This window comes from Sprattus sprattus (genome assembly GCF_963457725.1).
Source record: "Sprattus sprattus genome assembly, chromosome: 5".
Lineage (NCBI taxonomy): Eukaryota > Metazoa > Chordata > Actinopteri > Clupeiformes > Clupeidae > Sprattus > Sprattus sprattus.
The window spans coordinates 42,524,867-42,586,263 of NC_137924.1; the positions used below are offsets into that span (position 1 = coordinate 42,524,867).

The window sequence follows — 61,397 nt, forward strand, 5'->3', positions numbered from 1 at the left end:
TAACTTAGATATAAAATGTTCAACATCTTAATGGATGCAGTAAGTGATTCATTAAAATTATTGTATGGCAACGACAGTATGAGCGTTCTGATTGGCTAATGTGTATCATGCCAGCCGCGTGTTGCCCTCCTCTCGGTCAATACGGATCCGTATTGCCCTCTGATGACATTTTCAAAATGAGTGAAAGCGATCAGTCTGAGTTTTACTATCCAGATGAAAATTAAAACATTAACAGCCAGGAGGAAAATCAGAAGATTTGTTATTGAAAGTGATGATGAAGACTTGAAACTATAGTTTGAATCACTTGTAAGTAAGTAAGTAAGTAAGTAAGTAAGTAAATAAGTAAGTAAGTTTTATTTATAGAGCACATTTACACACAGCATTCACTGACCAAAGTGCTGTGCACTAAGATAAAAATAATAAAAAAGAATAATGATAATTAAAAATAACAATAATAATAATAATAATAATAAATAAATAAAGATAAAAAGTGAATAAAATACAACAACACAACAATACATAGAGGTCATAATAATACAAAGGGGGAACTTTCATTTCCAGGGCATACCACACATGAACAGGAGGTAGGCTAAAAGGTCAAGGGGCAAGGAAGGCCAGGGAGTAGAGGTGGGTTTTTAGCCCAAATTTGAAGGCAGAAATGGAGGGGGCGGATCTAATGTCCAGGGGGAGCTGGTTCCACAGACGTGGAGCAGCAATGGCAAAGGCTCTATCACCTCTCTGCTTGAGCCGTGAGTGTGGCACATACAGAAGCCCTTTGTTAGAGGATCTGAGGGACCTTTGGGCAGAGTGGGGCTGAACAAGCTCAGTGATATAGGCCGGGGCCAGCCCATTGAGTGCCTTATAAACAAATAAAACAATTTTAAATTGGATCCTAAAAATAACTGGGAGCCAGTGCAAGGAGGCCAGAATGGGTGTGATGTGCTCGTGCCTCCTGGTGCCAGTTAAAAGACGCGCAGCTGCATTTGGACCAGCTGCAGACGTCTGAGTGAGGATTGGGGGAGGCCAAGGTAGAGGGAATTGCAATAATCCAGCCGTGATGTAATAAAGGCATGGATAACTATCTCGAGGTCGTTGTGGGATAGGAAGGATTTGAGGCGGGAGATCACTCTGAGCTGGTAAAAACTATTTTTGACTACAGCGCTGATCTGTTTGTCAAGACAGAGTTCAGAGTCGAGGATGACACCAAGGTTTCTGGCATGGGGTTTGACAAGAGGCGTGAGGTGACCTAAGTTTGACAGTGCAGTGTGTCTTGCCTTGGAGGGACCAAAAATGCTGACTTCAGTCTTGTCACCATTTAGCTGGAGGAAGTTGTTAGCCATCCAGTTTCTGATGTCTTCAAGACAGACCAGGAGAGATTGGATGGAGTCCCTAGATTTTAAGGGCAAGTACAGCTGCGAATCATCGGCATAGAGGTGAAAAGAGATCTTATGCTTTCTAATAATGTCACCCAGTGGGAGCATATACAGGCTGAAGAGCATGGGACCCATGATGGACCCCTGGGGGACCCCATATGAGACAGGGGCGGATGATGACGAGAACTGACCAATAGAGACAGAGAAAGTCCTATGTTTAAGGTAAGAGCTGAACCAGAGTAGTGCAGTCTCCCTAATGCCCACCTGCTGGTCCAGTCGGGTGAGGAGGATGTTGTGATCTACAGTATCAAAAGCAGCACTGAGGTCAAGTAGTAATAAGATGGCATTATCACCAGAGTCCAGAGTGAGGAGGAGATCATTGGTTACTTTGAGCAGGGCTGTTTCGGTGCTGTGAAGGGATCTAAAACCTGATTGAAGAGGTTCAAGTATGTTGTGGGTGGTCAGAAAGGGAGTAAACTGAGACAGAACAGCTTTTGGAGATAAAAGGAAGCTTAGAGAAAGTAACTTGTGTTGTTACTTTGTCAGTTTTCTATTGATCATTGTAACTTAAAGTTAGCAAGTAATTGGTTGCTATGAAACACCTGAAACACATTGTGTCCTGAGAAGACTTGAGATCTGAACAAAACTACATGTTTTCTATTTACAATTACTATTTCTTTTCATTTACAAAATGAAAGGAGAGAAAAATGGCATATAATAAACAACTTACTACTGATCGGTCATGCCGGGAAATATCAAACTTCGGCTTTGGCGTATCAACCTCGCTATCGTTCGGTCGATATGTTTAAGTCTCAGTTTAATATTTCCCGGCATGACTTCACTCTCAGTCAGTAAGTAGGTAATATTAAATAATTAAAATAGCTAAAAAACTCCAGCGTCGCCACCGTCAGACATACGTCAGATAAACATTTAGTTTATGTGTTAGTATGATTACTCACATTTATCAATGAATTGTAGGTCATAACTAAAATGTTTGAAACAAGTTGATGAATTTTTTTTTTTTTTAGTTTGACATGGTTGACAAAAAAAGCTAAAAGGTTTGTTTAGTAAAAAATTAAAAAGTTCTTTCCAGATTAGTATATGTTAAATATAGCATAAAGCATAACATTTACATTTTTCCGAATTTTAATGACTGATCCCCAATCAGTCAACTGTATATTTCAAGTGAATCGCCTACAGCCTATACTATGTCATAAAGAAAACAAACAAGAACCTAAACAGGGTTATAGACAGACTCTTTGTCAGACTTACTATCCTATAATATCCTTTTGTCCTTTTGAACATTGAAAGGACCATTGAACACAAGAAAGGCTACTTTCACAAGCCTTATCTTTTCGAAAATAAAAACATTTTTGTCTTCTTGATCATGTTGATCTTTTTCTTCCTTCTGAAGTAAAGCTTGAGTTGATCCGCATTGATTTTGATATTTTAAATGACATTACCATAAAATGCCCCTTTTGCCACAATAACTGCATTTTGCAAACTGACAATTGTATAGATTGAATCCTGAAAACTGGTGCTCATTCACAGTAGAAATAGACATCTCTCATGCTCAGCACACTGCAGTAACTCGATAAGTTTTGAATTCTGTCATTTTGTATGGGCATACAGGCCACATAAAGGCCATCCCAATTCAGCCCCTACTAGGCCTTTAGGACCACATCAGTGTTTTGCTCATTATCTTTTCAAATGAGTTATTCTTGCCCAACTAACAGAATCTGACACTCATTCTCCCTCTTCCTCTGCAGCTGGCGCCATGCCTGGTATATTAAACCAGTGGCTGAGTTTATAAGCCAAACAATAAACAATCCAGCCACAAAAAAAAATAGTCGTTTAACTTTTTGAACCAGAATCTTCTTGCTCAATTCTGAAAAAAACTATTCTCTGTCCCTGCAGGACTTAATGTTCCCTTGTGAAATATGAACTCTTGCTCTATTACGCCACGTAACACAAATTAGGTCAGACTGTGTAGTCTGCTTACATGTCCTTCTGAGCATTGGGATCATCGACTGTGTTTAAGTGACTGGGTTTAACTGTTAAAAAAGATAGTACTCTAGACCTTTTACCATTATTGCTGTGTTGTTAAGGGTTTATCCTTTATGGTATCAGACACTGCAGGTCACTGTGCCCTTAGTGGTCAAAGATAATCTTTGATCATATTAAAGCATCATCATCATGTTAGTCAAATGGGATTTTGCCATACTACACTTTTTGTTATAAATTAATTTTATGTCTGGAATTAATGTTTTATTATTGAATTGTATATTCTGTTTCTTGTACACATTTCAAACCTGCTTTTCTTTATCCAAAGACCAATGATATTGTTTGATGTTTAAACAAATTCAAATTCCAACTATTTCACAATAGTTTCTGTGTCTGCACAGGGAGAGATCCTGTTTTGTATTGTATTTCTGCATGCATAGCTGTTATAACACCCATCCCCCTGAGGTTAAAGTGCTGAAATTTCCCTGAGAAAATGCTGAGATTGCAAAGAAAAAAGTGCTGATGGCGTTCAAAAACTAAGGAGATAGCGCTTCCATCTCCCCAAATTCCACATAAGCTCTGTTACCTTTCCAAACAACTCGTGCTTTAGTGGTTTCTTCTGAGGTTTCTGTGGCGTTGTATTACTGTGCAAGTGAGCACTACATGCTACATGAAGGACAACCCTCCCCTGTCCCATTTGCGTGAGAAAAACAAGATTGGAATGCAATGTCTGCATGTGATGTCTGCACAGGTTAGCAATGGGGAATGAGATGAGAAAGAGCCGAAAAGCATTCCAGTCTTACAATTGGCAAAGACATATTTATCATTTTAATTTATATTTAGCAAACATCAAGGGGTTGTACTTGTATTATACCCCCTGTAGCATGTCATGATTTTCCCTGTTTTGTTGTCTAAGTCATAGTTGAGGATGAAATCATTGAGGCGTTTTTAAGATAGCAATAAAGTTCCAGAAAATGACAGCAGACTTTAAGTTGAACTTTGTCCTCCATTCAGGGGAGAAAAACAACCGGAGTATAAATAGAGGGGGAAGCGAGGGAGTGGAATGTTTTGTGCAGTGATGTGGGAGAGATCAGGACTGAAGATCTGACTGTTCAAAACTGTAAGTCAGAGCAGAATTATTTTGGTCTGCATTTCTTCTCTTTTCACAGTATATTACGGATATTAGTATTAAGAAGATTGGATTAACTGTGACAAGCACTGGCTTGAGATAAAAAAAAAAAAACTATATAATCTAGTTTGAAAACTTGCTTAGATTCTTTTCTGCAGATGGTACTTTCATAATCTTTGAGAGATTCATTTAAAAACTTCAATTTAATTGTGTTTAAATGTTTGCATGCTGGATGATTATTAGCATGTTATTAGCAAGTGATCATGCTTGTTCTAAATGTCTCCAAGTTCCTCTTTAGAATGTGTTCCTCTCTGCAGAGCTGCAGAGGTATAGGTCTAAAAAACAATGAATTCAATGGTTTTCAAAGATCTACCAACTATCAAACTATCTAAAACTCCCCTAATGTAAAACTCCTCATTCTTGAAAAGAAAAAACAGAAAGAAAGATAGATAGATAGATTGATAGATGCATGATGGCAAGTTTGATTATTATCAGTCAAGTCTGATTAGAACGATGTTTTGCGCCAACACCAACTGTAACCAACCAGTAATTCATGTTACTGCATGTCATGGTGTTGCACAGTCACTGCTTAATCCAAACCAGTGATATTGTTTTATTTTTAAGCAAATTAAAAAACCAAACTATTCCACATTAGTTTCTATGTCTGCATAGGGAGTATTATTTAATATTTCTGTTGTTCTGTTCTGTTGTTATAACACTAATCCCCCCCCCCCCCCCCCCCTCATCCCCCCGCCCACCTTCCTGTTTGTGTGCCTGTGTCCAGAAGCAAATCCTGAGTGCGGAGGCCATGTGGAAGGGTCTGGTCCTGGCCTTGGCTCTCTGCCTGCTCCCTGGGAGCGGCGGAGAGACCGACGGCTCGGAGAGCCCTTACTGTAAGCCTGCGCCCCCCTGGAGGATCGGAGAGCTGGATCCCATGAAGGAAGCCCTGGGCAGGGTGACGGTGGTAGCGCTTTTTCAGGCCAGCTGATCCTTCTGCCTGGTGCAGGCGTCCAAGTATGTACTCATACACTTCCTTTAGTAAGAACAGACGTACTCTCATATAGCATAAGATAATGTTTTGGTGCCAGATGCATAATACAGTCTAAGAGAAAACCATGTGAGAATTTGGTTTTAATGCTCTATGTTCTTGCTTGGGCAGATTGGATGGGCTGCGCCTAAAGTTGGAGCAGCAGGGCCTGAAAAATATAAGCTACATGGTGGTGAATGACAAGGCAGAGCATGCCCAAAGGCTGCACCATAAGCTGGCAGAGAAGCTGTCAGAACACATCCCCCTCTACGCCCAGAGCCGTTCTGACCCGCAAAACATCTGGCGGATCTTAAATGGGGAAAAGGACGACTTTTTGATCTATGACAGGTTTGACTCCCTTTGGTTTCAGTAATGCTTTTTTATGGGCTTGTTATTTTCTGTTTACCATATGCAGTAAGCATTATTGTGTAGTCAATGACAATGAGATGGCACGTTCACCTAAACAATTTATGTTAGCAAAAATGAAATGTTTAAAGACACTGAACTTGAGCTTTTGCATCCCATATTTGTACGTAATACTTATGTCCTTTTGTTGTTCTTCCTTCAGATGTGGACGTCTCACAAACCACATATCTCTTCCATATTCTATACTGACTACTCCGTACATTAAGGATGCAATAAGACAGACGTACTGCAATACAACCTGTGGAGATTGTCCCATAGAGGTAGATGCCAAAGATTTTCAGTTTGTCTGTTATGTTGTTAATTGAATGGCTTTTGATTCCAAGATTTTATTTTCAAACAACTGTGTCCGCTTATTCCGCTTACGTTACCTCTTCTTTGCAGAGTGAAATCACACTAGAAGAATGTCAAAAGACACCAGACAATGAGACAGAAGAGGCAGGCACCCGTCATGACCATGGTCACGGCCACAATCACGGCCACGACCACCATCGTGGCCACGGGCGTGAACACGGTCACGGTCACAATGCAGACCACTCTCACGGCCGTGAACACGGTCACAACCACAATGCAGACCGTGGGCAAGACCACTCTCACGGCCATGACCACGGTCAGCGTCAGCAGGAACAGCAGCAGGATCCAATTATCCTTCCCTTTCACAATCACCAGCAACGGCAGCAGCGGGTACACCTCCTCCCCCAGCAGGGTCAGAGCCCCGTCGAGCTAGAGTTAGAGCTGGGGCAGGGGCAGGTGAGGCAGGCCCCAGTGGAGCTAGAGCTAGAGCTGGGGCAGGGGCAGGTGAGGCAGAGGCAGAGGCAGAGGCAGGGGCAGGTAAGGCAGACGAGGCAGGTGAGGCAGGAGGACTCGGGGGCTGCGTTCGACCTGCTCACCCAGCTGGTGCACAGACAGCCCTGAGCCCAGCACCATAAGAAAAGGTGAAAGTCCAAGCACAGCTGAGAGTGGCGAGACGCCAGCAGTGGCGCCCTTCAGGGGTCGTCTAGCTGATGCTGACACTGACGGCAACTGTTGGAGGGCGCTGAGGGTCTCTGACACTGTGACGAGGCGCTCCCAGCCTCCTGACAGTGACAGCCAAGTGCGGCGGGCGGCGACCACCTCGTCAGGGAGACCTGACAGTGACGCCCGGTGCCCCCCGCTGCCTGACAGCAGCAGCCACCTCAGCCCAAGTGAACCTGAGCCGAGACCGGGCCCTCCACAGCCTGAGTGTGACAGGGGGAGATCTAAGCAGTGCACTATGTGGCACTGTGACGGTCTCTCACTGTTCCTCAGTTTTAACATCTTTTGGAGGTGCTCCTCACGGCAGGTTCATAGGACTGGTACCATGTTACCAAGAAGTATTACCCAGACTTTGAGGCCAGCATCAGACCACCATTAAAGGTTCATTTAATTAAGTTTGTGAAAGTAAAAACTGAACCATGTCTTCCATCTTAAATTTGATCAAGATATTTTGCAAGTGGTTGTTCGTTTGCAGTATATAATGGAATTTATTATTCCCTTAAAAGTACAATCAGGATATTGTCACATACCATTTAGATTTGATAGGAAGTGGTAGCTGGTGACCCAATTATAATGTATGACTCAAAAACAGCCCTCAAGCATTTAAAGACAAACAGCCTAAGCTGCATTTAGTGGTGCAAGTAATTCAAAAATTGAGCTACATTTTAAGGACACAGAGGTCTGGTGTTTGCCTCAGTCCTGGCGTGACTAAAGTATTATGTAGATGTCATTTCGCCTCCAAAATGCTCTTTGTTGCCATTATGAAGTCAGGCGCGGAAACTATGCACTAGTGGTGCCTGTTGGATGCTATGCAACATTGAGTGGGGGAGAGGAGTCGTCTTACATAATGCCTTTAGATTCAACTACATGAAAGAAGTGTAAAGATTTAGTAAGTTAAATTCGGTGATCAGTGGTCTAGAGATTAGGGATTTCTTATTTTTGTTTGTTTTTCGAGGTAGAAATGACTAACACTGATGGACCAAAGGTGCAGCTATGTAGAAGCAATATATAACATCTAGTGCTTCAAACACTGGGCCATAATTGAATTGATGGGCAACGCAGCTAGCAAAATGAAAAGGCCTAAGTCTTAAGACCTAAAGCTAATTTAATACCTTGACAAAAACAGTTTGCTCATTTCAAAACATGAATGTCAATGAAATGAGCAAATGTGGGTATCCCCGCCTATTCACATTGCGCAGTTGCAGATGCACAAGGCTGTTCACCATGATTGTTCCCCTATGAAATAAGGGCCCACTGTGTTAAATGCTACATTACACATATGTTTCACGAATGTTTTTACTTTTATCTTTTTTTGAGTGATATATATGCAAGAATTGCGTACAGGATGCACATTTGCAAACATGTAAAATCACAAAAAAATTTATTCCAGTTTAAGTCACAATGAAAAGGGAACCTGAAATGCATATGAGAAGACACTGCTTAGATGGAAACAGTTTGCATACTTAATGAAGGTCTCCAGGAAAGAATTCTCCTCTGGAATGCCTGATACCTTGTATGGAAAGTGTGGGAATGATGAATATTGAAGTGTTAAAGATGAAATGCTGTTCTGATTGTGAAATAACAACATGACATCAGAAATAAATGGACTGGAATAAACTTCTTCTGTGACTTTTTGTTTTACTTTTGGAGTACAAGAATAGGGTAATTCAGACTAGATGGAAATTGGAAATTGGAAATTGAATTGTGCCCCAGACTAGATGGAAAGAACATATTGATGTGGCAGAAAGTGTGGAGGGCAGACAACTAGTAGTAGGCTATGTATTTGTTATGTTATATGGATATGTTCCAGGGATTGCATTCCAAGTGACTATCAAACAAGTTTACTCAGAGTAAGTGGTAAAACTCCTAATAGAAGACGATAACGGCTTTGTTTTGACAGGAGAATAAAGCCATATGAATATTCTATTAGGAGGTTTACTACTTACTCTGATCGGGGTTAAGTCAATAAACAACGCAGCCACGACGGGCCAGGACGAGGATGACTAGGGTAAGGGTTAAGTAATTACTTCCTGCAAGTGCAGTGTCAGCTGGAAATGATTGTTTTTCCCGTCCTCGTTCAGTCAAAAGGACGTTTATTTTGCCAAACTACTGTAAATCGTTACCAGTTGAAGAACTGGAAGAAATGCTGTATGTATTGTTCAGCAACAGGTGGCGCTCAAAGACCTCTTAAAAATGTTCAACTTTCCCAAACAGCGCCCCTGAAATTGTTTCTAGGCGGCAGTTCACGTGTAGGCTACAGCATGGTCCCATAGGCTGGAGAAAAGCGAAAGGAATCTCTCTGCTGTTAGACTACAACGGTAGAAATCACAGTTGAGATACGTATTAGGCAACCACAAAGACTGTGGAGCTGGCGTTATCGTGCTTTGATTCAAACCAAAGTCCATGGCCATTATTTTGCAGTAAAAAAGTACAAACAACAACATTTGTACTATGAATTCTCCAGACCTTTGCTTTTATCATGTAGCATACACAGCATGCAGCCGATGAGCCTAGGGAAAGTGGTGTAAAAACATATCTGAATCATCATTTAAACAACATAAGGAAAGGTCAACAAGCAAACCCGAGGCAATAAAAGGTGGCCAGGGTGGGCGGCTTGATGGGGAATAATTGGCCCAAAGATTCAATACAGGCCAGCAGTAACTTATGGCCAATTACCTGCAATGTCCTTCCAGCGTGTCTGTGAGAGTCTGCCCCTCAGATTCAATCAACCCCACGCAGTGTTGCTAAGTACACAGGGTCTGCCTAATTGCCTGATCTGCTTTCTGTGCCAGAAGGTCCTTCAAACGTCTCTGTACCCACTTAGCGAGGCCCACAGATAAAGGTCTTGCTGTGCTGCACACTTTATGGATCTGACATGCTCTCAGTCCACTGAAACCCCTGTGCTTATTTTTACTCATTTAATGCACCACTCCCTGCAAAACATCATGCGTTTGAAAGGAACATTTCACAATCACATGGATGAACACTGAATGGGATGTTACTCTGTCAGCTCATATTATTAGTCTACTTCTTCCTTAGTGAAGACTACCATACGCTACTTCTCTATATTTTACAATATAAATATGCCATATGGCTTTCCCTAATAAAGCAAAATGACAGGATGTAAGAAAAAGTTCTTAAAGGTGCATTGTGTAAGATTTAGTGGCATCTAGTGAGGCTGCTGAATTGCAACCAACTGAATACACCTCCCTTCTCAAGCATGTAGAATATTCTATGGTGGCCATCAATTGCAATACTAACGCAAAATACTCTCTCTCTGTTTTGGTTTGTCTCTTCTGGGCTGTAGAAATCTGGCGGGGTAACATGGCAAACTGCGGAAGAGGACCCATTCCCTATGTAGATATGCAGGGCTCATTCTAAGCCAACGAAAAAGCAATTCATTACACTATGGGCAGAATAAAGGCTGTTAACTATATTCCATTTCTGCTAATAGATCCTCCTTAATCCTACACACTCTATCTTTAATATCAAGCACTTACAAACATCTTACAAAACCTCAGCACAAGCAGAATTAAGAAGTGATGACCACAGAAGGTTATCCCAAACATGTTTTTTCCAGACCATTTTGGGGATGTAAATGTGTACAAACATAACAAAATTCTTCATTGGCACAGTCCTTCTTTTAATATGACATTTGACATCATACTTCAAGAAACCCACAGACCCAGATACTCTTTCATCAAAATCATACTTTTGGAAAAATGAGGAGTAAAACTAACACTGAATATAGGAAAGCTGCAATTATATATTAAGTTCCAACCTTAAAAGCTGCTCCAGTGGCAAATAAAAGACATACGCTACAAATTCTGTCCAGAAAATCCTGAAGCATATTCTTATGCATGTAACTCTTGTGATTGATTGTTTTATACGATCTGACTGCCATCCCCTCCACATCCATGGTCAGTTGATCTAAACCTTATAACATTTAAACAAGACTAAACTCTAAATATAGGGGAAATTAACCTAAAAAAAGAGCCAACCCATTAATTCAGAAGGGGTTCCCAAACAATTGGACCCATTAAGAGCATCTTTAACTGCTTGTTTGGCACTCTTTGGCAAGACATTTATGGTTTATTCAGCTATTTTATTTTTTGTTTTTAATGTATGTACACCGAAACAAAATTGTAAGTCCAAAATAAGCCATGAAAATGATCTTACACGCATTTTACACAGCAGAAAAAAAACAGGCCTATAAAACCAATCAGAATGACCTGGCTTTCAAAATGGATCCTAATCTGAATGATGAATTATTAGTTTCATGTACACATGCATGTTTAAAAAGACTTTGAACCAATGAATCAAATAATTATAATCACTATCATATTGTTAAAATATTGTTTATCATTATACGTATATATATTGTTTATTATTAAATTGACTTGGATGTACCTAATAGGGATGAATTTGATATAAACATATTTGATATAAATTGGATTTAGATTTGAGAGCAGATTTCATTGTAAAACGTCCAAATATCCTAGTTTTTATCCTCAATCCTCATTTTTCTTTTAGCTTACATCAGACAGGAGGGGTGTGGATTGTTACTAGTATTCAATTTCAACACCCAATGACTAGAAAAAAATCAGGAAACGGTTTCTTTAGCAAAAATGTAGGGGACGGGGAATATTTAATTGCATTTGATTCTAAATACCACCTAAAGTGTCTTGTACAATACAATAAAAACATTCAGAAGTATTCAACAGTCTGAGAAAATTCCATTTCAATTTGATTTACTTATAACAATTTAAATACTCTCAATTGAATAACTGAAATAGGTGCTTTACAGAGCCCAAAGCCTAAACCCCCTAGAGCAAGGTAAAACTCCCAACTCATAAAGGGAGGACCCATCTCCCTGAGTCCTCCCTTATCTCTTTAAGATCAGTTTTATGTGAGTCAAATGAGAGGTGTTGGATGCCATCAAGCTGGCTGGATATTGTAATACTCAAATATGTGCGGCCTTCAATCATAACCTCAATTTTATCTGTGTTAAAGTGCTGGAAATTGTTAGTCATCAATGCTTTGACGTCTTTAAGGCAGAGTTATATCTCAGGTAGTTGTATCATTTTATCAGGAGTAATGGACAGGTGTAGTTGGGTGTCATCAGCATAGCAATGAAAGTTAATACCACACTTCCTTACTACAGCATCTAAGGGTAAGATGTTTATAGAGAAGGGTAGTAGGTCCAAGAACTGAGCCTTGGGGAACTCCATGATTTACTTCTGTATGACTGAATGATTCATTGTGGAAATATACATATAAACTGAAGATGGTCAGAGAGGTAAAACCCCACAGCCTTTTATACAAACAAGGTGGTCTCTGAAGTACAATATGATAATCAATAGTGTCTAAAGCAGCACTAAGGTCTAATAGAACCAGTATTGAAATGCATCCATTTCCATATGGAATGAGTAGGTCATTCAGAACAGGCTGTCTTAGTGCTGTAAGGCTGGATTACAATACTATTCTCTAAACTTAAAGGCTATCATTGGTACACTAGTATGGCACGCCCCAATGCAACTGGGCAATTGGCACTCCTCTGCAACTTGGTGACACAGGTGGCCTTGCAGTTCAAACTATGGGTTTCCAACAGTTAACATCCTGTTATTCCCTTTTGGAATATATTTGGATTGCTCAATGAACATACCAAATTATTTACGTTTTAAGATCCTTTCTATGAATTTATTTGGGCACCATTCCTACCATGTCTTAAGAACACCCAAAACACATACAGTATGTACCAAATGTCATGTTTCTATCCACCGCGTAATGACTTTTCATATAACCCCCCCTGCTAAAATGTTATTATTATCTTGCGACATATAGATTTATATTTTCTTCATATATTTTATATGTACAGAAAAAGGCATCTACACAACATAGACAAGAAACACAGGCAAGAGTGTGTGAGCATAAGTACAGAAAGATACAACAAATGCATACCCAAGTAATAACGCTTGACTACGCATGAAATAGTGATTCATTAAGACATCTGTTTTGACATTGACATGCTGGTTTCATCAGCAGTGTAAGCAGCAATTCGATATAGGCTTGATGGCCTATTGATACACCAATAAGGCAAGTTTGTTTGAAAAGTACATATGGCACATTGCTTATCATGCTTGTGTTGTAAATTTACAGCCATAGAGTAATTCTACATGTAATTTCTATTTTGAATACTGAAGATAATAGCCTTCATAGAACGTAAACCCACAAAAATCGTACCTTGCCTCATTTCACATCCGTTCATAACTGTTATACTCTTGCTAGCTTATTTTTCATGTGTACACACTGTTTTCACAAACTTGTAACAACAAACATCTGCCTTGTCAGCTATCTGTCTGCAGTTTTCAAGGGCTATATAAGAAAACTTTTTTAGGATATATATCTTCATATAACCAACCTGATTTACAATCCAAACATAGCAGCTTGCATCTACTAATACACTACAAAGCACACCGTTATATGTTCTTGGGATCACATGACATGTATAGCAGTAATTTCATTTCAATGAACCACATATAATGATGTTGAGAAAGACAGGTTGTCCCTTCTGTGTATCTCACAGACCTTCTTGGTTCAGGTTAACTTCATGTTACTGTATCAGATGAGAATATGGGACAATGAGGGACAAGGTTCATTTACATTTTGCAATCATTTCTACAATAATTGTATCATGTCTATAAAACAAAGGTAGGTAAAAAAAGACAAATAAAACATGTAAAACATAACACATTGACACAACTTCCAGTTAGCGTCCGTACAATTACAGTGTAGGTTCATGCTAAACTTGCCATCAAAAAGCAACTTTCTTTCCAACGGTTACCAGGACACGCTAATGGCCCTTGCTGTGTAGTTGGAATATGTATGTCTATGTTCACAAATAAACTGGCTTCATATGCTAAAAAAGGGGGGAAATCGGTTGAGGTTTTTATTATAAAAAATGTCACCCGACCGTTTTAGTTTTACTAATAAATCTTCTGTAATAAGTGTTACAAATCTTTTTAAACTAGCTACATAATTCCCATTGCTACCACTGCTATACCAGACTTGGTTAGCATACACTCCTGCTGTTTGTTTAAAAGTGCAGCCACACGCATTATGTTTGTGCTTGCTGTGTGACAAAGTCCCCACTGTCAGTTTGCACACAGGTGATAGCATTACCATAACATTCTTTTCGGATTAAGACACAAGGTTTCAGTATATAAAAACAATCATTTAGACAATATGGTAATACTGAACATGAAAGTATTTTACATGTTGAAAACTATATTTTGCATTTTGAATTCCTATAGCACATTAGTGAACAGGCTAGACACATTAAATTGCAATCCAGCTATCTTCTTGCCAAACCATTAGCTTAATTATGAAAATGTGTTTGTTTTGGCTGATTATCTGCAAACTCCAGAACTTAATTTGCTTAATATTCAACACACACTTGGATGTTAGCGCGGCTCCTGTATTCTGCTCCTATAAGTAGTCCACGTAGTCCATTTTCACAGACTCAACCCAAAATGATTGGTGTTATTAGTGTTGGCCAACTCTCAATGTTTTTACCAGACTGATTGAAACTGCGACCTTTCATGATTTATGGGATATGTGCTTGAAATCCCTCATTTATGATCTGATCTTCACAGAGAAGTTGTGTTCCAATCTCTTGACTGATGCAAATCGATGACTGATAACACTTGACTGATGCAAACCGTAGATACCCTTTTTTTTTTTTTTTTTTTTTTTTACTAAAGGGCACGTTTGGCAATTTCTAAGTTTGCCGTTCGTCTGGACTTTGCCACATGTACCTCTGTGGTGTGTACACTGTGTCTGCAAGCTTGAACTTTTTTTGGAACAGGGGTGTCGATTTTCCCAGGCATCAAACTTGAAAGTCAAATATGTTTACCGACAAGCCACAACTTGAGCACCACCTTATCCCATTCAGCCAGTGAACATTCATCGAACTGTCTTTCATCTACCTCTCGACAACACTCGCTAACGGCCCACACTGACATCCTGGTGGCTCTCCAAGTTTTCCTTGCCACTGTCCCACCAATCCATGCGACTTTGGTTTGAAGCGATATTAAGGTAGAAAGAGACTGCCTGTGACCCGGTCTGATGCCCACCTACACAAGGGGCTCAGGGCATGTTTGACCCATTAGCTCTGGACTCAGATACCCCATGGGCATGACAGGCATGGCAGGTAGGTGTTTGGCAGAGTTTGGTGGGGACTGAGGAGTGGAGGCGTTGAGCAGGAGGCTGTGTTGAGCGTCCACATCCTGGACCACCGTGTAGTCAGACACTGGGGCCATGGGTGGCACTGCTGGGTTGGCATCAGGGAGCAGGTATGGATTTTGGTACTCCCCTGACATAGCTGGGGTTGCTTGGGATGTCACAGGACCCCACTGGTACTCTCCAGGCTGTTCCTCCTCCTTCAGCGGAGGAGGTGTTGGTGGTGGGGCCTGGTAAGAGCCCGGTATCCCCTGCGAGGCTTCACTGCTGATGTGCCTGGCAACACTCTCCGAGGTGTAGCCTCCATCGGGGTTTACCACCAGCAGATGGAACTTTGGCATCTCCTCCTTCGTCTTATTCTCTTCCTCCTCGTTCTTCTTGCCGCCCTTCTCACTGTCCTCCTTCTTTTTCTTCTCTTGTGCCAGTAGAGAGCCCGCAGAGAGCACCACCCCACCCGTAGGGGTCACGTCACTGACCTGGGCGTAGAAGTCCATGTTGGCCCAGTTCGGGGACCAGTTGACCTGGTTCTGGACAGGTGGATGGGTCTGCTCTGAGCTGGTGCCCACAGCTGGGGTTCCCGTGGTGGGGGAGTTGGCACGAGGCACTACCAGAGTTTGCTCGTCTCCTCCACCACCCTCCCCTGCCTTCGCCTGCTCCAAGGGGGGCAGCAGGGCGGCCATCAGCAGGGCCTCAGCGTCCATAGGTAGCTCTGGGTCATAGCAGCTGGCACGTCCGGAGTCGTCATCCTTGAGGTTCAGGCCTTGGGAGGAGCCCAGGCATCCATGGACGCCAGCCAGCAGGTGCCGTGTTTCCGAGGCCTTCTTGTCGGGCTCGTCTATGTCCAGCTCGATGAACTCCACCCACGACTCGTCAAGGAACATCTCAGGCTTGAACATGTGCTGGCTGCTCAGAATGGAGTTCAAGTCGTCCAGTTTTCCCTTCTGCGATGGCCATGTTTGTTGGATGAGGTGAAGTGGAGGTGGTGGTTTGTGAAAAGCATTTGAGTAAAAGTGTGATGAGAGATAGAGAGAAAAACAAAGAAAGTGAGAAATGAAATGGACAGAAGCATTAATGTATTCCTTCTCAAAATCTGGTCCAGACATTTTTACTGCAACCTCAATTTCCATCTTAATTAAGCCGTAGTATGGACTATTACACAAGCTGAACAGACACAGATAGCAGTCCACAAAACTGGCTGTACCTTTTTCCCATATTTGATGTAGAAACTAATTGATATAATGTGTGTAGATAATGGTTACATAACTAGCATAGTGACCTCAACCAAACATGTGTCTACCATAGAGCATGCAGACAAAAACACACACACACACACAAACACACACACACACACACACACACACACACACACACACACACACACACACACACACACACACACACACACACACACACACACACACACACACACACACACACACACACACACACACACACACACACACACACACACACACACACACACAAGCAAATGACTATACCTTTAAGAGTTCAGAGTCAATCCCTTTAATTTTGGGTGCTGGGACTGGAGGCAGCAAAATCACCATTAACCTATGAAACCACAAAAAAAGAAGGCAAAATCAAGTTTTCTGCAAGCCCTGCAGGCATACATGCACATAAACATCATACAAACCTTAGCCCAGTTAAAGGTTGGCCTACAGTCTGTGATTCTGGCGAAAGGTTTTCAATATTTGCGCTCAAAAGCTAATTATTATACAGCTCCTCAGAATGTTGCCAAAAAATTCCACTGAATTGAATGGGCCATCCCAACGTTAAGTGGTCTGATATTTCTTCATAACGAGCGCTGCAAAAAATAAATCGCTGCTGCCATTGGTAATAAATTAAAATAAATCCCTTCAGGACGAAACAACACCCAGACACGCACTGTTCTTAGCTGTCTGGATTTTTCTACACTGACTGGCGTGCTATACATTAATTCTTGCATATACAGTATAATGCTCACCGTCTTTAGCCGAGAGGAGTAAACAAGTAAAGGTGAAATAACATTGAACACTCAACCACTGCCTATCCCTCCCTCCCTCCCTCCCTCTCTCTCTCTCTCTCTCTCTCTCTCTCTCTCTCTCTCTCTCTCCTGTGCTTTTACCTTTGCTGCTGAGTGAAGATGATAAGCATTAGTAGGATCACCATGCCAACCACACCGAACACCATCACCAGTGTCATGGGGAAGGATGCATCTGTACAGAGAAAACAGCATTTCTTGACTCGACACAAACCAGCAACCCCTTTCATGTCCAGATAAACAGATAAACATACACCCCCCCCCCCCCCCCCCTCTCTCTTTCTTTCACACACACACACTCGCAAAAAAAGTATTGACGTATACAGCTATGTTAAGCCTTATTCTACCACCTCTTGCGGGTCTCAGCTAAAATAGTTTGGAACTATGAATTATTTTCCGAGCATTTTCCTGCGATTTTGGCTTAGGAGAACAGGGTCTTCTTTGAAGAAACTACATTAGATATTTATCAGTACTGAATGCCTACAGCTACTCATTAAGTTGACACTAATTGAGGACACGGCATAGATGACTACTTCCCACATTGTTGTCTGTCTGGGATAAACAGACAGCTGTTTAAATGGCTAATATGAAGAAGGCACCAACATAAAAAAAAAACTCAGGTACTAAAATGTCAGTGCAGAATAACCCTGTTCTACAAACATAGTCTTGCTTAGGCTCTGCCAATAAAACATGAAAAAGGTCTCAGAGGCACGCTAACTTATGAGCAGCCTCCTGAGTCAGATGTCCCTCTTCAGTGTTGAGACTAGCAAGAGAGGCCACTGGAAGAAATCACAGCACTACTGCTCTTAAACATTTGTTTAATGTTCAAAATCCGGTTTAACCTGATATATAAGTGAATGCCTTTTATTAGGTTGATTAGCCTTTTTCACTCTGGCAGGGGGACTGCCAATGGAAACTAACCTTTTGACTATAATTGGGTGCATTTACATTTTAATGTTTATTAATGTAAACTGTCCCTCTTAATCAAATAAACAAACTGAAACTGAATCTTTACCCTCATCTTGTTTTAAAATTCTATTGTAGCGACTGCATTCTATAATCTGCTAGTGCAACAATGACAATCCACCATAGGTGTACTCTAAAGGCCAATTAGCTGCAGAAAAGCTGCTATTGTTCAGGATTCAACCTCCATGTATCTCCACATAGATGACAGAGCCTTAACTTGCTCTGAAGGCAATGGCTATGGCACAGTAAGACAAAGGGACTGGAGCCTTACCTTTACTGGGTATCCCAGCGACAAGCACCGCTATGGTGTTGCTATACTCCCCGAAGTTATTGTAGCCCCGCATTTTGCACCGTATGCGCACCTCGTAGGGCCTGTCCGTCAGTAAACCGTAGATGGGCTGGTGGGTGCCTATGTCCTGGTCAAGCTGTGAAGAACACAAGATGTCAGCCAGAGTCAAAGCTAACTATAACAGTAACAACAAACAAAGACAAAGTAGATGCGACAATCGCTTATTTATCACATTTACCCATTAACTGCTAATGCTATTAAAGGCACGATCCTGGTGAAACGTCGTCGCTTGACAGCCAATCAAGTTACACCCCTACCTTCCTTATTTCTCATGCAACGTGTTGATTGGCTGGAACTGTTTATAGCTGGGTGCGAGCAACTATGTTTGTTTCCCATTTACAGAGACAGGACTATGTTTGAAAACTATGTTTTTTTGGAGTGCACACATACTACACTCAAAGGGCAAGGAAGAGCAATTTATTTAATTTGACTCAATTACTAAGGTTGAGTCTGTGCTCTGACTGCAATTCCAATGTGCCTGGCTCTTTGGCATTGCGGTCAGGGTGCAGATTCGTTACCCCATAGACCTGGGTTCAAGACCAGCTGGCCGCTCCCCTAGCTACTGATGGCATTAGCATTCTAATTAAAAATTGGACCAATTTAGATTGTCAAAAATATCTAAAAATTGGGCCCAGGTTGAAAAATTCAGAAGTTTCCCTTTAAGTTGGCAAAATCACCTCTAACTCTGTAACCAGGTGTATATTATGCGTCAAAAACCAACCAAGCTGATGGAATGATTGAATCAGTCAATCATTGTGTGAATGATTGTTTTTACAGAAAACAAACTAACGACTGAATAATATTTATTTATAAGACTGCATGGTTAAAGCCTAGAAAATACAGCATATACTAGAGAAATGTAAACATTTCCATTCAAACTGCCCTGTGTGCTCCTGTGATTCAGTATTATTTACTGCCCAAGATGTTCTGCTACAAGAAAGGTCAAGGTATCATATGACCCCAGTAAACATCTTAAGACATGCTGACGTGTCGTCATTGGTCATGGGACAAAAACCTGGTTTGCATTTTAAAGATGCTTTCCAGGCAGGCATGATAGCAAGAATAAAAGTCTTGTATGTTTGATGAGCACACGTTTGACTTGCGCTTGACTTGCAGACTCACTATTTCCCAGTGCGACGTATTGACCACCCTGTACTGGATCTGGTAGACGAGGCTCATCCAGCCCACATCTACGGCCGCAGAGGCAGAGGCTGGAGGCTCCCAATGCACCATGATGTCAAAGTGGAGGCTAGAATGGCTCACGTTCAGCAGGGTCCAGTTGAGATTCACGGGGGGGTCAGGCTTCACTGTGGGGGAGGACAAAAGTAGGGGGAGGGAGTCAGCCGGACTGGAAGAGACCCAAATTCTACGCAATTCTTACCAAACAATAATTCTACAAATTATACCCTCATACTTTCCCATTAGGTAGAAATGGTGTAAATTCTGTTTACAAAAGGCGATAAAAAATACGTCAAATGTTTTTCCATCAATAAGATGAGATGATGACGAGATGGTGAAGGACCTGATTTTGTTCTCTTAAGGAGCTGATGTTCCCTCTTGTCTTTTCACAGAAACAATAATGCATAATAGGCCTACATTTCAGGTTTGAAGTAAGAACACTGTTAGTTGTTTGAATTCCTTGTTTTTGTTGTTTTGCAGTACCTTCACCTGAGCATACCTCTAAACACAACGGCCTATGATGCTTGTTGACTTATTGTCTCAAAGCAATCCCAGAAAAACTAACACTGTGTCGTTATTGCTTTTATAAAATGGAAAATATAAATTAAAACATATAGCCTAAGAACACAAAAACCCTTAAATATAAAACGATATTTATGGCAATCGAGTTCAGAAATGTCCGTGTTAGACCGTGAAAAAACGTCCTATATCAAGTGTTTTTTTGACAGCTGACCAATCACAAGTGAAGTAGTGAGACCTGTCGATTCCCATAACAACCCTCTGCAGAAATCCTCTGCCTAACCCTACCCATCTCCACCACAACGTCATGCACTTATTCTGTTCTAGCCTTCATGGAGATTATTTACAAACACTGTTAATGACTTAACAATATATGAATCAAGGACCTTGTTTTAATAATGATCTTATATGCTTTTCTTTTAACAGGGACATGGCTATTCTGTGTCCCTGTGTATATGTGTAACTTTGATTCACTGGTGCCACTTATTGTTTTCTCAACCCTGTGAAAGTACAAGAAGCTCGGACGAGAACCTTGTTTTGACTATGATTTCTTACACTTACGGCGTCAACATTAGATAAATCTAGGCATATAAACCTTGTGGTTTCTAAGTGAAATTGCTACACTTTTCATCCTTGTGCTGTGAGTGAGCCCAATTGCAATTGTTCTTGTTGAGTAAATATACTGATTGACAACTCCCGAGTCCTGAAGTAACTTGGGTGAATTTTCACCTATCAAGCCTTTACCCACAATAAAAATAATTGCCACCGTCAACATCGTTTTCTGTTTCATTGCTCTACTTACGCTGGTATAAGTAACCTTATGAGCACACTGTATACCCACTACAATGCCTGAATGCTCTATCCCCACCTTACCCACTATCAATTTTACATGCATCACGTATACCATATTATGTTTGTATGTATTGTGTACATTTACATGTATGCTAGCATGCTTATCCTGGTCCTGACTCTCTAAAGCACCTTGAGACAATTTTATTGTTTTGGCGCTGTATAAATAAAATTGAATTGCATTGAATGATATAACATGACAGTTAAACTGTACAACCAATATTCAACTCTACATTAGCAATAAGATACATGTATACATACATTACTTAGCATCAAATACACTTTCAACTGTTTTTGGAACAAACACTGACAGTGTTTTTTTCTACCTCTAGCTCTGGCCAGTGTTGTTTATCAAAAAAAAGATACACAACCTTAGAGTGAAACCTTTTAGACCGAAACCTTTTAGCCCGGAATAACTGCAGCTGCCCATTCTTTGGCATAGGTCCGGAACATGGCAGCCAGGTTAACTTCTCCCACCCCATAGATAGGATACACCCTCTCTACCAGTTCTCTTAACTCACTTCACGCTTGCTGCAGCTCATATAACAGACTTTGCCACAGTCACACACACCACAAGTACAACACCAGCGCTGTCAGGGTTGTGCTCAAAGAGACAGATTCTTATTAGCTAGATCAAATAACTATTTCTGTAACCAAATAAATGCTGATATCGTACAGTTGTTAAAAACTCTAGTGCCCCAGTACTTCATGATGGTACACCGTGCAACACTACGGTGTAGTAAGGCGACAAAGACAGAGACAGAGAGTGTGTGCAGTGTGTGTTAGGGTTTCAAACAGAGAGTGAGAGTGTGTGTAGTGTGAGTTAGGGTTTAAGACAGAGAGTTAGAGTGAGAGTGTGTGTAGTGAGTGTGAGGATTTAAAACAGAGACAAAGAGTCTGTGTGGTCTGTGTTAGGGTTTAAAACTAGAGCTGGGTTTCGATTCAAATTTCAAAAATCGATGCGATTCCGATTTTTAAGTTTCAGAATCGATTGTTTCCGATTTTCTCAGATTCCATCCGATTCGATCCGATTTCGATCTGATTTCCGATTCGATACGATTTCGATTCGATCCGGGGGTTAATGTTATTAAAAATGAAAAATGCATTTGAACCGTTTCCTTCACTTCATGACTGTGTGGAGAAGCAACATATTAAAACTAGTATTATATCAATATTAAACAGCAAATCTTACAAGTATTGGTAGTTACTGATGGCTGGAAGACTGATGAAAAGGTTAAGGGTCAATCTACCTTCAAGAAAGATAATTCAGGACAATACATGGAGGACATCATTGAGGTGACTATATCTGCAACAGTGGATTCCTACTGGGACACTAACCAGTGCATTATTATTATGCTTGAAAAAAAGAAAAAAAATCGATCTTTGGACGTACGAATCGATAATCGGTCATTAATATGCGAATCGATTAAAAATCGGAAAATCTATTTTTTTCAACACAGCTCTATTTAAAACAGAGACAGAGAGTGAGAGTGTGTGTAGTGTGTGTTAGAGTTTAAAACAGAGACAGAGAGTGAGAGTGTGTGTAGTGTGTGTTAGGGTTTAAAACAGAGATAGAGAGTGAGAGTGTGTGAATTGTGTGTGAGGGTTTGAAACAAAAGGACTTATATCTTATTGGAATCTATTGACTCTAATGTTCATTAGCCACGGATTTGGGAATTTAGACATTCCCTCTGGGATTTTACGATTTTCTTTTTTTTCTGGTTGGTGATTTCTGAAAATCTGTGAGAAGCTTTGTTATTTTTGTTTATCTTTAAACCTCACTCCACATATACTAAAACACAAATGAATAAGATATAGAAATCACAGACATTAGACAGATTACCTATATATATTTTAGAACTTTCACAACCATACTTATATGATAATTTCATACAAGAATGTTAAGTTTCAATAAAATATCATGGCTTGTGTGAACCTTTGAATTCTATTCCAAATTCACAAGCTCTTGTTTATATTTAGAACAAATCATGAACAAATCTTGCATTGTTTTAAATTAACTAAACAGAAAATATGTTTATTTTAAATTTTGTAGACCATTCCAAATTGAATTACCCTTCAATAGGCCTGTGCATGATTTTAGGAAGGGCTTTTATTAAATGCCATCTCCACGAAAGAGGACACAACAATTTGCTTAATATCACACCATTTTCAATTTAACAACAGAATACATGCCAGAATGACATAATTTAAAACCTTGGCAAACTAATGTCTAATAACAGCCTAAATTCACCACGACCGTCACACCTGACACCAAATGAGTGGGACACTAAGCAGTGACAGTGGTCGCAACAGACCATGCAGGACTTTTTACTAAAGTCCTGAGCAGGATATCCCAAAAGGCGGAAACAAGTTGCAATTTAACATCAAGGCTTATTTTCTGCAATATTATGCACAATGTCTGCGTTAAAAAAAAAAAAATGCAGCATTGTGCTAATGTGGTAAAATGCTGATTTTGGGTTGAAGTTGTTAACCCAGTCCAAAAGCATTTATAACATCTCTCCTCCACCCACATTGACAGCATACTGTAGGCCTATTTGAAATGGCTATCAAAGCCGCTCACCCTCACTTTATTCCTTCGTTTCACAAATCATGAAACTTTTTTTTTCCTCACTTGAATCTCCTACGCATGTTTGTTCAGGTAGCTCTTTGTCAAAATGGCCATTTCCATTACTAACTGGCCATAGCTGATAAAGTGCAAGTTAATGCGTTGCAAGTTTTAATCTTACGCCTACAGACATGTGGGTGCCATCTCAGTGCACGTTACATGAGACCATTATGCTTAAGACAATTAAACTTAATGTTTCATCAGTGAATCATATCTGCTGCTACCAGTAACTTAATGATGTGGAAACTACGAGAGTAGAGTTAGCTTTTAGCTTTTTCTTTTGTCGACCTGACATGCAGAGTGGACTGTGGCAATGTGAATAGAAATAGTTCCCCCTTCTGTTACCTTGGTCTCACTTAACCGACGGTCCCACTTACCGATGCTTTCGACGGTGAACCTTATCTCGTCGTATGTGATGTTCTGCTCCACAGAACGCAGCTCCACACAATAGGGCACCCAGATATGGGTGTAGTTCCTGCTGAAGTGGCACTCGTTCGGGCGGGTGGAGGAATATTGCGGACACTCGCTCCTTTCCTTAGACTTTGTCTCCCTGGAAAATGGAAGTAAACAATGAGCTTAGGATAGATATAATTCATTGATATAATTAATTTGTTGTAAGCTCTGTGCCTAACAGTACATCAACATCCTGCATCACTTTATCAAAATCTATACTTTTCTGGCCAAACTACATCAAAATCCTGTACAGAGTGAGCAGCCTAAGCCGTATGTGTAGCCTACACTAACTTCAACGATCTGTTCAAAGCATTAGCAAAACCCAAGACCTACTGCACTACTTTGGCCACTATAGACTAGAAATTTAACAGATTAATTTACCAAAACACCAATAACAAATAGCTACATAAGATATTGATGTCACGGAAATCGTCAAAATACTGAAAAGCACCTGCTACCGCGATTGTAAATGACTGTATGGGGGTCGTCCCCTGCACCCTGCTGTTAGTTCATGGTAGAGTAAACGTACACAGCAGTGTTTTTCTACACTGTGACATATCTGAGCCTGCTAATCAGATTGCCTCCTGGGTGTTGAGAGGATAGGGGGCATTAGCTTAGCTTATTAAGCAGCCAGACGAGAGCCCAAGCAGCTCTCCGGGGGCTCCTTAGACACTATAACCCTAGTTACTGGTAATTACAGGCAGAGTCAGAGAGACCTCTCTCTCTCCGGGGGCTCCTTAGACACTATAACCCTAGTTACTGGTAATTACAGGCAGAGTCAGAGAGACCTCTCTCCTCTCCGGGGGCTCCTTAGACACTATAACCCTAGTTACTGGTAATTACAGGCAGAGTCAGAGAGACCTCTCTCTCTCCGGGGGCTCCTTAGACACTATAACCCTAGTTACTGGTAATTACAGGCAGAGTCAGAGAGACCTCTCTCTCTCCGGGGGCTCCTTAGACACTATAACCCTAGTTACTGGTAATTACAGGCAGAGTCAGAGAGACCTCTCTCTCTCCGGGGGCTCCTTAGACACTATAACCCTAGTTATTGGTAATTACAGGCAGAGTCAGAGAGACCTCTCTCTCTCCGGGGGCTCCTTAGACACTATAACCCTAGTTATTGGTAATTACAGGCACTGTCGACGACTGCATGCCTAATGCTTCATGTAGAGCAGCAAAAACAGGTCGCAAACAAAAAGGTGGGGCTTGTTTGTGTTGAGGGGATGAGGTTCAGCAGACAACCTCTTTGGCACTATTGTTACCAGAAACTACTGGGTATTGGATGATTGGGTTCTCCTATCCTTCTTTTCTTTCTGTCTTTCTGTCATTCTTTTCCAGTCTTTTGTCCTTCATTTCTCTGTTTCTTGATGGGCATTGTGTTCTCCTTACGAGTTCGGTATTGTGTAGAAGAGCCTGAGGGCACCAGGCTCTGTGAGGTTCTGGAAGCTTCCAGCACTCCACCAGCAGTAAAAGGACTCCAGCTCCCGAGACATACATCCAGTTAGATGGGGTCCACGCTGGGGGTCTGTGAGAGATAGAAAGACAGAGGGAGAGAATGAGGCAGAGATAGCATGCGTGTGTCCACCATGTGCAAAAACAATCAGAAATATTAACATTATATGAAAAGGAATATCCTTGCCTCGCAAGATTTAAAGCCTAGCAAAGGTAAGAATGTTTACAAGACAATGTGTTGATAGTGTTGCAGCCAAAGGCAATAACTTTGAAATTGCAGCCATGGAGCAGCCAACAGAATGGCCTTACCTCATGCCAACACAAAATGTACTGGACATGGAAAATAAAAAAATAAATGTTAGCCACAAACATGTGTCATGACTGTTGTAAGATGAAGTAAGATCAAGGGTAAGGCTTCTTACTTATACCATATGCCATTCAATGCAGGGCTAGTTGCATGAAAAGAGACACTAAACCTGTACTTCTTATTATCAATGAAAAATAAAAAAGAGACACTAAAGAACTCAAGGCCTTTTTTTCTTTTCTTCTGACCAGCATACACAGACTTGAGAGTCACTCCACGGTCACCCACAGCCTCAGCCTACACAAGCAAGGCTGCAGAGGTTAGAGATTTTTTTTCAGAGCCAAAGGGTTTAGTTGAATTTATACGTTTTTGCGGCAGCTCATCTCTCTGGTGCCAGAGTCGGTGCCTCTCCCTCACCCCGCCCCGCTGCCCCACCACTCCGGCTCACATACATTTCCCAAGCATTCGGCAGTTTTGCGCAACCATAAATAAGAGAGCGAGTGCGATTGATTCCAGCCCCCCCCCCTCCACCCCTTCCCCTCCATCCTACCGCCTTCACTGCTCTCATGCTGGCGGGGGGATAAATCACAAACACCCACTACCGATTCTAAAACGCCACAGCCTGCGCAGATTTCACCGAGGGGGGGCTGTGCATGTATCAGGGTCTTTTATTTTTCCAGAGACGTAAACACACACACAGACGTGGCCTTTAAATTTAATGCCTGCCACTGTGCATATATGCCAGCCTTCTGGAGAGGCTCGTAAAAATATATACACATCCAATTAGCCTCTGAACAGAGTGTCTGCGCTGGTGGAAGAGATTCGCTTGCCTCTGCTCCAGTCGTGACAGCAAGATGGATTCACTCTTAGCTGCTGAGCTGCAGAGTCTGGAACAATCTGTGACTAAGGACTGTGAGACTTGGTGAAGGCCTCTCATCTCCTACAAACTCTTCTGCACGCATGGACCACGTACAAACACACACACATCCATACACCCAGGCACATACACACATCCACACATGCGCTGTAAGAAGGACATGCACACACTCATGTTTGCAAGGTTACATATAGTAACTACACAGGAAGACATACACAGGCACACAGGCTTAACTCACTGCCTGGTCTCCATCAGTTTGCTCGCTTGACTGGTTTTATAACCACTCTCCTACACCTCCACGACTCCAAGGAATGTTTAAATCCTTCTAGATACAGCCACCACTGACTTTATAAGCCTTTATAACTATATCTCACATGGCCATAAAACAATATTCAGGACTGCTTGAGGAGGATGGGAGGACAGGCCTGAAGACAAACTGTACGTGGTCTATTAAAAATACACCAGTATTACTGCAAAAAGGAAAAATCATAACAGAAATAAAAAGCCTGAGTCATTTCATTATTCACCACCGATGCTTTGAATTGTGTACAACTTTCAAGGTGATGCCATCTTTTCACAAATTCAATCTGAACATTTTGAGCTAAATGACAGCATTCCAATTATTATCTAAGAACACAAAACATTGAATATGTTTTTTACCCCAAGCAATAGCCCTCATAAACAGCTCTTGCACATGAGCTTTATGGCACCTCACAGCACTTTATTTATATAACTTTATTTAACATTTCTATTGTTGCACTACCTTAATTTCTTTTTATGATCATACTGGTACTTTCTTGTATTGTTGTTCTGTCTTTGTTCTGTTCTATTTGTGATGCTCCAGCCTGCATGGAGAAAACCAATCCAAATTCCAAGTACCTGTGTACATGGCGAAATAAAGAAATTTAATTGAATTGAATGGAATGGAATGGAATTGAATTTAATTGAATTTAATTGAATATGGAATATGGCGTGTTTGATTTTTTTGTAAAGCAACACTGAAACCAACAGAATGTTTTTCAGGTAATTAGGATTGAAGAAATAGGCACAACGGAACAGGCAATAGCTACACTGCAGCTGGTTCCTGTGGACATTTTTTCTCTAGAAACAACATGGCCTCCAATGGCAGACAGCCATGTGGACGCAGGAGTAGACATGTTTGCAGATGCAGACACATGTGCAGACGAAGATGCAGACACATGTGCAGACGCAGACACATGTGCAGACGCAGACAAATGTGCAGTTGCAGACACATGTGTAGATGTAGACACATGTGCAGACACAAACCATCATGTGAGAGGGGTTTGGCAACATGGCAACATGGTCAGTCCAGTGCTCTTAGTGAGCACTTCTTCTTAAACACACAACCCATAGCGCTAACATGCTATTTTCAGCAACAACCAAACACTGAGTTGGGAAGTTCTGGGGGAAGAAACTGAGCTCTGCCATCAAAATTGCTGTCCTGTTTGGTCCAAATGGCTGCAGAGAGGGTCATTTATCATCCTGTTGCTTGGCAGCGAGGAGGAATAGAGACGACTGCCCTTGTGCACTAGCACTTGATTATTGAATCAACAGGGACCTGCCTGCAGTTTTGCCTTGCTTGGGTATATCCGAAATACACAAGTGATTATTTGAGTGGACAATTTGAGATCCATCTTGACAGCCTTGGTGTTTACAAAGAGTGGTGATTACATAGAACTCAGCTGTATATTCAGCTGTATATGGTACTTTTTTAGACTAACTTCTCATTAGCCATGAGTGAAAAAGGAGATTGTATCACAAGCGCAGAGAGAACTGAGAATTCCTTAAAACAAATCTTTTTTCTGGGGTTGTTTACTGGTAGACACAGAACATGTGTTCTCCAAGGACGGAGATGTAATAAATCTCAGAAAAGGTGTCTCATATTTTATACATGTTGTTGAAGCTGCAACAAGAAAAACGTGTTCTTTCCCTTTTCACAGAGTGGACAGCCTCCCCAAAATAAATACTTACCTTACTTCACTTTGCAAACACAAGTTAGTTAAGAGACATTCTGAAGGCGAGCCCACACTCTTTATTAAACTGCCCACTAAAACTTACGTAAAAAAGTGTCACTAATGAATTGTCTTTGCCACTGGACTTGAGGGCTGAGCAGCTTTAGGGGTGGATGGACTGGAGTAAACAAGCCATCATTACGGATCATTAGCTAACAGGTGAGCGCTGCTCTGAGTCTTATTGCACACCAAGTGGCCTGTGCACACAGACGTCAATGTCAGGATCTCATTAGCTTCACGACTCCATCCACAACACACACACACTTACAGACACTTACAGACATTCATGTGCACAAATCAACACACGCAAATTGACCACCTTGTTTTGGTGAATTGCAGCTTTACAGTTCAGCTCAGAGACATCAGGTGCTCTGGGCATGGTGGAGGTCATAACAAGCTTGTAGTGGGAGGCTGTTTGGAATGCAATAACCAGCTGGACAGGACAGTGCGTTCAACAAATTGCCTGCTGGGACAATGTTAGACTTACAACCTTTTTCATAAACCTGCCACTCATCCAAAGCATGTTTTTACAGTGTTGAATGCAGCGGTTGTGTTTTGTGTTTTCAGTATCCTAATAATTGATTTAATTTACTACTACGACAGGTTAACTTCCCCAAAAGACACTCGTTGAATTAAAGTAATAGATTCTTACGTCATGTCATGTCAACCAAGAATGACATTGTGTAAAGCTATGTAACCTGCATCTCGGTTTTCAATGTCTGGCAGGTGCATCTCTGCCTAGTTTGACAGCATAACATTGACCACTCAGTTACTAAATTGATTGATCATTTTACTTAACAAAATATGTTGCCAAATAGCAACTACGCTCTAAACCGCACAGACAGTGCATAAAATAATCCAGCAGCCTATCAATCATCAGGGCCAGAGACAGAAGAGTAAAATGTTTTGGTATTTTATAGCATAGGGAGAAGGAGTGCAATTTCTCTGTCTACAAATAGGATAATTCTGTGAAATATTAGCGTCATTTTCACTGTTCATTAAATATAAGCCAGTATGTTCTGTGCTAAACTTAAATGCAAATCTAAAATACAATTTCATTATTACAGAGAGTCGAGGTAAACAATAAATTCCCATCCTAGTCATTCACTTTTCACACACCTTCACTCTTTGTCCTATGGCTTGCTGGTCACCTGGCTTTACATTGAACTTGGAAGCACATTATGATGTCATTATGATGTCTCTCCACAGGCTAGAGCAAAAGTAAAAATGTCTAAGATAGGTGAAACACACCTTGTCTGATTAACTTTTGGGTTCTGTGTGTTTTTTTACAAGTGTTTGTAACCTCCCCCCACCCTCCCCCCCTTTTTCCTTCTTACTGTGAGGCGCATTGTATTACCTTTGTGTATGAAATGCGGCGTACAAATGAAGTTTGATTTGATTTGATTATACCTGTGAGAACATCTTGTTACTGGTAACCACTTTTGAGCACTTGGTGTCGATTACTGGTTGCCAGTGTGAACCCACTTTCCTGCAGCACAGCTGTCTTAGCACCGGGGCCCTCAGTGAGAGCAGGAGGGGTGACGGGGTCATGAATCTGAGCCGGCGCCAGAACAATTTGCCAGGTATTGCACCTCACTGACATTTCGGCCAGTGGGGTCAGCTCCCTCTCCTCTCCCTCCCCCTGCTGCTGAGACGCTAAGTGGGAGCAGCTCTCAGATCAGGTCAAGGCCGGAGCAGCCAGATTGACGCCGCTGGGGGCAGGTGACTGAGGCTGAAGAGGACTGTGGGATTGGGTTAAAGGGGGGAGCTGTGGAGGCTGTGGATTGGGAGCAGTTGAACTGCCCTACAACGACACTCTCAACAGAATGTAAACAGGTGTTAAAAATAACTGCCAAACACCAACATACACACACACTGATACACATGCACACACACACATGCACACACACACACACACACACACACACACACACACACACACACACACACACACACACACACACACCAACACACAAAGAATCCAGCAGAGTCATGCAGACTTGTGCATGGAGATTCATTGGCACGACAATCTTGGCACACATGATGTGAACACACTCAAAACACTTCAAAACACAAACACACACACACACGCACACACACACACACACACACACACACACACACACACACACACACACACACACACACACACACACACACACACACACACACACACACACACACACACACACACACACACACACACACGCACACATACACACACACAGAATGAAACTCGATACCAAACCAGCCAAGTTAGCCCGCGCATACGAGCTCACGCACGCTCCAAGCAATCCTTATCCACAAACTCACAGGGGAGCCTCCGTAGACTAACCCCACAATAAAGTCAGTTCATCTGCTTGTCATTAACCAAAGCAGGACTGCCTTCCAAGACACAATGTTAATGACCAGCATGGCAAAGCATGTGGCCTTTCAACAAGTGGCCTTTCCACTTTCTTAACTCAGAGGAAGGTGAAACCGCGCCCAATTCTGTTTAAGGCCATTATGTGCTAAAACTCTTTGAAGTGCTGTAAGTCCAATGGTGAGACTGGCATCAACTAGAATTTAGTAAGATCTATGTGGATCACACATTCTTAAGCCTGCCCTAATGGTCATAATCTCCTGTAATACCGTCATTATTCAAGTATTAACCGTGTTGTGTCCTATCAGCGCTAAGGCTAATTCCCTGGGTTATTCTGGGTTATTCTTTTGGCACTGAGGAGCTCTGCTGCTGAGGCTGGGTGAGCTGATGCGGGTGTCTGTTATCCCTTTGTGGCGGTGGAGCACTTTCAGAAAGTGAGGTTTGTTTTGTTTCTTTCTTCCTCACAACATGTTTGCAGAAATTGAGGATGTGGCCTAGCATAGCCCCAAGACTAGTCAGGCAGTTCATCACCTCCCATGGTCCTAAAAGCCATGTTGTTTCTGCAGTTCATAAAGTGTTTGTAAAGCACACACATGGCGTTTTAACCGCAACGAAAACAACGTCTATAAGCAACATTTCAAAATGTGCGCTGTGCTCCCCCGTTCGAAAGAGGCCCTCCCTTTTCCATCTGGAAATTTCTCTGTAAAACAAACACCGCCTGCCGCAACTTACATAACGCAGCCCTGGCTAAACTGATCTTGGGGAGGCAGGAGCTTCCCCCCACCTCCCTCCTTGCAGGGGGAATGGGGGGTAAAGCAGAGGGGGAGTGGAGCAGCAGGCCTCCATGTCGGCCTCTCCCTAATTTAGCCCAGGCCGCAGAGCATAAATAAACTCCGCTCCGACTTTGAACGGCTCTGCCTGCAACTGTAAGACAGACCTAAGAGCTCACAGCGAAGCTCAGGGAAAAAAGGCTCAAAACTCACGTAAGCAGCGCCAGAAATGCAGGGTACAAAGATGGCTGAGTGATCATGACATGATCACTGGGTTTAAAACACGAAAAAGCCCTCATAGAGACAAATAAAAGACTGGGGTGTGGTTTGCATCATGAAAAAAAAAAGTTTCTTTCCAAAAAAGCGACTAACAAGTCTTTTCCAGTTCTTTTTGCAACGAGACAGTAAAATGTTTCAAATGCATCAACATATGAAACCAGTTTGGCTATAGGGTCTGAACAACTGTTCAGCATGCAAAAACTTTGCTTTGAAAAACAAAAAAAGAGTTACGAGTTAGAGTGGTGCAAAAAAAAAAAAAAAGGCCAGTGTGTTTGCACAACTTATCAGCAGCTGTTCTTTGTGTACAGATGTTTCACGCTTGCTGCCCCTGAGTTAGTTTTCACATCTACAGGGCGAACACTGACCCCTATCAAACAGACAAGTGAGCCTTTAACAGCCTTGCATTATGCTTGATGATGGGTGAATGTTCTGGAGACGCCAATGTGTCTAGCTATCAAGTTTTCCATACATTTGTAGACAGGATACATAGTCAACTTTTTTTTTTGCGTGACTTAGTGTTCATTCCGTGTGGGTCTTTAAATGGCTGCGTTGAACTAGGTTGAAGTACTGAACACTACATGCATAAAGGAAAAATCCTTGAAATGTATTTGAAATAACTCAATAATATATATTGCACTTATTTCTCTGTCAGATGGGCCGTCTAACACAGTGCCCTTTTAGGCCACTTGTCTGTCACAAGATTCAGGGACAGCAAACGCTTTTCTCTGGTTGGTTCATTTTATATGGATTATATGGATCCAGAGTGACCCTTACCTCCTCCAAGACCATGTATTCTCGTTCATCACATGGGTATCCTTGCCATATGGACTAGTGACAGGAAAGTGCTGCACATGTTGTGAGGACTTCATCAAAAGTCAGCTTTCTACAATGAACAAAGCTACTGCTGTGTCTAAATAAATATGGATTAGGAAGCTTTAATAATCTCTCCAACAGAGAGTTTATTTTGGAAAATCACTAATTATGATTAATCATTAACAGAGATTAATAACAACCACACATATTGTGAGTGATGATCTGCCACAAAACATTCTACTGAGAGAGCATGACATTTAGTTTCAAACCAGATAAGCATGACACCAGTTGGTCCGAAGTTGTGGATGCCTGTAGTTCCAATATCTAGACATCCAACTAGAATGTCTGTAGACCTCGAAAAAGGTTTATATTGAGCTATTTGGGATATTTAGCTTAAAAAAACTCCTTTGGCTACCTGTGACCACTAAATATTTAGTGCAAGACATGTAAAACAGGTATGCCGTCTTAGCTCATAAAGGATGTCCCATTGTGTCACCAAATAAAAAAACATTCATTCTAGCTTTGCAAATGAATGTCAGACAAACTACAACATCAGCCTACACTTTAGCTGCTTTGTAGGAGCGTGGGAGTTTTAAAACGCACTGCAAGGAGAGCTGAGGTTTGAAATAGGGGTGTGCTTGTATCATCAAATACCCAGATAACCGTATGCACCAAAAACTCTTCAAATACTAGTTTCCCTATGCAGAGATCCTGCACATGGATAGCAAATACTTTAGCAAATACTTTAGCAACGACTTACTTCAAATAGTTATGTTAAGTTGTGGAGATAGTATGCACACTCAGAACAATTTTGGTATTAATTTGAGGTGCGAGATGTCCAATCGTATGTTTACAAACATTGTTGCGCATGAATACTAGTCTGCGGCAGAAAGCAGTCCTGACAAAGTACTAGTAGAAAATACATGATAAAATGTTTTTATCATTTTATCATGTTATCATGAAATGAAGAATTGTGCTGTCAGGTGTAATACTAATGAGAACATATATCATGAAAATTATACAATGTGAGATTTCATGATAACATGATAAAATGATAAAAACATTTTATCATGTATTTTCTACTAGTACTTTGTCAGGACTGCTTTCTGCCGCAGACTAGTATACATGCGCAACAATGTTTGTAAACATACGATTGGACATCTCGCACCTCAAATTAATACCAAAATTGTTCTGAGTGTGCATGTGAGATTTCATCTGATATATCATGAAACTTATACAATGTGAGATTTCATGATAACAGAACTTTAGCAACTACTTACTTCAAATAGTTATGTTAAGTTGTGGAGATAGTATGCACACTCAGAACAATTTTGGTATTAATTATATTAATATATATATTAATATATATATAATATAGTATCTATCCGCAGTAATGATTCTGTGCACCTACAATTTTTTTTTTTAAATGTGACATATAGGAACCATATAACACCATATAATTCTATGGGGAGGCAGTAAGCTTGTAAGTTTACCTGGAATAAGCAGCTAGGTAGCAGCTTAGCCACATATTTTCATATCCCCAGTAAGGGTAATAGTGAAGAATTGTGCTGTCAGGTGTAATACTAATGAGAACATAATTAAAAATTAAAACGTTTTAATTGTATCTAAGGCCAGAGAGTGTCAATCCTTAATTTACCTTGAAGGTATAGCAAAGATGGCCGGTGTCTTAAGAATTTTAAGTCCTGGGACACCTGGCTAATACATGCATTCGGAAATCGCTATTGGAAAATAGTTAATATGTATACCCCTAGTTTAAACATTTAGCAGATTTGGGAATTCCCACAAATATATGTGAATCCACTTTGAACCACCCAAATCCACCAGCTCAGCACATGTGTGGGCATTTTCCACATCTCTACAAGTGCTTCACAACTGAAAACATAAATAGTGTCCATTGTAAGTTTTATTTCACAGTATTAGTCTAACTTATATTAAACAACTGTAAAAAAAAAGCACTCCAATAACTTCCTGAAAAGTAAAGAGAAGTATTGTTTGCTTGTGTGTGTGCCATCAAGGAAGCGTAGATGTGAATGAACCAGTGGATCTTAGCCACGGACTTTGCTTTATCAGTAAGCAAATAATTTACCTTTCATATTATTATTGATTGAGACATTATTTGACCAGACAAATGCAACAGGGTCAGTTTGCATAGTGGTGGACCTTCTGACTGAATGCCCTATGAACTCTCTTTTGACTTGAGCCTTGAGATTTTGCAACACTTCCACTAATACGGTTTCCTAAAAATTGCATTTGCTTAAGCTAGATGCCATTGGAAGGGTTGAACTCTGCCCCATTAAGTGTGACATCATCATTTTGCGAACATGATGACATCACCACCATGCCAAAGAGAGTTACAGTCATATGGCAGAGAAAAGAAAAGCCATAAACGTATAATAATATGTATATGTACAAACATGTATAATATAATTATAGTTATATATGCTTATAACATTACTGCTGAAAATTTTACTTTTGTCACATACTTGGGATGTTAGGGCTACTGTTTTGAGAAAAACACCAACGTTGAATGATTTATTTGAAAAAATGTTTGGAGTTTTCTTGCCTAGCTGTGAATTCTTAATTACACACTTCCTCTTGTGTTATTTTCGTAAAATATTTATTATAAATATAAGTAGTTATGTGTGCAATGGATATAATAACCTCCCATGCTTGATTTTCATGTAACATACATTCACGTCAAAACTAGAGCAAGTCTATGGATGTCACTCTTCCTAGGCTGAGATGCACTGAGACATATGGCGGCAGTGTGTGGCATGCATGTCAGACTGAGGGAAGGAGTCATGCAGAGGAGACACCACAGTACCTTGGGAGGTGGAGTCGGGCTCTCGCAGTTCTCCCCAGCTGGCCGGCAGGCTGAGGCAGAGAAAGCCGAGCAGGAGGAGCGTCACGGAGGAGATGTCCATCGCTCAGGCCTCCCCGGATCTGAGGACAGGAGTAGGATTCATTAGGGAGAGAATGCTCCCCACGTGACGTGACATTTCCCTGTGAAATACTGAGCCAATACACCAAACACCACTCCTCTCTAGAGCACATACACACACCCCCCCACACCCCTGTCGCCCCTTCTCCATGCAAGCCCCCACCCAACCCCGTTCAAATCTAATCTGTGTGCACAAACTGTGACTGCCATTTATTTACAGCAGTCGAGAGTGACACCTTATACTCGACAGCTAACAACTGACACCAAAACTCTTTGCTTACAATTCAGTTGGCACAGTAATGTAAATGTCTACAACTTACATTTATAATTTCAGGTCAAAAAAAGTAAGGAAAAATAATAAAGGATATAATTGAGCCCATATACTGACATTTATTTCAGGCATATATTGCTGTGATATGTTTCATTGTTACTTATAAGACATCATCTACCTAGAAATGAGTCTTAACTTCTAATCTGAATTGAAAACGCTGTTTCCAAGAAAACCCATAAACTAGTACCCACATTTCAACAAGGCCCACATGGACAATGATTACGTTTGAAATAAAAATAAAAATGAGGCAGGAACACTTTCTTGGATTAAAGTCTGTGCCTTTGCCATTTCCTGGTCTTAATTTCCCATTTCCTGTCTCTTTTCATGGTCTTTTCTGACCAAATGTATTTGAATTCCCAAAATAAATATATATTTTTAAATGAACCTCCACACAAAGCTTGCCATGGATGAAAATGATATGTCTGCCCTCCAACAGACAGTACTGATCAAGGCCAAAGTGCAGGCTTAGCATGGACTATATTCACACATGGCGCTAGCCGATAGTTACAATTCATGTGGTGCTATTTCAATGATACTTCTGGGGCAGGTTGGAAGGATCCAGCATACCTGTCTGTGTGCCCTTCTCATACATACATCCTGTGCTCTTCACTGGGGGGTGGTGACACTGAAACATGGTGATGGACCATTGCCACAAAACGTGAGACCCCCGAAACTAGCTCACGCTATATTCGGCAAGGACAAGTGCTAAATATACTTAAAACATTCACCTCCACCGCTAAGAGCTGTACGTTAGCTCAGGAAAAGACACCATTCTAAAAAAAGTTATTCAAAAGATCAAAGCTTGTGTGTGAAAATAGAAACCTCTTCATGTAAAAACTTCGGTTTAAGGTTGACAAGTCAGAGTTTTGAAAGAATTTTGGCCCAAAGCTCTTCCATGCTCGAGCAGTGTAAGGTCTCGTAACTTTAACCTGAAATCACCCCAAGGCCTCTTGCACAATCCTGAAGTGTAACCCGACAAGTAGGATCAAGTCTGAGCTACCAAGCACTTGTATTGATTGAGCCCTGCGAGTCAATACCTGAACCTTCTGAAGATCTCTCTAGAAATGGCCAATCTCACGGCTGTTCTTGGCAGGCCACATCCCAACATTCTCCAGCTAGTACACATGCCAAACTAAAATATATATATAATTTTCTTGTTTTCCTTACCACTAAAACTGACTTAATTGATTAAATGAACAGGATGTGTCAGATTAGCAAATGACCACACAATTTTGGTGCTCTTAGAACAACATTCCTTTCCCCTGAAGTAGCAATTATTAATAAGTAATTATTAAGCCTTATAATTAAGGCTTTATCTTATGCGGATCTAACCTTTGAAAAGCTACTACAAAATGTGTGTGTGTGCGCAAGTTTTCGTTCATTCTGCTAACTCCGCCATGTTAACTTGATCTCTACTGCTCTACTGCCCGTCCTGTGGTTTCTCCCTTGTTGCCTACGGGTGACCAGGTTCAACAGCTGTCACAAACCAGACACGAGACCACTTAATCCCCTTTATGTTCTCCTGGCCACGTACTTGAACCCTCTCCGCTAGGCAGCAGAACAGCCAGCACCCTCTCCAGAATGCTCTTGTCGTTCCTTACTGTGCAATAGCTTTATCAAGGAGACTTCACACCTTTGTGGTTATACATGGGGCTCACCCTTCAAACTTCTGATGAACTGGCCCTCATTCAACGGTGGTGAATACACTGGCATTCAGTTTTAAAGTAGCATTATGCAGTAATTGTACCTCAGTGTTAGGGTTAGGATTTTAACCTAGCTGTTTAACATTAACAGCTTAAAAAGAATTGGGCCGCTACAATGACTTGTACCATTGCCAATGGACCCTGGTATGGCAATTTGCCATACCAGGGTCCGTAGGCATATAACTTCGTTCTGTAGTTTTGTCTGAAGCTGCCCGATTTCTACTGTCTGCCTAACTAGTAAGTAGCTTATATGCCGTCTTGCTTTGTCTTGTGTTGCACTTGCTCGATGTTTCACTGTGTTAGGACAGTTGTTGACTGACTAGTTTGTTATAGTGTCAAAGTAAGCATATTTCAAGAGGTTTCGCTAGTTTTGGCCGCTAGCATCTTATTAGCGATTAGCAATTAATCCGTTATGCTACTTAAAGACTAAGGGCCTGATTTACTAACAGGATTGCGCCCATTTCTGGCGTAAAATAGCGGTCGTAAACATAAAACGGTATTTACTAAGGGGGCGCATTTGAGTAGAGTCGCATATTAACGCTTTGAGGGTGTGTACCTGCCAACAGGTGGGATAGCACAGAAACGTGGGTGGTAACGTAGGCGTGAAGCGCACTTTAATGGGAGGAGTGCGCCTAATTATGTATTGCGTGGTATTTACTAAACTGCCTGGCGAGCGCACGTCTCTGATTTGTGGGCTAATTCTCCGCCTCATAAAAGCACGTCTTAACCAGGAAGCGCATTTCCATTGAGTCTGAAAACGTTGATATGGCAGCAGTTATAAGAGCAAGGCGAAGAAAGAAGACAGAGACAGCGCACAGAAATAATTTTTTCAACTCGTATAACACATTTTCAGTTAAGCGAACCACAAATCATTAGACGGTACAGGTTAACCAGCCACGCAAATACTTCAATTACTGAACCAGATCAGAGACGACATCGAACCCTCCAACCGGAGATCACATTCCATTCAATCAGTTGGTAAACTCCGGACAACATTGCAAATATTGGCATCGGACAATTTCAAACAGTTATAGCATCAGCAGTTGGTATATCTCAGCCTTCACTCAGCCAAATATTCACCCAGGTACTCGCCACATTGCTACGGCGCACTGGTCAATATACATTTCCCCACTACGATAGTTGAAATTAAACTTTCCGAACGTAATTGGAGCCATTCATCGCACCCACATGCAAACAGTCCCACCTTCAATCCACGAACACGTTTAACGAAACAGAAAGCACACATATTCAATGAATGTCCAGGTCATATGTGATGCCAACATGACCATTACTTACGTGGTAGTGGTCTGTCCATGACAGTTTTATGTTCCGGAATAGTGCCATCTATCCATGATTGAGCAACGGTTATTTTGGAGAGGCCTGGCTACTTGGTGAATGTATTTGTTTCAGTGGGGATATATTGTAGTGAACCCATGTCCCTTGTAGAACGTATTAATCTCGCCATGTACACATCTATATTGTTATAATAGACAGTTTATGCATTAATGCCACCAATAGCATATTATTTATAATCGTGTTCTTTTAAACATCTCGCTGTAGGTGATGGCGGGCAAAACAACAATATAACCCATTGAATCAGGTTCAGTGATTGAGCGAACGTGAACCAATATATCTATATCCTCTTCGCTGAACCTTAGTTTTTTCTTCCTGGAATCTCCATGGTGGCAGTAACTTGCAGGCAATTTCTCCAGTCTTTTAACGGTGCGCCAAAAAATGATTGCCCAGCGCCGATCTGGCTTGATAAATATCACGGAAAATGCGGGGAAACACCGTGCGTTAATGTGCGCCTGGCAAAGGCACAGATTAAGCTGCGGTCGCAAATCAATGTTAGTAAATCAGGCCCTTTAAAGGGCGGAGTAAGCACACAGTGCCCAGCGCGGATGTGGTTTGATAAATACCACGGAAAATGCGCAAAAACGCTGTGCGTTAATGTGCGACCGCAGATTAAGGAGCGGTCGCATGTAAGTAAATCAGGCCCTAAGTCTAGAATATGGCGGATTTATGTCGTCACCCTGAATGAACTATTTCAGATAATCTTAAGAAACATTGTGTAGCACAAAGCCCTAAGTGAAAATACACAATCAACTCTTCAATGGTTAAGATATTGCAGGGAAGTGAAATCTGGTCTAACAGTGGTAGTTGACCCTTTGGACTACACCTCCATTTTGTAAGTGAATAAAACAAAGTGAATAGTCAATTATGGTGATAGATGGGGTCCAAGCCTTATACACAGGTTCCCTTATATCCTGAATAACATGGACAAACTGCACGCTGACAAACTCTCCAAAAAGTCAAAACTACTTTTTCTCTCAAAACATAGTCAGTCTTGCAACAGCATACATTTGAAAGCGATTTAACTTTAAAAAACCTCAAAAACAAACAGGGAAATATAATGAGTGAAAATGGCATCCAACGAAATTTCAAGAGAAGAACCGTTTAAATGTCATAGCTCTCTATCTTTCAGTGCATCTCTGTTACCCACAAGGTCATCACATCACTTATGGGCCATTTTGCAGCTTGTTTACTCCCAGTTGTACTTTCCTCTGCAGTTTAACATGGAGGAAACAGCAATAAAGACAAAAGGCAACCAAAAAAACAAAACTGCACAGCTGGAGGAGTTATCCTTACAAACTACTCAGGCTTTTTGTTCACCAACTCGCACACTGCCAGACAAAAAACTTGAATGAAAGGGCCGAGGCTCAATGGCCGTTCCCACCAAGAGCCTCTCATTAGAGTAATTTGGCTCTGGAAATCAGGCCGAGCTGGAAGTGGGGTGTCCCACGGCGGTGTCTCTCTGCTGGCTGCCCCCCACCCCCTTTTCCTGTCCTATTGAGCCAACGCTGTTCAGAGCCCCGGTCGGTCCGCACTGCAAAGAGGCCATAAGAAGGGCAGCAGCATGGCTAAAACATCCACACAGGGCATGTTTGTTTAAACTCCTCATTTTGGGGGTGGGGGGTGGGGGTGTGGAAATGTTCCTAAACTCTGATTGGTGGATGGAGGGTTTCCCGCTTATGCTCCCTGGAAGGACAGAGGCTCTTTCTGTACAGCCACACAGTTTGCCAGGGTGGGAGAGAGAGAGAGAGGGCCGTGGACCTTTTCACTTTCAGACAAACCCCTACAAAAAGTCTTAGTCCCCCCCATTACAATCAATACTACTTGTTGCTGGTGATTTTTAATAACGTGCCCTCAAGTACCCTCATGACAGTTTTCCAGTAATATCTGACATGACAGGTTATTTCAAATCAGGCGCCGCTGATTACTGTGCCATCATCAGCTTCCACACCGAATGCATCTTTAAAAGGTATTCCACAAAAGAATGGAAACACATGATAACTGAAGCATCCTCAATTTGTTTAATGATCCGTCAACACATAAGCAAAGCTATGCCATTACAGTCTCCATCTCATCCTTTACGTCCGCAGGATGCAGTAGGAGTGCATTTGACAGCCATTTTATCAACTCTGGTTATGCCCATTCACAGCAGCCATTGCTGGCAGCGTTACCAAGACAGCTATCATCCACCTGGAGCGGTCTGTCAGCTCAGCTGGCCCCGAGGGGGACGGGCTGGGCATTCCGCTGGCTGGGGGGCCTGTGTGCGCCCGGACTGGAGGATCGAATGCTGCACCCATCCCATCTCAGAGAAGGGGGCCAGGAAAAGCCGCTAGCTCTCCAGCACAGTGAACCGAGCCAGCATTAAGCCAGCCAGCGGTGCATACCTCTGCCCCTATGCACTGTCACCTATGCATTGTCTCAATTATACCCTCTCTACTACCCTCACTGTTGCACCAGGCAGATCATTCATCCCAGCTTTGGACTGTCCAGCACAGTCCAGTCCAGTCCAGTCTTGAGGTGAGACATGAACTGACGTGGCCACAGGAGTCACAGGGGGCTGCAACATTAGCAAGAGTGCAAATGGCAGTGAGTTGCGAGTGAAAAATTGAGTTTAAAAAATCAACTCAGAGTGAGTTGACAAATCAGACAGCAGACAGAAAATGGGCTTTTTTTTCCCTCTGACAAGGTGTAAGTAATAAAAAAAGACTTAACTGCAAAAATAGGACAGACAATTGAGAGTCATTACCAAGGTTATATCAGACCTCATTTACACAGTACTTAGCGCTGCAGGTACGTTGAGACATTTTGAGATTGGACCAGTTCATGTCGGCCATTGTCATGAAATGACAGATAACATGCTAATGCACTACAAGGATGGGAACATTATTAACTTTACAGGTTGCCACTGGCAAAAAGAACTTGCATGAAGACGATTGCCAGAAGAAGAGAGACAGGGAGGGAGGGAGAGAGAGAGAGAGAGAGAGAGAGAGAGAGAGAGAGGAGCTGAATCCTGAGAGCTTCATTGCTTTGTGATGGCACACTATCCCAGCCCCCGATCTCTTCTCCTGCTCGCATTTCACTGGCTGAGTGGAAAACTCAGCTCAGCAAAACGGGCCTCAAAAAGATCTGGCCCCACTTCCACAGGTCGCTCCACCACACAGACAAACTCCTTCTTGTGAGCGTGCGCACTTCTGTGTGCGTGTTTGTGTCTGTGTGAGCGTGCACGTGTGTGTGTGTGTGTGTGTGCCTTTTTGTGTGTGTGAGCGTATGCACGTGTGTTTGTGTGTGTGTTTGAGTGTGTGTTTGAGTTTGTGCGCGTCTGTGTGTGTGTGTGTGTGTGTGTGTGTGTTTGTAATAGTAATCGAGAGAGTGTGAAAAAAGCAACAGACTGTGAAAGAAGAGATAAAAGAGAGGAGACTCAGACTCAGAGGTCTTAAACAGAAACAGATCCCATAAAAGAGACACAGTTTGAACTGCTCTGCACATCCACCATCTCTGTCTTCCATGGAAAATGTCACAGCATGGAAGCGCAGAATATATTCGTATCTTTTTCATCAGTTTATAATTTCACTTTAGTAACGAAGAAATAGCATATGGGGACAAGTAGATAAGATGCGGGGGTGTAGGCTATTGCTGTGTGTAAATACTCACATGCTCTCCTGATCTGAGAGCTTCTTATACATGCTGGACCATATACATAATGAAACTGTTTTTTTTTTCAACAATGTGAAATGACTTAAGAAGTAGCAGTAGTAGTAGTAGTATGCTACTGCCACTGAAACAACTACTACTACTCCTAATACTACTGCTACTACTACCACTGCTACTGCTGCTACTACTACTACTACTTAAACCCAACATTTCATCATACTACTACTACTACTACTACTAATAATAATAATAATAATAACAATAATAATATTGCTACTGTCACACATAGTCCAGCATTTAATTTGACAGATTCACAGCTTATTTACACCTCAATTTCTTTTATTTCAATAAAAATTAAATGGAATAGCAAAGATTAAAATGAAATGCACATTAAGACATTCTAGAGGTCAATATCTCTATTATTGCTAAACTACTTCAGCCCATCACTGCATAACATTCCTCGTTGGCCCATTTGAGTCGCCAGGCCACTCCAATTGCACAAGTGTCATGCATGTTGGTCGGAGGACAACCTTAGACGATAACCGATCACATAAGTTATCTTCATAGGTGCATGATGAGCCGTTATTCTATCGTTGTCTCTTAAACTACCAACAGTAAAAAGAGGCTGACCTAGGCTATGATATATTAAAAGAGCCGAAGGCTAGAAATAACGTTGAAAGTAACATATGAACTGAGAACTTTTCCTTACAATTTTAAAACATAAATAAATCACAATTTACGACAACTAACATATTCTATACTTGCACTGATTAATATGGGAAAACCAGTAGGCCTATAACTAGTACACGTGTGTATTTCTTGATCTATTTCAGAATTGTTTGGAGTCCAACAAACCTCGGTTCCCCCCTCAATATTCCAAAATGGTTGAAAGATGGGGGTATGCAAGTTCTTCAGCGCAGTGCCACGGAGCAAGAGCAAAATTGGTGCATTTCCAGCACCTCTTAGGCGTTGCTGATAAAGTAAGAATTCAAACCACCTCCAGCAAGTTATGTCTTAGCAAGCCACACTCACCGTTCGCGGAGATATCAGCTACGAAGTAATCACTTTGTCACAGCTTGTACATCTGTCAGCGGTGTCGGACTTAACACACGGATAGTGCTTGCCCGTCCACGAAGATCCCTGTTTTCAAACGAAAAATGCTGCAGTCAACACTAACAGACATTTAAACAAACATTGCCCTCTACTATTTGTCTTGATATTAGAAGGCGACTGAATACAATTAAGTTAGTCTAACATTAAACTGTTTACTACTGTCGACCGCTAGAGATTTCGAAATAGTGTCCGAAGCGTGTATAGGAGCTCACTTCTTTCACTGCATCTGGGATTCATCGTGGCAGCGCCCTCCACTGATAGCAATCCGCAAATCTTTTCCAAAAATGCCGTGTTGACAACTCTTGCCAAACTTAAAATGTGTTTTGAATTTGACATTTGGTTCAAAGTTGTGTGAAGTATTCAGACCTGTGCAAATGGTCTTAAGGAAATATATCAAATACCAAACTATTTCTAATTTGTATAATTACACATTGCATCCCGTGTTCTTAATGACCCAGAGTGGTTAATCTAGAGCAAATGCCAAGGTATGAGTGAGTAAATAATATGGCAACAAAAGTGAATAGGAAATTGGAATTCTGGTAGAAACTAGCAATCGAACTCCCGAAGGCCATGCAAAAACATTACAAACATCAACAACAGCATAATAGGGACTGATAAAAGGCTTGCTTCCATGGTAACTGTAGCTATGTCTTTCGACGTTATAGTTGGCAATGTCGTGTACATTTATGCGGGGGGATAAATAACTGTATCGTGCACAGCCTCTATTTGGAACGACATATGTGTTTATGGTCCTCCTGTACATTACCATATACCATGACAATTAAATTGAAGATCATACATGTTCTAATTGCTTGAAAACATGCTTCAAAAAGTGAGAAATTGTTGCATGTCTATAAAAGCTCACAAAATCACAAGCATGTACAACAGATTCATGTAGATTAGATTAGTTGTATGATGAATTGAGGATGAATATTTTTTTTTTTTTGGCGGCTTTAAAGAGACTCACTGATGAGAGACAAAATAACCAAATCATTAGACCCTAGGAAGGCGTCTTACTGTCAGCGCAGCATACTGTTGGACAGTGCACTGACGTCTATTCAAGGCGTTTTTTAAAACTCGGCCCGCAAATTTACTCAATCGCAGCTATCAGCGCGTAATGAGCTCAAATGAATTGCTCTCATTTTCAACGCATGACAAATGCAATGCACACACTGGACATCAGGGTCCGCTACTTTTCACTGCAATCTCACACTGAAACATTGAGTTTTAAACCAGTCCCACCAGGTTCTTGCAGGGTTTGTTGTGATAGCCTACTTGCGACCAAATTAAATTGCTTAAATTGTTGAAGGACATTTCAGAAAATGGCAATGATTAGACTTGTAGGCAATAGATTACTAATGTCTAGAATCCTCATACCCAGGGATCTTTTTAAATAGACCTACTCTAACCAGACATACACACACATCGGGAAAGAGAAAAAGACACACACAAACAGGGAAAGAGAAAGAGACTCATGCAAATTGCCTCCATTATTGAATTTGAGGATTCTCATTCTAACTTTCCGCTTACTAAATCGCAGTAAAGCATAACATTAAGTTTTCAATGATTCAACTCAAATGCAGCAGAACATTTGGAACAGCATTTGCTGCCTTGTCGTTCATCAGGGGCATGCGACGAAGAGGAGGATGCGACTGAAGGGTGAGTGCGCAGAGACGCACCAACCCATGCTCTTCCTCCAACATCAGCAGGGTCACACAGACGGAGACGGAACAGCAGGCCCGCCAGCACAGCCTCGCTGTTGTGGGGAGCTCCATTTACTGGCTGGCGGCTCACACATGCAGGCGTATGAAGCCGCAGCAGCCCGCTCACTCTCACACCGGCACACACAAGTTTTACCATGTGTACACATCCCCTCCCTAGTCATCCATCAGCACAGTACTGCTCATGAGCATACATACACACACACACACACACACACACACACACACATACACACACACACACACACACACACACACACACACACACACACACACACACACACACACACACACACGTACAGTACAGTATAGTACAGTAAAGAACGCACATTTACAGCAATATTATAACACAAACCCATCAAAATAATCTAAACAGTTGCAACATTCACATGAACAGATGTACACAGAGCCAGGATGACACTAGCATACAGACATATGTTGGCCCACAAATCTTATTGTTAATTCATTCTATGTTCACTGCATGCTTATCTGAATCTCTTGACCACTAAGAAACAAGTTCAAGATGTCTGTTCCATATTTGTCAGAACTTGCCAAGTGGAAAAGGTCTGGGGGAAAAAAGCTAAAGGAATGTCATGTGCAATGCTAGCATAATAAATCTGTGGTAAATCTGTTGCACTTTATACTAAAAGTACATAATGCCCTTCAACATGCAAGGCATCATTATGTGTGTTAACACACTGTTGGAGTTGACAAATTATTGCCATGCAATTCACACATTTATTTTGATTCACAAATTAATGATTCACAAATTAGGTGAATTCACAAATTAATTTTCTGGTTCACACATGTGTCACAGGATACACAAATGTAAACACTGTTTATGAGTAAATATTAACTAATGTGCAATTACAAACAGCATGCCATTTGTGAGCATCCATACATTTGACACTTTTTTTTGACACTTTCATGGCGCGATTCACCAAATTTTCAAAAGGACATTCTCTGCAGCCAGCAGATGTCTCTTACAATTTCAGCCAATCACATGAACGCAATGTGGTGACATTCAGTCATACCCTCAAATGTACATTAATGTGATTGGCGTGTGTAAGTGGCGTGCTTATAAGGATGATAGGCTTGTAATAGGCTTGTAAGAGCTTGTAATTGTAAGAGACTGAGACTAACAAGGCTTGACATGTTTTTGTGAATCAAGTAATACATTTGTGAATCGCATGACATTTACTAGTGAATGACAAAATACATTTATGAATTTTGAAACTCCTTATATAAATAATATAGTTTAAAAAAAATTTGACAGACTTTTTCCATATGATACATTGACTATCTGTATTAGTTATGGTTATAGTCAAACCATTGCACAGTTGACATCTATTCCACAAATTTCTCATTAGCAGAGAGAGTTCCCATTAGCAATAAAATATGAAAAGTGTGACATGCAGTGATGCGAACAGGCAAACAATAGGCCAGGAGCCTCTCCAGCTTCCTGCTAGAAACAATCTATTAATGTACCTAGGTCTGCCAAGTGCGCTTCAGCCAAGATCAATGACAGCTGGAGTTAAAAATGAGGTAAATGCAGTACAACAACTATTGGTGTTAACGTTAAGCATGCATAGTATGAGATCTGTTCAGTGATGTCCTTGAAGGTTCTTAAAGATGCGTAATTCATTTGGGAAGGTTTACACGTCCTCCTTTGACGGCAGTAGCGAGAGGCAATTGAATTAGGGCCACAGCACAGACAGATACACACACAATGCAGACACTGTAATCAGTTTTTATACCTCCCTCAAGCAGTCTGATAATTGGATCCTATAAGTCACCATTTAATTGCGGTTGCAGGCAGTTGAAGGGGAAAACAAAGCATCAGTCTGCCTTCATGCTAAATTCAGCAACATGTCAACCGTCAGGAATCATGCAAGTATTTTAATACAGGTGACAATTCACTATATATTCCACTATTTTGGAGAATGGTTGTTGATAATTTAATCGTGCTGAATTGGAATTATGGACTGTATCTGAAATAACCGTTTTGCCAGCGGGCATTGTGGTGCAGTGATTTATGTTCGTTGGAGCTTGGTGGAAACACCGACTGAAAGATCAGCCTGTTCCTACAGGTTTCATGTGAAAACACCACTGTTTACTGTACTATAGCAGACCCTTTATTTCATCTCTGACGTTAATTGCAGAACTCAATGGAATGCAATCCTGATGTGCCAGATTATTCTGCATATTCTATGCAACAGACAAGAAGCGCACTCAACACGCTACAATGGAGAGAGAGGAGGGAGGCTTATACTGCAAAAATTCAGCTTTTAAAAAACGAAAAAAAAAGTCATAAAATGGGGGAAATATTACTTCAAATAAGCAACCTTTTCTGCCATCAAAACAGGAAAATTTGACTTACAAAGATCCTTTTTAATAGAGCCCCAATATGTCTTAAAACTGGTGTGGCCAGACAAAATACAAGTACATTTGTCTAAATTCTGACTTTGACAAAACAGTTTTGTACTTGTCAGTGGTGATCAAACTAGTTTCAAGCATTGCTCAGAACCAGTAATACAATCTCCTATTACCTTATTAAGATAATTAAGGACTGAAACGCTTGAAGCAAGTTAAATGCTCTAACATAACAAATGTCTGGTAAGAAGAAATATTTAGCTAGACAAAAAAATAGCATTTATTGCCTTGATTCAAGATATTTCATCTTACCAAGATTTTATTTCTGCAGTGTAGCATAGTGTCTCTTCTGTGTCGACCTAGTCTTCAAAGGCATCTACCTATAAATGAAGGTGTGAATGACTGCAGACAGGTCAGGTCTGGCTCACCATTTGGATGTTAATCAACATGGAGCAAATGTGAAACATTCTTGTGGGAGAGGTTTTCACACGTTTACACGGAGCCTGGATTGCCTGACTCCGGAAACATTTTTGGATCCGGTACACCGAAACGCAAGAGCGGAAGGGAGTGGTTGAAACTGCTGTAAAGACGTCATGGGAGCATGCGCATAAAGTGACAGAAGACAGAAGTCGAGAGCCAATTTGCAATTTTTCGATTGCTGAACGATCTGTGTTAAGTTACCGTTTTCATGTCAGATTTGCTCATGCAGGTTATTGCTGACACTTTTAAAAACCGGTTTAGAACAACGATCTGATGCAAATAGATCATAGACAGTCATAGATTTAAGTGTGGCTTGTTAATTTCATCCCTTACCTAACCATCTTCTTAACAACATCGATTTAGTTTATGTTGTTGCTGTTATGAAGTGATGCAGCGGGGTTAATAAGGGTTCAGGCTGAGGTTGCAAGGCGTTCGTGTGGGGCAAGTACATCATCGGGTTAAAAAAGTGTGCGGACCGGGCGTTTACACAAACACTGATCCGCTGGCAGGTGCAAATCTTTCCACTCTGGAGACCGGATTCAAAAGGTTGCGGATTCAGTGACACAATCCACTGGGTTTGTGTAAAAAGAGGCCGATCCGGCAACATTTCTCTCCGGATTCAGGCAATCCAGGCTCTGTGTAAACGTGTAAGATGCAACTTTTTAAAAAGTATTTAAAAAACACCAATATTCTTCACAGTCAACCTGGGCTTCATTCCCGATCACTGTAGGTTGTTTGTAAGTCGCTTTTAGTCTGCAAAATACCTGACCTTTAATACAGATAATGTCTGTATTCCTATCAGACATGTATGCATGACTCACACATGTGTGCTGCCCCTCACGTACATTCCTACGTACATTCTGTTCACGCTGCTTTGAAATAAGTTCAAGACTCTCTTTATACTTGCAATCACCCACTCACACAGTTTGTAATTTGGTCCTTTTGAAAGACCATGGCATTTTCTATTTATACGCTCTAAACTTCTCAGTCAGGCTCCTTAAACCAGCCAGCTAGCATGTTTTTTCTCTTTTCCTCTTATCCTCATTTAAGGCAAACAAGTATTTCATGAGTGCCTCTCAAACTCTTTTCTCCACTTTGAGTCCCCATTCATTCTCAGTTGGGCATTTGCTTATCCTTCACTAATCCTTTCCAGAGCTTCAATGTTTCCCAGTTTTGGGCACTCAACATTGGGCTTGTTTTGGGCACTCAACATTGGACTGTGGATAACCTCCACTCTCTTCATCAAACCTCATCTGCTATAACCTCCTTCTCTGTCGGCCTGTGGAACTGTCAGCCTGCACTCAACATTGGACTGCCTATGGTTAAATAAGTAGCTCTCTATATTCGATTCAATTTTTTTATATAGCCACAAAACAATGTCTCAAGGTAATGTACAGAGCACAGAACCTCCAGGGAGCAAGTAGAAAGGCGACAGGGGCACGGAAAAACTCCTCAAAGCTCCTCAAGAGGGGGCCCCTCTGCTTGAAGCCAGCCGGGAAGAGAGGTAGAAATTGAAAAAGAGAGGGGGGGACTGGTGAGGCAAATGTACATGATGTATGATACATACAAAAGTAATAGCGGATGAAATGGGGAAAGAGCATTTAAAGTTTTGAAGAACAGTTTAGTGTGCTTGTGTGTCAGTGGCAGCTGCCTGGGACACACGGTCAGTATAGCCTGACCGTGTGACTGATCTTATTCAGTGACTAACCAGGATCCTTTTACCTCCCTTAAAAAGCTGACTTCTCCCTACAAATCCATTAGTCTGTTGAGCAGTCAGGGGAATGTTGCAGCAGTACTATCATAAGCTTGCCTCAGGGGCTTCTCAGTAGCGGTGGTGTGCTTGTGTCGGCATGGTACCGGAGCTGAAGGTGAGGTGAACGAGTTCATCCAGATCAGACTGAAAGCCCCAAAAATATGCTATTAATAGGCTATTCTCTGAATAGATGAAGTTACAAAAAACGTGTCACTAGTCTTACATCAGTGTTGATACAAGATGTCCTGTCACAGCTGACATATTTAGGCCTGAGCAGAGCACATGGAGAGTCAATGAGGTTATTGTGTGTGATTGTGGACCGAATGAGAAGAAGTCTGATGTGATGATTATACCACTGGGAAGCAAAAACAAAGTATTGTTTACCATGGCAACGTATTAACACTACAAGCAATTAATTCAATTTTCAGTGCGCCACAAAAATAGACACATAAAGTGCGTTCCATCTGGAGCTCTCTCTGGCAGCAGTTTCAACAGTTCGAGCCTTAACCCTGTAGCAGCAACTGAAAATAAAATCTTCTAAACTAAGGCGAACAGAGTATGACAAACACAAAACAGCATACAGAGCACCCCACTGTCCAATGGGAATACGTCAAATGTATAAGGAGAGTTGAGATGTCATCCTCAACAGGGCCCCTCGCTGTCATCTTCGTCGGGATAAACACCCAAAAATGGATGCAATGCACGCTCCGCAGGAAGTGACCTCCACACCACAGCGGTCGCAGCCTTCATGCCCAATCTCTGTGAATATGAAAAACACTCTGTGTCTCTATCGCACCGCTCGTCCCTTTAAAAAAAAAAACAGAAGATCCCATCTGAAAAATACCATTCTGGAGAGGATAATGGACAGTGGAACATCTGTGAGACAAACAAGGGGTGGTGACGGTGGAGATGAGCCTGCTGTAGGCATTTGGTGGTGGAGTTGTTGCGGTCGGTGGGTGCATCAGCATGGGGGAGAATTAGATATGCCTGGAAACTGGACACGATGTAGGTGGGGGGGGGTCTGTGTGTGGGAGAGAGAGAGAGAATGCATTATTTAGAGAGGCCTTCATCACATACGTGTCATGCAGATTAATGTTGTTCCTGTTGTGTGTGTCTCTGCGTGCGCACCTTAATGATGGGGACTCTCAAAGAATACAAATCAGAAACTTAAAGACCAATTAAGTGCTCAACATGGGAGAATAAGGGGAAGAGGGGAGATTAGGATAATGCCTGAATGGAGCGAAGGCGCCTGTCGGAGCATACATGCCCGGAAGAGCAAACCACAGATTTAGAAAGAGGGAATGGTATGTACCAAAAAGTGTTTGTGAATATAGCACTTTCTAAATCTATAGCAATACAAATTGCACACACGTTTGCATTGAAATTTCAGGAGAAAAGCGACTACAAGTTTGCAATATCCCGGGCTAAAAGTGAGCTCTACGAAAGCCAGCCAGATATGTAGCTGTGGGCCCTCAGCACACAGACATGGAGTAATGCACATGGATTTGAGTTTATTAGTCGCCTGCATACCTGGGTCTTTTTAAGTCTTGAAGGGCTTTTCAGCCAAGAACACACAGATGACATTATGTGTGTTCAAAACATTATGTGCACATCCACCCGCTGTCTCTTAAGTGTGTTGCATAAGTGGAAATACTATAAGTGAACCCATCTCTTGTGATAATGTCTGAATGTATGCATTATTATCTGTTCTCAGGACGATAACATAATCTACGTACATGAAGGGTAGGTTTGTCTGCTCCTGCATGGCGTGCTGTGTAAATACAAGACAAAACAAACAAAACAGTATTCGGTTGTATGTAGGTATGATGATAAAACGTGATCCTCACTAGGTACACACTGTCAGCCTGCTACTCTCGTTCGAACAACTTTTCATACTTAGCTGTCAAAACTTTAGTTGAATTCACACATCTGCTTAAAACATTAGTGGATAAAAATCAACAATCAAAACATTTGATATAAATAAAACAACACGTATTTCTTCATATATACAGAACATATTTGAATCCAGTACATATTTGATTAGAAATTAAGTATATAGATATTGTTTCTTTACTTTAAATTCCCAGAAAAAAAAAAATCTGCAAATACCCTATTGCATGAAAAGGTTAGAATAGTCACTTGCTTTCCATTTGGATTCATGCAAGAATGAAATAACCCTGAGTACATATGCTCAGGAAGATGGTTAACTGATCTCATATTCCAAATTTTTGCAAAACCAACCCATCTCTTTGCTCAGTTAGGGGTCCTCCTGGAAGAGAGCGGTCCATTAGCACACGTCCAAGTGCAGGATGGTTCTGGAAAGAATCTGTCGACACCAGGCTCCCTCCAAGCCTCTTAAAAATCAGCCTGTCTGAAAGATTCCATGCACATCCACCAAATATGCATAACAGCACAGGATCCAACTAATTCATGATACGTTGATTTTTTTTTCCCCTGCAAGTTACTGTCTGGTTAATTAACCATATTCTATATTTTCATTGGTGTCATTTTTCCATTTACTTCTTTGTAGTGATCCTTGCATAACACTAGAAATGCAAATAGATTTGTTGAGAACACTAAGCAAGGAAATGTATGCAAACAAACCTGGTCATTTGACTTACAAATCCCACATAATTCATGAATTAAGGATCTAAGGAGCAGTTTTGATTGCAGGGGCCAGTATGTTCACAATTGAAAGTGCAATTCTGCCCTATGCAAACAGTTCATCTCCCTCTACCCTGGATTTTTGCAAAAAGAACAGAGCTATTTTGTTTACCCTGGTTAGAGTCTATTTTATGTGTAGAATGTGCCACAGTATGTTTATCATCGGTACATGGATGACTCAAACAGGAAGTATAGCAGACCTATGCCAACAAAGACAGGATGTTGTGCGGGGGATACTACTAGGTGAGAGACATACCATGGATGGCCAAAAAAACGCAAATAGTAGCCCTAGTGAACCACACATACACCAATTGGAAGGTTTAATTTATAAAAAATAAACACAATAAGACAACAACAACAACAAACAGTAAAAACAATAAACTTAAATCAAAGTTTTGTGAATGTGGTCTCTCTCTTCCTCTCTCTCTCGAATGAACCAGATTCTGATGTTTTTGCTTAACCTTCAACAGACGATGGAGCAATATTTTAATATCTTGTACACATTGTACCTTTCCCTTCATACCTTTTGTTACGTCCTAGCCTCTGCCTTAGATAAAAGGAGGGAGGAATCAAGGACAGACATTCATGAGAAAAGTGATGTGCTTAAATACATGAGTTTCCTGTTTGCCGAGTGGATGCATGTACGGCCCTGGCAAACAGAACACAACAGAAAACAATATGCCCAATGCCAGCAAAACTAAACATATCTAAGTACCACAACATGCAACAGGCAAACCGACACTCAGGTGACATGTCCCTGGTTGGTGAAATGTTTCATCTGTGTGTTTGCTTGTGCTGATTGCTGACTGACAGACCTGCAGATTGATTCGTCATTTCCTGTTTGTTAGATGGATCAGGAGGAGCCTCCTGGGCCTGATGACTCCCCTCCTCAGCCCGCCCCGAAAGGCCCCTGCAGACCGGCTCCAGAGCAACACCAGCATCGCCCACGCCGCCCTGCTCCCCATCCTGGGCCCTCAACACAGTCATCATCCCCTCGACGACTTCTCCCGCTGGATGTGACAACCACCACTCTGGTCATCGGCAGCTCCATGGTCCGAGATGTCCACATCCCCCCTTGAACAAGCGGCCCCTGCAAGGTCCACTGCCTCCCCGGAGCCAGGGTCCGTGACATTCAGCGTAGACTCCCCAGCATCCTCGCTGGTTACGCCAAGCATGTCCCAATCGCTGATGGAAATGGAAATATTGCTCCTCACCCCCACCACTCCTCATCTACGCATATGGACAGCTGAACTCTACCCACCCACTTTTTTCCTTTTCTTTCCCTACTAATCAAGACCATCTCCCCATGGCACGCTGCTGTAGTCTCTCCACCTGGTCTACCTGGAGAAACCCTCAGCCAATTGCACCCACCGCCACGGCATTGCCGTACACTTACTCTACCCCATACCCTATGCTAGCATTTATATACAATATACATTATTGCCACCACTGAAATGTTTCTCTGTCCCTACTTCCCTTACCCTTCGTAACAGTTACCCTATTAGTACAGTAAACCGGTCTTGCCTGTATCATGTATTTTACCACCGGATGTCTGTGTATATACTATGTCCCGCGACCAAATGCTGGCTGTGTACAACCCCTGTTGCCCCCGGCCGACCTCAAGCAGATGGGTGCTTATGTGCCGTGGTTCTGCTTAAGGTTTCTTCCTGCCTAACAGTTTTTTCTTGCCCCTGTTGCCATTGTGCATGCACTAAGGGGGTCTAGGCTCTGGGCTCTGTTAAGCGCCTAGAGGCAATTGTATTGTTATGGCTCTATACAAATAAAATTGAATTGAATTGAATTGAAGTCACGTAGTTTGAGTTTGACAATGAAACTCACAACCTGTCCCACAGATTTGTATTCCATCTCACCTTTTAAATAAGGTGTTTTATGTTGTCGTTGGTAGTGTGTTTGGCGGTTCCATGGGAGAATGGTGATGAGGAGGCCTACGAGAGGAAAAAAAACAAAACCGCCAAGCTTACATTGCACACGGCCCAGAATGGTTGTAAGGTAAAGTTGGTCCCTGTTGAAGTGGGATGCAGGGGGTGGGGTATATTGCAACATCCATGACCTACCTGCTGAAGAGGATTGGAGTGAGAGGGTGCTCCCTCCAACAAACTATCAAGGCCTTGTCCCCAGCAGCAGAAAAAAACAACTGGCTATAACAAGAACAACAGAATAGATCAGAAGAAAGGACGACACCTGGGCTGCAAGAAGAAACACAAGGGTATGAAGCTAAGGGGGGTGTACCTGGGATGCAAGGTGTCGCCGTTGAGGCCTCTGGAGATGTTGTGGCCTCATCAATGAGACATCAGAGAAGAAGGGTGCCCACCTGATGACCCCAATGAGGTACCTAACCTCCTGAGCACCAATCCCATTCTCCGGCCAATATCAAGAGTAATGACTCAAAGTAGGGATGGAAATGTCAAGTCCTATGTCTAAGCTCCCATTTCTGTCGAAAATACACAAAAAGGCAGTTTTTAGTCAGTAACAAGGTTTTCTCATAATAATAAGATCCTTCAGTATATCAACCTGGTTTCTGGCCAATGCATAGCACTGAGTATTCCCCTTTTTAAAAGATACAAATTACCTGCACATAGTTGATTTTAAGGGCTGTTCAGTTTTGGTTCCCCTAGATCTGACTGCTGCTTTCTATGTCTTTTATTCTTTCACTGTCATTGCTTTTACATGTCCTATATATTTGATATGTTCTGGTTTATTGTAATTATAAATTGATTCACCTTGACTGAAAAAAAACACCTGTTGCTTGAATTGACATTTTACTATTTGGACTGAAAACTACTTTAAATAATATTCTGGGAACCATCTAAGAAGGCACTTATCGAGATTTTAGTCAAGATATTTGCAATACTGAATCAGTTATCTTTTTTTTTTTTTTAAATCAACATACCCTCTGAAGTTTAATCATACTGTTAATCAAAACAATACACTACAGAACCTATTAACAATGCCATCGTAACCTCAAACTGACCACAACTGAACTTTTATGAATCAATAACATTTTTCTTTGTTTTTATTTTTTAATGGAGGAATCGTTTCCTTAACATCAAACCTATTAAATCAAACATTAACATTTGCTAAACAAGAAAGGCAATAGTGGCAATAGAAATGGCAATTTTTTTTCAAAAGTTCACATTAGTTACTTGTACAGAATCAGCTAAAAATGTCTGCAAACCCCCACCTAAAATTAAAAACACATTTCAAAAGCATAAACAGCTTTCTGGTCAGTTCAACCTCCATCAGTAAATGCAGAACTGTGCTGCCCCCTGGTGGCCGAAGTATAATCTTCATCACAGAAAATGGAGCGCCCACTGTAACCTTAAGTTTTCTGAACAGGACGAGCTCCTATGATCTGAGCAATAGTCTTAGCCTTCAGCTATTGCTTACTCAATGCCTCGAAGCTTAAACAGCGATTTAAACAACCAGAAAAGCAATCAGGGTTTGAAAACAACCAGAAAAAGCAAGTGATATGTTACCACTAGAACTGGAAATTTTAGATTCCAAAAAGTAGCCCTCTGCCTCCTGTGTAAATAAGGGCCTTGTGACCTCGAATTATATGTCCAAGTCTGGTATTTTGAGAATTCACGAAAGCATTTTCCAGGGCATTCCAAGTGGGCTGGTGGCTGGAGTACCCACATTATCCAGCGACCAACAAAGACAAGAGTAACACAACACAAGAGCTGTTTAGGAAAGGCATGACATTAACAAGGCACACGAATCTATCACTGTTTAATCTATTCGCATCAGACCATTGTTCAAAACTGTTTTTTTAAAGTGTCAGCAATAGCTTATATGAGCAAATCTGACGTGAGTAACTAAACACAAATGAGGGCGAAGAGCGTGATTTTAACTAGTCCTGTTTGAGTGCTGTGGTAACAGTGATTTCAGGTGATAGAGAAGTCGTTCAACAATTGGAAGTTTGCTAGTCGGATCTTAACTTCTGTCTTCTGTCACTTTATGCGCATGCTCCATGACGTCTTTCAGTGGGTTCAACCAGTCTGCTCCACTACAGCGTTTCGTGTGGAAGCATTTTTTCTTGACATGGCTCTGTGTGGACGTAATAAAAAAAGGTACCGGATCCAAAAATGTTTACGGATTCAGGCAGTCCAAGCTCCGTGTGGACATAGCCTTAATGTCATTGTTGTCAAATTCGCTTGTCAGCCTTAACGACGTCTTACTGCAGTTATATAAATTAGGTCTCTCCAGGGCTAGATTCTCATACCAGTCTGTCTGAGTAACCACATAGTACCATCCAGAAGGCCTGACAGTGACTCTGCCACTGTGTCCTGCACCTGAAAGAATACAAACACATCTTCTGATCAGACTATTATGGAGAAAAGGTTCATCACAGATATTGGTTTGTTAAGTGCTTGACTAGTAATGAGATAGTAAAAGAGATAGTAGTATTAGAGATAGTAATAACAAATGATAATACTTCAAATATTCACCTCATCCACACCATTCCCAAAGTGAGTCTCTATATGCTCACATCATTCATTATGTGTGACATCAATGGCTTTGCAGTTCTTTTAAGTCACATTGTAAAAAACTAACTCTGTTGTTGTCAGTATGACCCCTTACAACAAGATGTCCTGTGTTGAATGTATACACACACAGGAACACACAATAAGACAACAGAGTTACATTTTCTCACCATCCAGGGGTTTGGCAAGAGGCTGAGCTTCAGCCGCTGGGCTGTTTTCAGGCATGGGACACGGGGACACCCAGGCCCCTCTCGGGACGTGCAGGACAACACCAGCAGGGGCCGAGAGGAGGGGCCCCACACAGGCTCCAGCATGGCCGTGATCTGAGCAAACTCCTTCTCCATCGCTTCATCGGATACTTACACACACACACACACACACACACACACACACACACACACACACACACACACACACACACACACACACACACACACACACACAAACACACACAGACACAAATAGTGTTTGATGGGTGATTTATGACAAAAATGGAACTGCAGTTACAACATCACATGACTGATGTGCTCTATCTATGTTAAGGAATTACGTTTTAGATACAAGTTCTCAGTTGCAACTTGGTGGCGTTTATTCCCAGTATAATGCAGTGCGTAGGTTTTTGTTTCTTTCTTAAAGAAAAAAACCTCGGTCCTCACACGTCTGGCATTTCATCGGGGCGTTCCAGTCTCTGTCTTACCTCTTCCTCGCTCTGCATTCACCACAAAGATGAATCCGTCCACAGCTTGGCACACTTCCTGAACGCTGGGAGCGAGGCTAAACACAGGCCTCCCTGATTCTTCATCGTCCCTCAGTGTAAACAGTCTACTGTGGACATCCACGTGCTCTAAACGAGCTCTCTCCCTCTCTGACCTGTAAGGCAGAACAACAACCATTACCAGAATCAACACATACCAATCTACTGAACTCCCTATGGATTATGGATTCCTCCTTTCCTCTATACTCCTCTTCTACCTCTTCTTTCTACTGTGGATTGATTATATTTACATGTTATTCATTTATTTTTCAGTTATTTAATTGCTATTTTTATATGTCTGTATCATGCAGGGTTCAACCATCAAATGAACTGAAGTGAAGGTCTCACCTGTTAGTTGAATAAAGTGTCAATATGTTGAACTTGTGCTGGCCACTGTACATAAAACTAATTCCTGATCCAATCCCTGGATAAAAATCATGAAAACGTATTTTTTCACACGTGTTGCCTGCTTGGCATAGTGGCCCATGACAAAGACTGGATAACATGGTCATAAGAAGAAACAGAAAACAGAGACATCTTGTGCTGGTTATTTACGAGACATGATTATGCAGGTAACACATGGCAAAAAAAATACTGACCATTGATTTGTCTTTGTGTCACGCCTGTCACTGGTAGGATGTTGGGGGAGTTCAGCATGGTTGTCACTAACGAAATCTCAAGTTGTTCCAGTCCAGGTCCAAACATGGCAAAGCGTGGTTCGACCGTCACCACCATGGACTTCAGGAAGGAGGTCACTGTTTCATATGCTGGCCTTGACTGATGCCACAGGCCACGACACGCTGGACAAGCCCTGAGGTAACTGAATGCAAGGAGAGAATATTGTTTAATGGTCAGTGAGGGCTGCAGCCTAGTCAAATCAACTGGCCAATGTATTTTTTATCCAGTGTGGAATGCAGTGTGTTTGTTTTGATGAACAACAAAATTGTTCAGCGAAGACAATGTGTGGGATACTTGCTCATCTTAACAACCGTGTGCACAGTTGGACTGTACTTACTCAGCCTTAAAATCTCGGCTTTCTGAATCTGACCTCTCCCACAGAGCTTTCTCGAGACTCTCCATATCAGGCATTGAAAGGTGATCAATTGATGACCACAGAGGCAGATCCCGCAACAGAAAATATTTCCAAAGAGAAGGGTCTCGAATCAGTGCTTGCCAATACCGACTGGTACCTCCCAGTCCGCAGAGATCTTGAGGGGACAGGAATGTCATGATGAGGAACTGTATTTCCACCTAAGAAACAGCAGTGCGGTTATCCTCCTGACTACAGAGTTAAACATGTCAAACAAAGTTAAAAGGTAGTTACAGATACGAACAAACATGTTTATATTTACCGGTAAGGAGTACAAACCGCCCAAACCTTCATGCGAAGAACTATTGTCAACATTAGGTGCGTTCTTTGGACGCTTCACTCCAAATAGTCTGTCTTTAATAATCCGGAAGTGTCCTATAACCACAGATTCATTGCCAGGTTTCATTGTAGTCATGGGAATTCGTTGTCATTTGGTTCTTGAAATCCAACAAACTGAATGCCAGAAATGACAGCAAGTGAAGATAAAAAATAAAGGAAGAACAAAATCTTCCGCAAACAGTGAAAGTTCCACGTGTCTGTCAAACTTGCACTGAATTGTGGATAATGTAGTCACGCTAGTTACGTTGGCTACATCTTCGTGTACAGTTTCGCTCCGCAGTCACTACGCATACAACAGACTTTAGTAGAGACGCAGTATTAGTATGATATCATAAAGTTCTTCTATTTCAGTGCTGTTTCTGATGAGTGGATATCTAAATATCAGCCTCAGACAAACAAACAAACAAACAAACAAAGACAGCAGCCCAATATCAACAAAACTGCCAGCATTTTTTTATGCAGACCAGTGGCATTCTCAAATATTCACAGTAAGATCACACTTAATGTATACAACTTATACTATTTAACGAAGTCAACCTTGACTACCTGTACAACCCATTTTCCCGCTTCCCAACCCTACAGAAGGTGTTCTTTACCTACCTTAATTTTCTCATACACGAGAAAATAGTCCTGTTCTAAAAGCTAGCCACTTACTCTGAAATTTAGCTTAGCTCTAAATTCTTTGCAATAGTACTGATTCTCACCGTAGATCAGTCATTGCTTAAGATAACAATGACCACTGAAGAAGATGCTCTCACCTCATCTAGTGTGGTGGCCCCACTCAGTTGCAGACTTCGTCAGGGCAACAGCCCATGGTTGCTTGAGTCCAGGTTAGCAACATAAGAGTGGACAGTTCTAACATTTTCTTCAGTCCCTGGTCCCTGGTTCAGTCACTCATTAAGGGGCTGAACCTGTTAAATCTGTCATCATAGACTCCAAACACAAAAGAACAAAAATACTTGTTTTGCACAACTTCCCTTTTTCCAGCCCGATCAGCTTGGCATTAAGCATATTGTCTTTTTGAAGTGGCTTAACTGATTTTATATTGAATCCTGTCCCACCCCATCAATTTTGGCACAATCTGACTACACAAAAGTGTGTTCATTCTATTTGTCTTCTGAAATCTTTCTGGAGGAGTTGAGTACCGTTTAGATTGGATTGGCTTGGATATCAGTTGAGAACTAGAAAATGCATTTCCTGAAGGAAATACCAGTGCATGAAATGCAAAGGTTAAGAAAGGAAGAAGAAAAGAAAGAAGAGTGAAAGAAGGAAAGAAGAAAGGAAAGAAGAGTGGAAGAAGGAAAGACAAAAGGAAAGAAGAGTGAAGAAAGGAGAGAAGAGTGGAAGAAGGAAAGAAGAAAGGAAAGAAGAGTGAAAGAAGGAAAGAAGAAAAGAAAGAAGAGTGAAGAAAGGAAAGAAGAGTGGAAGAAGGAAAGAAGAAAAGAAAGAAGAGTGAAATAATGAAAGAAGAAAGGAAAGAAGAGTGAAGGAAGGAAAGAAGAGTGGAAGAAGGAAATAAGAAAAG

At 41.5% G+C, this 61,397-nt stretch overlaps 3 protein-coding genes across 3 annotated transcripts; 1 reads left to right on the top strand and 2 right to left on the bottom strand.

Annotated features, from left to right (window-relative positions):
* Positions 1–4,423: 4,423 nt before the first annotated feature.
* Positions 4,424–8,591, top strand: selenop (selenoprotein P). Its single transcript, XM_080839175.1, has 5 exons — positions 4,424–4,497; positions 5,291–5,520; positions 5,666–5,881; positions 6,102–6,219; positions 6,341–8,591. The coding sequence occupies exons 2-5, from the start codon at positions 5,315–5,317 to the stop codon at positions 6,869–6,871; spliced, it is 1,071 nt and encodes a 356-aa protein (XP_080695301.1). The 5' UTR covers positions 4,424–4,497; positions 5,291–5,314; the 3' UTR covers positions 6,872–8,591.
* A 2,063-nt stretch (positions 8,592–10,654) lies between these two features.
* Positions 10,655–44,419, bottom strand: ghra (growth hormone receptor a). The gene is made up of 9 exons (XM_080839288.1): positions 44,113–44,419; positions 35,926–36,044; positions 25,580–25,715; positions 24,115–24,287; positions 19,687–19,871; positions 18,487–18,640; positions 17,334–17,424; positions 16,711–16,780; positions 10,655–16,152 (listed from the first exon to the last, which is right to left on the bottom strand). Exons 2-9 carry the CDS (start codon positions 36,023–36,025, stop codon positions 15,106–15,108), a joined length of 1,956 nt encoding a protein of 651 aa, XP_080695414.1. The 5' UTR covers positions 36,026–36,044; positions 44,113–44,419; the 3' UTR covers positions 10,655–15,105.
* Positions 44,420–57,053: 12,634 nt separating this feature from the next.
* Positions 57,054–59,948, bottom strand: LOC308365671 (F-box only protein 4-like; the record flags this gene model as incomplete). The annotated part of the gene is made up of 7 exons (XM_080839174.1): positions 57,054–57,497; positions 57,860–58,047; positions 58,387–58,559; positions 58,792–58,867; positions 59,043–59,263; positions 59,459–59,694; positions 59,796–59,948. 7 exons carry the CDS (start codon positions 59,946–59,948, stop codon positions 57,414–57,416), a joined length of 1,131 nt encoding a protein of 376 aa, XP_080695300.1. The 3' UTR covers positions 57,054–57,413.
* Positions 59,949–61,397: the final 1,449 nt, after the last annotated feature.

What these genes read in the sequence shown, in the direction of transcription:
- ghra (XM_080839288.1), bottom strand. Translation starts at nt 36,025, where the DNA reads ATGGACATCTCCTCCGTGACGCTCCTCCTGCTCGGCTTTCTCTGCCTC. An exon ending in TTCTACACAATACCGAACTC is followed by an intron (nt 24,288 to 25,579) that starts GTAAGGAGAACA and finishes TCCATTTTCCAG; the next exon opens with GGAGACAAAGTCTAAGGAAA. An exon ending in ATACGTCGCACTGGGAAATA is followed by an intron (nt 18,641 to 19,686) that starts GTGAGTCTGCAA and finishes TGTTCTTCACAG; the next exon opens with CTTGACCAGGACATAGGCAC.